At 52.2% G+C, this 70,029-nt stretch overlaps 3 protein-coding genes and 2 pseudogenes across 5 annotated transcripts; 2 read left to right on the top strand and 3 right to left on the bottom strand.

The window, feature by feature from the left end:
- Positions 1 to 15,255: 15,255 nt before the first annotated feature.
- LOC309603599 (olfactory receptor 14C36-like) lies at positions 15,256 to 16,212 on the bottom strand (the record flags this gene model as incomplete). Its single annotated transcript, XM_082338401.1, has 1 exon — positions 15,256 to 16,212. The coding sequence occupies one exon, from the start codon at positions 16,210 to 16,212 to the stop codon at positions 15,256 to 15,258; it is 957 nt and encodes a 318-aa protein (XP_082194527.1).
- Positions 16,213 to 26,631: 10,419 nt separating this feature from the next.
- On the top strand, positions 26,632 to 27,624 carry LOC309603598 (olfactory receptor 14A16-like; the record flags this gene model as incomplete). The annotated part of the gene is made up of 1 exon (XM_082338400.1): positions 26,632 to 27,624. The coding sequence occupies one exon, from the start codon at positions 26,632 to 26,634 to the stop codon at positions 27,622 to 27,624; it is 993 nt and encodes a 330-aa protein (XP_082194526.1).
- Positions 27,625 to 35,653: 8,029 nt separating this feature from the next.
- Positions 35,654 to 36,619, bottom strand: LOC309603597 (olfactory receptor 14A16-like; the record flags this gene model as incomplete). Its single annotated transcript, XM_082338399.1, has 1 exon — positions 35,654 to 36,619. One exon carries the CDS (start codon positions 36,617 to 36,619, stop codon positions 35,654 to 35,656), a length of 966 nt encoding a protein of 321 aa, XP_082194525.1.
- A 14,903-nt stretch (positions 36,620 to 51,522) lies between these two features.
- LOC309603595 (olfactory receptor 14J1-like) lies at positions 51,523 to 52,468 on the top strand (annotated as a pseudogene). The gene has a single exon. The product of its transcript is annotated as an olfactory receptor 14J1-like (transcript).
- Positions 52,469 to 55,515: 3,047 nt separating this feature from the next.
- On the bottom strand, positions 55,516 to 56,448 carry LOC309603594 (olfactory receptor 14A16-like; annotated as a pseudogene). Its single transcript has one exon. The product of its transcript is annotated as an olfactory receptor 14A16-like (transcript).
- Between the last annotated feature and the right edge of the window lie 13,581 nt (positions 56,449 to 70,029).

The raw sequence follows: 70,029 nt of genomic DNA, 5'->3' as shown, positions 1-70,029 counted from the left end.
AAATGTGTGGTCACAGTTGAGGTGCTAGAGGTGGTCAAAGATAGGTGCAGGCAATACAGGCAGATCGAAGATAGGTGCAGGCAGATGTAGAGACAGGACAACATCTGGGGTCATCTTCTTGGAGGCTCTTGGGAGTTTCCTTTGAACAACTAAAATGACAACAGCTGATGTGCAAATTAAGGGCAACTGAACCCCTCCCTACTCATTATGTTCAGGGCAGCCTATGGAGGTATTCCTATGATGGAATGGAGTCATGTGCCATAGGGAGAGCTCAGGCTCTCTCTTTCTCTTCTCCATGAGCTGTATTTACTAGGCCTCCACTCACTGTGTTGGCAGTTGCCTCATGCTCATCCCCGCATTGCCTTACAGAATTCTGGGTGTCGACTCAATCTAATTTTCAAACCCAGGCCCACAGAGCAACCTGAGACGCCAGGGCCGGCAGCGACAGCACAGCACCTACAGGAAAGCAATTCCCATTCAGGGCGGGTGTGTGACAGACACCCCTGACAGCATCGCAGCAAGTGGGATTTGGCGCCTGTGTGCCATTGGCTGATGCCATCAGTCAGAGGCATCAGCCATCAGGTGCCATCAGAGAAGCGAGGTCTGTCCCTTCTCTACACAACAGCTGCCTGCATTGCATGAACACAAAGCACCCTGCACCGGGGTCTTGACTCAGTCCCTTGGTGATTCCATCAAGGAACAGGCCAATCATGTTAACAGCATGCCTGGATACATCTTGTCTTCAAGGACAACATAATCCAAGCACTGACGTGGTTCATCTCAAAACTTAAGTGAAACTCCAAAGGGAATCCAAGGGCATTAAGATGAGCTGTTGCTACTTCAGGAGGAGCTAAGGAAGAGTCAGAAATACTGTGAGACCACTGCTAAATTTAGTAAGAGTAGGTGTAGATAGATCGGAGATACTCTACATCCTCTTTGCCTCAGTTACCACCAGCGAGGCCTCCCGGGCCTCGGTGCTTTGAGGCAGGATGCTGGAGGAGGGCAACTAGCAGTGGATGGGGATCAAGCCAGGGGTTCCTTGAGCAAACTGCACCCTTACCAGTCCATGGGACTGGAGGGGCTGCATGCAAGGGTGCTGAGAGACTGTTTTTCACCGCTGGGTCATTGCAATTCGAGTAAGAAAGGCAGTCAGACTCTGCGAGGTATCGTTTAACATGCTGTTCATAAGCACTAACACTATGAAGAGAGAATCATGCAGATAATCTTAGGTCCCTTTCAGATGGTGGGAACCCCAGGTGGTGTAGCATCAAACAGGCCTCTGACCCACACACGGCATGCCATGCGCACCCCACCCATAGAAGCTAATTCCCCTCTTTTGATCATTCAAGCTACTGTAGGCATTTATTACAAAAGAAGAACTCTTTCCATCATCTCTACAGTCTAACAGAAATGATGTTCTCATGAGAACTCCTTGCTGCATTGTTAGACACAGGCAAGGCCAGGTGTAAGGGCAGTACTGAGTGGGAGCTGCCTGCAGGCTCCTCTGTGACAATGAGTTGCTGAAGTTGTCCTGCGGCCAAAGGCTCCGTTCTGCACGGCACAGGCGTGAAGGCCAGGCTGTACGTGCAGCGCAGCACAGCTCGCTGTCCAATGGTCTTCTGGTCAGGGTCACTGCTCAGGTTTCCCTGTGAGAAGTCTGCACTCCACCCAGGTGCCACAGCTGAGCTGTGGAGGAGGAGGTGGATAACAGCCAGGAGGAGGTGGATCAGAGGCAGGAGGAGCTGGAGCCCTGTGGCTTGTCACACAACTGTGACGGTTTTGGATGAAATGAGATGTGGTGGGACAGCTTGCTCACGTGGGGTTCTGCAGTGGAGGAATACAGGCTCTGCTGGAGAGACTGGCAAGGAGGATGAGGATGGGGGATGCCCCCTGTGTTCTCTTCCTGTGGAGGAGGACAACGAGCAGTGGATGGGAATCAACTCAAGGGTTACTTGAGCGAACTCAAGCGAAAAGGAGATGGGTGTTTTGACCAGGTCCCTGAACACAAGTATTGGTATGCCATGACACCTGAGATTCCACTTTTGGGTCCAGAGGAGCATGATGCCCCTTGAGGTGTCCTGGAATATCTCCTGACCCAGGTGATGCTTTAGGCTGAGAAGAGAATCAAAACACCACCTCTGACTGCAGTGATTTCACCTTCAGTGCTGATCTACAGGGCAGGTGGAGGGACTTCAGACCTTCCAGGCATGCTGCTGAAGGATGAGGTCTTGAGATCCAAAAGGAAGATAATGGTGTTGTATCAGTGTCCGTCTCGTAAATCTTTGGCCTGCTTTGTGCTTTTCACCAGTTTGGGATCTGTCCCTTGACATTTTTTTGATAAAAAAGTAAACTCCTCTCGCACACACTTGAAATAAGGATGAAAGAGAGCAGAAATGAATTAGGGGCAACATTGTCTAAGAGGTGTTACCATGAAATGATAACAAAGAGCTAGGAATGAGAGAAAAACCATTGTTCTAAAAACTTCATGTCAAGGGCTAAATTCTGTTAAGTTATAGCTGTCTTGTCAAGTAAGAATGAAGGAGAGGAATAAAAGTAAAGAAATTAAGTATATCATCATCAAGAAGGAGAAAAGAAATTTTAGAGCATGCTACTCTTACTGTTTTTAGTGAAAATAGAAATAAGTCCATAATGTAGCCGCTAAGCCCCCAGCCAGCTGCTCGCTCGCTCCCCTCTCCTGAGGGATGTCCTGGTTTCAGCTGGGATAGTGTTAATTTTCTTCCTAGCAGCTGGTAGAGTGCTGTGTTTTGGATTTAGGATGGGAATAATGTTGATAACACACTGATGTTTTCGTTGTTGCTAAGTAGTGCTTCCACTGGTCAAGGACTTTTCAGCTTCCCATGCTCTGCCGGGTGCACAAGAAGCTGGGAGGGGGCACAGCCAGGACAGCTGACCCAGACTGGCCAAAGGACTATTCCATACCATATGACGTCATGCTCAGTATAGAAACTGGGGGAGTTATCTGGGGGGCAACGATCGCTGCTCAGGGCATCGGTCGGTGGGTGGTGAGCAATTGTATAGTGTATCACTTCCTTTGGTTATTATTACGGTATTGTTATCATGATACTATTATTACTACTAATACTGCTCTTCTATTTTATTTTCCTTCAACTATTAAACTGTTCTTATCTCAACCCATGAGTTTTCTCCCTTTTACCCTTCCAAGTCTCTGCCCCATCCCCCCAAGGTGGGGTGAGTGAGCGAGCAGCTGTGTGGTACATGACAGTACTTTGTGGTGCTTAAACAAGGGGATCAAAGGGTTCAAGACAATGACAGACATGATTTGAATGTGCTAGACTGAATTTGAAGGTGTCATGGGTTTTAGCTCTTGATTGGCAGGCTCCGGTCCTTGCAATAGGCCTTGCTTCCCTTCCTGTATATTACAGTCTCGTGCTCGTTAGTGGCTACTTTTCGCTTTCACTATTCCTTCTTGCGGTATCCTTTTACCTCTTCCTTCTTCATCCTGGTGCCTCCTGGTGCCTCCTGCTCTTCGTGCTCCTGTTGCCTCCCGTTGCCTCCTGATGCTTTTTTCTTCTCTTCCTCCACACCCTCCTGCAGCCTTCTCTTCCCTCCTCTTCCATCCTCGTGCCTACCTCTCCTCTTCCTCTTGCCTCTTCCTACTCATCCCACTATTCTTCTTCCTCCTCTTTTCTCCTCTTTTAGCCTGCTCTCGTTTCCTCATCCTCCTCCTCTTGCATCCCATTGCCTCCTCTTGCCTTGTCGTGGTTTAACCCCAGCTAGCAACTAAGGACCACAGAGCCGCTCCCTCACTCCCCACCAGTGGGATGGGGGAGAGAATCGGAAGGGTAAAAGGGAGAAAACTTGTGGGTTGAGATAAGAACAGTTTAATAATTGAAGAAAAATAAAATAGAACTGTTAAATAGGTAAAACAAAAGCTGCACACGCAAACAAAGCAGAAAAAGGAATTCATTCACTACATCCCATCAGCAGGCAGGTCTTCAGAGGCATCCCCAGGAAAGGAGGGCTCCACCAAGCGAAACAGTTACTTGGGAAGACAAACGCCATCACGCCGAACAACCCCCCTTTCCATCTTCTTCCCCCAGTTTCTATACTGAGCATGACGTCATATGGTATGGAATAGCCCTTTGGCCAGTCTGGGTCAGCTGTCCTGGCTGTGCCCCCTCCCAGCTTCTTGTGCACCTGGCAGAGCGTGGGAAGCTGAAAAGTCCTTGACCAGTGTGAGCACTACTGAGCAGCTATTTAGCAACAGCATAGCACTACTTAGCAAGAACCAAAACATCAGTCAATCAACATTATTCTCATCCTAAACACAAAACACAGCACTACACCATCTACTAAGAAGAAAATTGACTATCCAGGCTGAACACAGGAAATGCCTCCTCCTCCAATTCCATCTTCTTTCCTCTTCTTCCCACCTCTTCCCTCAGCCTTTTCCTTTTTCTTGACTCCTGTGCCTACTACTTTTTTGCCTTCTGTCCTACTGTAAAATCCTCTTGCCTCCCTTTGCCTCCTCATGCTTCCTTCTCCTTCTTTCTCTCCTACCCCTCTTCTGCCTTTGTGTTGCTCTCTCTTGCCTCCTCCTCTTCCTGTTCCTCTTGATCCCCGTTAAATCGTGATGCTTTTTCCTTCTCTTCCTCCACAGCCTCCTGAAGCCTCCTCTTCCCTCCTCTGCCATCCTACGGACTACTTCTCTTCTTCCTCTTGCCTTTTCCTACTCAGCCTCCCTTGCCTCTTCCTCCTCTTTGCTCCTCTCTAAGCCTCCTCTCTTTGCCTCCTTCTTTTCGCGCCTCCCATTGCCTCCTATTGCCTCCTCCTCCTCACGCCTCTTCTGCCCTCCTCGCGCCTCCTCCTTTTCCGCTTTTGCTTGCCTCCTCCTTCTTTTGCTTTCTGGCCTGCTCTCACCTCCTCGCGCCTCCTCTTTTGCCCTCCTCCTGCTCTCGCCCATTGCCTCCTCCTCCGCCTCCTCTTGCCTCCTGCTACCTCACCTCGCATCCTCGCCTCTCCTCCTTTTCCGCTTTTGCTTGCCTCCTCTTCCTTTACCTTCTGCCTCCTGCTCTGCCCTCCTCTTGCCTCTCCTTTTTGACTCCGCCTCGCGCCTCCTTGCGCCTCTTGGGCCATCCTGCTGCCTCCTCCTCGCACCTCCTCCTGCCGCCTCACCTTGCCTCCTCTTGCCTTTCCCTTCTCTTTTGCTGCAGCCTCCGACCACCTCCTCTTCCCACACCTTGCCTCCTCTTGCCTCAGTCTCCTCCTCCTCCTCTTTTCTTCACCTGACAACCTTTTGCCTTCTCCTTTGCCTCCTTCTCTTCCTCTTCCTCCTACTCCTTCCTCTTACAGCCGCTTGCCTTTGCCTCCTCCTGCTTTCTCCCATTGCCTCCTCTTCCATACTCCTCCTCTTCTTGCCTCCTACGGCACCTTCGCGCCTCCTCCTCTTTGGCCTCCTCTTGCCTCCTCCTCCTTCTTCTCCTCTTCCCTCCTCCTCCTTTACCTCCTCTCTCCTGCTCTGCCCTCTTCGCCCCTCTACTTTTGCCCTGCCCCAGTGCCTCCTCTTCCCTCCCTTGCCTCCTCCTCCCTTGCGTCTTGCCTCCTTTTGCCTCCTGCTGCCTCTGCCTCCTAACACCCCTCTGCCTTTCTCTTCCCTCCTCTTCACACGCTCTTCTTCTCCACCTCACACGCCTCCTCTCCTCAACTCTGGACGCCTCTTGCCTCCTCTGGCCTCCACTTCCTCAGCCTCCTCTTCTTTCCTCTGCCTTCCTCCTCCTCCTCCTGCTCCTCCTTTGCACCTCACCTTGCCTCCTCTTGCCTTTCTCTTCTCTTCTACTGCAGCCTCCGACCGCCTCCTCTTCCCACACCTTGCCTCCTCTTGCCTCAGTCTCCTCCTCCTCCTCTTTTCTTCACCTCACACCCTTTTGCCTTCTCCTTTGCCTCCTTCTCTTCCTCTTCCTTCTACTCCTTCCTCTTACGGCCGCTTGCCTTTGCCTCCTCCTGCTTTCTCCCATTGCCTCCTCTTCCATAGTCCTCTTCTCCCTACCACCCTTGTTCTTACTGTTACACTCACGTGTGGGGGGGGTGAGGATTCAAATGCAGCTCAGACACCAACACTGCGTGTGCTGTCATGCACATATGGCCATGGAGGAAAAGCATCCAGCTTGCACCCTGTTCAGCTGTGGGGCTCTGGGGACTGCAGTGTGTGCGGCTGGCACTGATCTCACCCTCCCTTCAGGACATAACAAATTCAGGAGAGTTGAGTCTGTCCTCGGGAGGTCCTGCTGGGCTGCAGGCTGCCCTCCCGTAGGGCACAGCTCTCCCAGGGCATCGCTATGTTTTTCAGGATCCCTGTGGAGAAGACACCTCGGTGCTAAGGCCATTGAAATGCTGGTGGGTGGCTGCATGTGGGCAGCTGTAATGAGTCTTCTGTGTCCCTGGTTGGGAGGGCAGAGCTGAGATCCTCCTAAGGTGCGATGAGATGGGGTGAGGGCTTTGGGAATCTGCACTTGGAAACTGGATTCCCCTGCTCCCAGCACTGGCCTCTTTCTTTTGGGGGAAGTCTCATGTGCGATAGTCCTCCAGGTGGAAGAGCTGCCAGCACAGGGCAGCTGAGAGCAGGGCTGATGGACAGAGCGGCTGTCCTCGCTCTGCACTTGGGTCTTGCACTTGGGTCACAACAACCCCATGCAATGCTACAGGCTGGGGGAAGAGTGGCTGGAGAGCTGCCTGGCGGAAAAGGACCTGGGGGTGTTGGTCGACAGCTGCCTGAACATGAGCCAGCAGTGTGCTCAGGTGGCCAAGAGGGCCAATGGCATCCTGGCTTGTTTCAGGAATTGTGTGGCCAGCAGGACCAGGGAGATGGTAGTGCCCTCTACTCGGCACTGGTGAGGCCGCACCTCAAACCCTGTGTGCAGTGTTGGGCCCCTCACTACAGGAAGGACATCGAGGTGCTGGTGCGTGTCCAAAGAAGGGCAACGAAATTGGTGAAGGGTCTAGAGCACAAGTCTTATGAGGAGTGGCTGAGGGAGCTGGGGTTGTTTAGCCTGGAGAAGAGGAGGCTGAGGGGAGACCTTATTGCTCTCTACAACTACCTGAAAGGAGGTTGTAGCCAGGTGGGGCCAGTCTCTTATCCCAAGTAACAAGTGATAGGATGATAGGAAATGGCCTCAAGCTGTGCCACCACAGATTTAGGTTGGGTATTAGGAAAAACTTTTTCACTGAAAGGGTAGTCAGGCTTTGGAACAGGCTGCCCAGGGATGTGGTTGAGTCTCCATCCCTGGAGGTATTTAAAAGATGGGTAGATGTGCTGCTTGAGGACATGGTTTAGTGGTGGACTTGACAGCGCTAGGTTAACGGTTGGACTCGATGATCTAAAGGGTCTTTTCCAACCTTAACGATTCGATGATTCTATGAAAACAAATTTCCCATTTTTTCTGCTCTGCAGTAGAGTGATTTTGAAGTGACAATGCTGAAAATGTCTGTGATATCACAAGTGGATTTAATGTGCAGTCACTCTGAGTTCCTATTTACCCACTGCTGTAGGGCAGGACTGACCCCTGCAGAGCCCCCAGCAGAGCCTCCTGCTCCCTGGGGCACCCTCAGCCAGCACCAACCAGAGCTTATGAAAGGGACCTGCCAAAGACCTTCCTGAATGGAGAGAGAGACTTTTTGGGAGGAGGGGTTCTATGAGAAATGTCTTTTATTTTGCTCAGAGAAATCTCTCCTAACTTTTCGCTGTCTTTGTCCTCTAGTACAGTCCTCCATGCCCAGAGGCAGCAGATGCCCAACAGCAGCTCCATCACCCAGTTCCTCCTCCTGGCATTCACAGACACACAGGAGCTGCAGCTCTTGCACTTCTGGCTCTTCCTGGGCATCTACCTGGCTGCCCTCCTGGGCAATGGCCTCATCATCACCACTGTAGGCTGCAACCACCGCCTCCACACCCCCATGTACTTCTTCCTCCTTAACCTCTCTGTTCTCGACCTGGGCTCCATCTCCACCACTGTCCCCAAATCCATGGCCAATTCCCTCTGGGACATCAGGGCCATCTCCTACACAGGATGTGCTGTCCAAGTCTTCCTGTTTTTCTTTTTGATTTCAGCAGAGTTTTGTCCCCTCACCATCATGGCCTATGACCGCTACGTGGGCATCTGCAAACCCCTGCACTATGGAACCCTCCTGGGCAGCAGAGCTTGTGTCCACATGGCAGCAGCTGCCTGGGGCACTGGGTTCCTCTATGCTCTCCTGCACACTGCCAATACACTTTCACTATCCCTCTGCCGAGGCAATGCTGTGGACCAGTTCTTCTGTGAAATCCCCCACATCCTCAAGCTCTCCTGCCCAGATGCCTACCTCAGGGAGATTGGGCTTCTTGTGGTTAGTGACTTTGTGGCCTTTGTGTGTTTTGTTTTCATTGTGCTGTCCTACGTGCAGAACATCAAGGCTGTACTGAGGTTTCCCTCTGAGCAGAAAAGGCACAAAGCCTTTTCCATGTGCCTCCCTCACTTGGCTGTGGTCTCTCTGTATGTCACTTCTGGCACGTTTGCCTACCTGAAGCCCCACTCCATCTCCTCCCCATCCCTGGGTCTCGTGGTGGCAGTGCTGTACGCAGTGGTGCCTCCAGCAGTGAACCCCCTCATCTACAGCATGAGGAACCGGGAGCTCAAGGGCACCTTATGGAAACTGATCCAATGGGTGCTGTTTCAATGACAATAACCTGCCTCTGCTCCTCTACATGTTTCCCAGACCAAGAGTCTGTTTTTTTCACTCATGATAATTCTTCATAGAGATACTTTTCTGGGTTTATCCTGCTTCTGTGGAGGTTTGATCCTGTTGTATCTGACCCTTGCACAACACTGTCTCAAATGTGGCCTGTCAGATTGCAGCTCTTCTATTAAAGGTGATCTCCTGGGTGCAGTGACTGAAGGCTGGGCTCTTCTTCCAAGGTTGCTTCCAAGAAAATGTCCAAGGAATTGGCCTTTTAAAATTTCTGTTCTTGCGTTCTCAGTGGTTTTGGGGTTAAATGCATGGTAACACTGGTTTCCATTGGATCAAAAGTTCTGGTTGTAAAGGCTCTCTTCTTGGCAATGGCAGTGGAGATGGTCCATCAGCTCCCCATTATTACCTCAGGTTGCTTCATGTCTGACAGGACTGATGGCATGTACCAGACTCTCTGGAAATGAATTTGGAGGGGTCAGGAGACGATGGGGATTCATCACATAACTCAGGTGGGGCTGGAATGAATGCAGACTCAGAAGGTGAAATGTCATCAAGGGTAAAAAGTCCTCCAAAAGTAAAGCTCTAAATTGATGTATCCACGAAGAAGGACTCTGCAGTGCCATGGGAGTCAGTGGGGACTCGGCAGGCACAGGGAAGGGAGAGTGGAGAGCTGCAGAAGCTGCTTGAGGACCCCCAGGGCCAGGACTCTGGAAAATTGTTGCAGACCAGTCCCACACACTGGCCATTTCCATCTCTGGCCATACACCCCAGCCCTCAGGAGGGACCTTTGCTGCATGGTCACCCCCATCCTCCTCTGGGGCTCAGTCATACTTAACCCCATTGCCATTATTAATAAAATGGAAACTCATTTCCTACTGACACTCGTTTCACACCAAAATCCACAGCTCTTCCCACAGCTGGACTCTCAGCCAAGCCCGCTCTCAGACAGCTCCAGCTGGATCAGCTGCTTATCGCCTTGTCATGAAAAATATTGAACATTTCCATTGAGTGAGATCCCAAGTCAGAGGATTGGTTTACATTCTGTTTACAGCCCAAAGCACCCCATGCTCTGCAGATATCTCATTGCCTTATCTCTGGCCAGAAACTTCCTCATTTCAACATCTGACTATTGCCTATTATTCTCCTGCAAAACAATATGTTTACAAGACCTCCCCATGGGGACTGGCAGGTCACAATGAGGGTCCCAAGGCCTTCCCTTCTGCAGGTTCAACAAGGCCCTTTCCTCCACTTTCTCCTCCCAGGCAAGTGCTCCAGCCCCTCAGCAGCTCAGTGACTCTCCACTCAACTCGCTGCCAGTTACCAACACCTCCCTTGCTGTGCTGGTGATCTCTGGCCAAGAGCCCAGCAGCCCCACAGGCGCTCCCTCCCTCCTCCCCTTCCCCAGTGGGGGCCCAAAATAGACACGGTTGTGTACAGGTGGTCTAAGGAGCGATGAGCAGGGGGAGACAATCACTGCCCTCACTCTTTGGTGAGACTCCAGGACTCTGCTGGCTGCCTTGGCTACCAGGTCGTACCAGACTGTAATGGCCTAACGTGGGTACAAGGCTATCGAGGGAGACCATGCCAAAAGCCTTGCTGGAGTGGAGGTAAAGGACATCCACTGTTCTCCCCTCGTGCATAAAAGCAGTTCCTTCATCAGGAAGGCCATCAGGTTGGTGAGGCAGGATTTACCCTTGGCTAATCCATGCTGACTGCATTTGGACACCTTCTGCTCTTTGAGGTGCCCAGCAATGTCCCCCAAGAGCACTCATGGGAAGGCTCACTCCTCCCCCAAGTGAGCTTGTACAGCCTGGCGTTCCCGGGGTTGCACTTTTGGCCTCTTTCAACGATGGCTGCAACATTGGCTTGTCCTCACTCCCAAGAGACCTCTACCAGTCCCGTGGCCTTTCAAAAGGGGTATTCCAAAGAAATATCAATCTTCCAGTGTCACTTCATTACCACTATTCTGCTCGTTATATGGTATATTGAATTTAAATTAAAATTAAAATTAAATTGAATTTATTAAAAGAAATTAAAATTATTTATATTAATTTAATTTTTATCTTTCATATATTTTCACCTTTCTTGATAGAAGAACCGTTTCTAATGTCATCTTTTCACAGGAACACTGCCTAGACAAAAGCCCTTTCCCTTAATCTCCTGTTTTCTCCTCCCCTTACTCTTGGTTCATTCAGATTCCTCTCACCCATCCAGTTGCTGCTTTGACATCAGGGACTTAAAAGTTTTCCTCTCTTTCAGAGGTCTAATTATCTCCTTAGCCAACTCTTTAATTATGTTTATATCTCTCTTCTTTGGATCTGCCTACCTGAAATAGTTCTCCTAAGATTATCCCCTGTAGAAAGGCAACCTCATTAGAGGCAGCTTGGACTTAGCAGATGCTTGCAGAGTCGGTTTTCTTTATGGAAGTTGACCATGCTTGACTTTTCCTTTGCTTGCAAATAGGAAAAACCCTTCTGTGCCTGTGTGCAGCCAGGTCTCTAAGGAGAGCAGGGGGGAGATGGTGCAAAGGAGCTGTACCATCCAGCTGCAGAGATCAGTGGAGAAGTCTGCTGTAAGGAAAAGTCCCAGGTGGGCAAGGAGAGAAATGGTGGGGTTGGGGAGGTGAGGTGGGAGGTTGTCAGAGCTCAAGGGACAGCTTCTCCTACCAGTCCAGACGTCCTGAGGAGACACCCTGCACCAATATCAATTAGAGAATGCTGCTCTCACCTCTTCTCTAAACTGAAAAATAATAAAATATACCCTTTAAAAGCAAACTTCATTTTTATTAGAAGCTCTTTGAAATCTTTCCTCATGACTACGCTAGGAAACAGGTCCCATTATTTGTACAAGTCTTGAAGACTTGAAGAAAATTAAAGGAAGAGAAATACATTATTAGGGCTTTTTGTGTGTTAACGAGCCCCATAGTGTATTTGGTGCTGAGTCCTTGAACTTCAGGTACTGAGAAGAGATTGCACAAATCTCTGAAAGAGTCAGCATCAAAAGCAAAACCCAAAGTACCTTGAAGTATTAATAAGCCCCACTGAGGGCCATTACTGGCAAAGCCTCCCCAGGGACTCGTTAGAGCAGAGAATTGCAGGCCAGGATTGCAGGCAGGCAAAGGGAATGTGCAGGCAGCTCAGCTGCTGAGAAAACCCTGGCTTTGTTTTATGAAGCAGAAAGGCCAAGCGCTGACCCCCAGCCCCGGGGAAGGCAGGTCCTGTCCCTCACGCATTGCTCAGGGCTCTTCCTGGGGCAGTGGGATGTGGGGGGGTGATGCTGAGTGCAGGACAAGGCTATGGCAGCTCCCAGCCTTACTGGGGGTGTGCAAGGAGGCAATGAGGCCCCCACTGCCTTAGGACAACATGTCTCCTCATAGGCCTTGGTGGCAGAGACGATTGCCATAGTTAAAGGGAACAGCCTTGAGTTCTCTTGGCCACTTCCAGCCTTGCCAGTGCTCTTTGCCATCTCCACCACAGCTTGTCCTACGCTGTCCCACAGCTGCCTCTTTTGCCCTGCAGGCTGCAGACACCCATCTCGCTTCCTCACCTTGCTCTCACCCTGCCATTTCCATACATTCACTGACAGCTGTGCACCCTCACACTCTGTTCCTTGAAACACAAGGAGATGGACTGACCTCATACTCCTTCTGGAGGACTTCATGTACCACAGCACCACCCTCGGAGTGACATTTCTTCCTCCTCATGTCCAATCTCCACCATCCAAGCTGCACTGTGCGGCAGTGTTTCTCTCTCCTGCTCTTTCTTACCTCCAAGGAAAGCTCCACCATCTGGGAAATAACCCTTCAAACAGGCATTGAAAACCATAAGCCTTCTTGCAGCCCTTCATCTGACCAGACAGAAGTAACCTCACCATGATCTTCCAAGGCTGTGAGCCTTTCTGCTTCTCGGATAGACATGACGGAGCTGTGTGCCTGCTGCTGTCCCATCCTGTACTCAGGCAGAAGAGACAGGACAGCCAAAATACAAGCCCCCTTCCTGCACTGAGCCTAGGTCCTTCGGCAGAGGGGGTCTCACAGCCAATGTGCCAACCAGGTGCCTTCTGCTGGCCTGTCAGAGACACTGGCAGAGGTGAGTTTAGAAGCACATATCCCAGCCATGAGTCAAGGGCTGACCTATCGGCTGTTTCAGGAAGAAGTGACCTCACAGTGCCTTTCCCAGACACATTCCTGCGGTTGGCCTCTCACGTCCAGAGGCAGAAGTGACCTCACAGCCCCCTTCACAGCCATTGGCTTCCTACTGGATTATGAGGTCCTGAGACACAATTGACCTCATGATACCAGCCGTCCTCCTCCTTGTCACTCAGTATGTGAGCAGACAGAAGTAAGCTTGTTTCACCAAATTTATCTAATGGCTTTCCTATAAACAATTTGAGCAGAGAAATGTTCCTCGGAGGAACTGCTGCATTTATACTGGTGCATTTTATACCTCTACTTCAGCTTCTCTCTTTTTTCCTTCGTCCTCTGTCTTTTCTGTCTTCAAAAAGCTCTCCAAGGAGAAGATTCATTGAATCCTAGAATAACTCAGCTTGGAAGAGACCCCTGAACATCACCTTGTCCAGCTATCCTACTCAAGGCAGGGTGAACCAGATGAGGTTGTGGAACGGGTCTGCCCAGTTTGGCATCATCCACAAAGGAGATGAAAAGGCACTCCGGCACATTATCCAGGCAGTTAATGAAGACACTCCAGAGTGTTGGCCCCAGTGCTTGCACTGAGGGATGCCACTGGGAACTGGCCACCAGCAGGAATCTACCACTGCTGACATTTGGGCTGGATCCACCAGCCACCTTCCCACCCACTACATCACCCACTTCGTCAATCCAGATATCACCAATCCGGCTATAAAGAGACTATGGGAAACCATGTCAAAACCCTTGCTAAGGTTCAGGTATAAAACAGTCCCTTCTTTCCCCTACCTACACAGGTTTGGCAATGCCTTTCTTGTCCTTCAAGTACCTGGAAATGGCTGCAGCAGTATTTGGCCCATCCCCTTCCCAGGGACTGAGGTGACGTTGACCAGCCTATAACTCTCCCAGTCCTCCTTCTTGCACTTCTGGCAGAAAGGTTTGGTGTCTGCCTTTTCCAAGGACCCCAGAACCTCTCTGATGGCTCTGGCACCTTTGAGGGCACAATCCAGAAAGGGTGACGAGAACAGACAGGAGCATTTGCGATGAGCCTGTCCGAGGTGGGTGAGATGAATCTCCCTGGGCCAGTGGGGTTTGTTCCTGGAGTCACACACAGAAATGGCAGGGCCCTGTGAGGTGCCCATATCTCAGCTGGCCTCATGGACTCCTCCTACACACAGGGGTGTTCAGAGGCACGAGTCCTTCCCTTGCACGTGCGGAGGCAGGGCACTGCAGCAGGAATAATGGCTCTCTGGCCTCCTGTTGCCACTGCCAGGGGCTGGGAGGCACCTAGCCCTGCAGTGTATCGCCCTGCTCTGCACCTGTCTGAGATGCCCCTCGGCATGAGGAATGGACACAGGGACCTCGGTTCACAGGAGCACATCCCACTGCTGCATTCAGGAGGTTTCCCAGGGGACATTACTCTCAAAGTGAAGTGACCTTGAGGCCCTGTCTGTCCCACTGGCCTTCATGGCACCTCTAGGAACAGCTGATGGCATTTGGGCTCACTCGGATTCATCTCCCCACACACACACGGTGTGCATGCTTCAGTCTCCTCTGTGCAATGCAAACATGGAAGTCTGACCTACTCCTTTGGTGTCCTTCCATGGAGGGACAAAGAACCTCCCTGAGTTGGAGTGAGAGGCCAGTGCTGGGAATGGTGGTTGCAAGGGGCTGGTCTGTGGCCATTGCCCTGGGGCACCTTGCCCAGGGTGTCAGGCAAACACGCGCACAGACCAGACCCTGCTCTGCTGGTCCTTCCAGTCTGTCCCTGGAGGCCTGGCTGTGCGAGGGACACTGCTGTGTGCCCCAGCCCTGCACACTCACACGCTTCACTTGTTCACTGGTGTTTTCCTCACCAGGGCACTTTCTTGAGCTTGCTCTTGACAGCAACTCTGAAAGAAGACCTAAGCCTTCAGGCACTGCCTTGAGGAGGTCACCCTTCTTTATGGAAATGCTGTTATGGAGGCCAGCTCTGTCATGGAAGTGCCCATTGCCTGTCCCTGCCTGCGGTCACAGGACGACCACACAGCACGACTGTCACCAAGCTGCCATAGTACTCCAGCCTTACACCAAGGAAAGGGATCAGGAAGAGAGTGTGGAAGTGGCAAGAGAACAGCCCTGGAAGACCAAGTGCTGGTGCTCCCTGGCAGTGCTGCCATGACGGGACTCTTTTCTGCTCCACCCATGCACACAGGAACTGTCCCTGCAGCTCCTCCCTGCAGCTCCAAAAAAGCCTTGGGGGAAGGATATCAGGAAGAAAAAAAAAGTCATTGAATGGCCCTTTATTATGTTTAAATACACAGAGAGCAGAGCTGCTCATTTACACAGCCACTTCTTCAGAAAAAAAAAGGAACCAGTGAATTAGGAAGGGGATAACAACATTATCACAATTAAACCATGACCACCTGCTAGACAGAAGATGATGGGAAGTTTATTGCTCCAGAAAAACATCGACTTACCAGTTTCCACACTGCACTCTTGAGCTGCTGGTTCCTCATGCTGTAGATGAGGGGGTTCACTGCTGGAGGCACCACTGAGTACAGAAATGACACCACAAAGTCCAGGGATGGGGAGGAGATGGAGGGAGGCTTCAGGTAGGCAAACGTGGCAGTGCTGACAAACAGGGAGACCACGGCCAGGTGAGGGAGGCACGTGGAAAAGGCTTTGTGGCGTCCCTGCTCAAAGGGGATCCTCAGCACTGCCCTGAAGATCTGCACGTAGGACAGCACAATAAAAACGAAACAGCTGAATATTACTAAGATACTGACCACAATAAGCCCAACCTCCCTGAGGTAGGAGTGTGCGCAGGAGAGCTTGAGGATGTGGGGGATTTCACAGAAGAACTGGTCCACAGCATTGCCTCGGCAGAGGGGGAGTGAAAATGTATTGGCAGTGTGCAGGAGAGCACAGAGGAACCCAGAGCCCCAGGCAGCTGCTGCCATGTGGACACAAGCTCTGCTGCCCAGGAGGGTCCCATAGTGCAGGGGTTTGCAGATGGCCACGTAGCAGTCATAGGCCATGATGGTGAGGGGACAAAACTCTGCTGAAATCAAAAAGAAAAACAGGAAGAGCTGGGCAGCACATCCTGCGTAGGAGATGGCCCTGGTGTCCCAGAGGGAATTGGCCATGGCTTTGGGGACAGTGGTGGAGGTGGATCCCAGGTCGAGGAGGGAGAGGTTGAGGAGGAAGAAGTACATGGGGGTGTGGAGGTGGTGGTTGCAGGCTACGGTGGTGATGATGAGGCCATTGCCCAGGAGGGCAGCCAGGTAGATGCCCAGGAAGAGCCAGAAGTGCAAGAGCTGCAGCTCCCGCATGTCTGCAAACACCAGGAGGAGGAACTGGGTGATGGAGCTGCTATTGGACATCTGCTGCCTCTGGGCATGAGCACTGTCATAGGAGGAAAAGAAAGTGAGAAGGCAGGGGAGACTTATCTGAGCAAAATAAAAGCCATTTCTCATACACACAGACACCCTTTTCCAGTTCTAGGAGACCTTCCTTCAGCTCTGTGGCTGCAGCTCTGGTTGGTGCTGGCTGAATGTGCTGTGAGGAGCAGGGCCTCTGCCTGCTGGCTGCCGAGAGGTCAGCCCTGCTCTGCAGCAGTGGGTTCATGGGAAGAGTGGGGGCAGGGGCCAGTCCTGGTGTTCGACCTTCTCTCATGAAACCGCTCCTAGTGCAGAAGGGGCTGTCAGCATCTGCACTCCCAATGATAAGGAACTGAGGCGGCAGAAGGCAGGTTGAGAGGTTTGGGTTTTTGACAGCTCCTGCTCCCCTCCCACCCTGGGGATTGTTCTTGCATGTCAGAAAGCCTCAGCATTTCTGCTGCACTCAGGGAGAAGAGAGGGAGTCCTGCGAGGCAAGAGGAGTACCTGTGGCTTAGTGCAGAGTGAGGGGAGCTGGTCTGGCTCCCAGCTGCCCTGGGCTTGCAGCTTTCTGAGGTGGAGGGTGATCACACTCCCATATTACCCTGAAAAGCCACCAAGTACTGCTGTGAACAGAGGGATCCAGTACAGACCACTAAATGTCTCACCCTTTCCTCAGGTCTCAGCACCCCACTTTTAGCCGAGGACGCACATGGCTCTTTGCACAAACCCATCAGCATGTTCTCTGTCGTAGCATCTCTGATCTTCTCCATTGGGCTTCCAGAAAACACAAAGTTGTTATAGGACAGGTTTGCATGCTGGAGGGAAGCTCACACCTTGGAAGGAATCCTCAAGGCAATAGCCAAGTGTCCTAATGATGGCATTTGAGTGAGGGAGATTGAGCTCATTCCCCAGCCCCACAGACTGCACTGCCCACAGCCACACAGGTGAGATGAAAGCTGGGACACTTGTTCCCATGGACACACCTGCATGAAAGGACCCACAAGATCAGTGTGTGACTCTGCAGCTGAAACTCCACCTCCCCAGAGAGCCTGGAAGCAAGAACAAGATAACAATAGCACTCACACAGACAAGTGGAGAAAGAAGGGAAAATACAGTGGCCGAGAGAGGCCAGGGCAGAGGCATTGGGGCACTCAGACAGCGTTCCCCTTCCCCAGCTGTGCACGCCACCTCCCAGACACCACCATTGCCGGGCAGCTGCTCTCAGCCCCTGCGCTCTGCAGAGGGAACTGGGCCCGTGGCTGCAGAGCTGCACCACGGCTCTGCTGGAGCTCTGGCTGCAGAGGAGGTGGTTCACGCCTTGGAGCCCCCAGCCCTGAGGGCAGAGGCTTTGGTGGGTGGGAGAGGAGGCAAGGGGGCTTGCTCAGAGGAAGGCGTCTGCATTGGAGGGGATCATACGGAGGTTTCTGAATTCTCCCTCCCACAGCATTTCTGGTTTTAGTTTTGTCTCATTCCCAGATCATCTCCCTGCTGCCTGGAGATCCTCACCCTGGGAGGTGTTTCCCTGTCCCATGGCTTTTCCCTGCAAGTGGTGACAAACCCCCTCCCAACCTCTGTGCACTCACCCTGGCCCCACAGAAACCTGCCTGTTTGCAGGGCACTGGCTGGGTGCATGTTCCTGTTTGCAGGTGGAAAAGGGCAGGTCAGAAGAACCCTGAGGGGTCCAGCAGAGGTGATGCTGGTGCTGTCCATAGGCAGAGCAGTGGCTGAGGGCACGTTACGTGGCTTCTGACAGACCTACTGATCACTCAAAATCACAGTTCAGGAGTCCCAGTGACTTATTGAAACTTCAGAGTTCCTTCTCCATTTATCGTTTTCTCTCCCCCTCCCAACCCTCCTGGAACAGGAAACTATAAAGACACACTCAGGAAAGCTCCTTATCTTTCTAGTAATCCCTGCCTTGATCTTCTCCTTGAGATATCCGCTTGGAAATATTCTGGGGGTGATGTGGACCTGTGAGCCGCCCTGACCCATGCAGCACCCTCTCAACAGCAGAAGGGCCCTGCCTTGCTGGGGGCTGCTCCTTCCACCCACAGCTTCTCCCTGCAGCACCATGGTGAATTCTTCGGACAGGCTGAGTGCTGACACTGGCAGGCGGCAAAGTCCCTGCCCCAGCACACAGTGCCATGGGGTGCAGGGACCCTGCTCGGAAGGACAGCCCTGGGCACCCCTGGCTGCACACCCACCTTCACACCCCTGCAGCCATCCCTAGGAGAAGACAGCTGTCCTGTTCTGTCCCTCTGATGGTGCAGCAGGGAATCTCTGCTCTCGAGCACATCCTCCTCCTGTACACCAGAGAATCTCTGAGAGTTGTACTTACGTATCTCGCGGCCTGTGCCACACGCCAGCTTTAGGAGATCCCACCAGGATCTGCAGACACAGTGCCCCACAGCCAGAGACTTACTGTCTGTGAAGATTTCTCTCCCGGTGAGCTCTCAGCATCCTTCCACTCTGGGCTGCCTTTAAACTCTCTCTGCCTCGCTCCTCTTCCTCAATGCCTGCAGGCAGTGCCCTCAGCCCTGCTGCGCTTTGCAGAGGAGCTGCTCCTGGGCAGAGCTGTCTCTCTGCAGTGCTGCCCACTTGCCAGCAGCTCCCTCCATCCCAGGAGCCCAGCCCAGCTCAGCAGCAGAGGCCCAGCCCAAGGCACCACTTTCTCTGCCCCTCTGGGCTCCCTCTAGGTGTCCCTGGGGCTCCAGGGGAACCTGCTGTGAAACAGGCTGAAGGCATCACTCATGTTCCCTCCCTCAGCTGGGGAGAGAAACTTCTTTCTACTCTTTCCAGAGTCAGGTTTAGGTCCTATAATCACTTTGCCTTGTCTCAGCATTAGACAGGACACCCAGACAGTCACAGGGAGGGATTTCCTTTACCCCTGCTGAGGGAAGGGATTCAGCAGGGTCAGCTGAGGCATCTCATCCTGGGTCTGTAGTCCTGGGGCTGGAAGGGCTCTCAGCTCACTCCTATGCAGACCACAGACCCACAGAAGCTGGGATTCCTCTTGCCTCAGTTCCGGTGGGCACAAAATGGGCACCTGCATGTGAGCTCCTTGTCTCAGCTCCCATGGTGCTAATGAAGATGGAGACCAGGAGTGAGCTGTTCAGACACAAACACCTGGCGACATCTGGGGTTCAAGAGGTGGTCCAAGATGTGTGCAGGAGACTGCAAGCTCCAAGGGAGCAGTTCACAGAGACAGGGCAGCATCTGGGGGCATCTTCTTGGAGGCCAATGGGAAATTAATTTGGCCAGGTGGAATGACAGCAGGTGCCCATATTTAGGACAACTCAACCTGTAGATATTTCTTACGTACAGGGCAGCCTCTAGAGGTGTTCAGCTGACCAAATGGAGTCATGCAGCATAGGGAGAGCTCTGTTTCTCTTCACCATCAACTGCATTTTCTACGTGTCCTTCGAGTATAATGTCAGTTTTGTCAAGTGCCTCCCTTGCACTCCAATTGTCTAAGCTAATTCAAGGAAGCTGAATCTTAATTTAATTTACAAATACGTGACTGTAGTGCTATGGGAGATGCCAGGGCTCTGCAGCTGAGATGGACATCACAGGTCCTGTACAGGAACGCCATCCCCATTCAGACTAGTTGTGGGACAGGCATCCCCCAGGGCATCTCAGGCAGATTCAGTGCCTTTGGGTCAATGACTGAAGCGCACCTCTGCTCTGACGCAAGGTTGTTCCCTTCTCTTTCCAGGAGATGCCTGGCAGTGCATGAATACCAAGCACATCACACCAGGGTCTCCACTCATGGGCATTCCCTCCCAAACTCTGCTGCTTCTTCTCTCCCCCATCCTTTAACCATCCCCTCGATGTCACAATCATGGATCAGGCCAATGATTTTCATTGTGCCGGTGTAGAGAACCGGTACCAAATGCGGTTTTGTCTCGACATTGCCGCTGTAGTGCCATCCAGCGTCGCGCTTCGAGAAGACCATCTTGTCCCCAGTTTTGAGAAAGAACAACCTCGTGCGCCTGCGCAGGGACTAAAGGCGCGAAAAGAGCTGAGGCGGGAACAAAAAGGCACGAAAAGAGCAGAGGCGGGGGCAGCACGGCCGTGGTGAACCGCACGTACACATTTGTGATCCGCGCATGCGTGGGAGCCCCCATATAAGGAGCACACGTGCCCCGCGGCGGGGGTGGCAGCGGCGCGCGCGAGACCACTCCTTCTGTTCCTGCACCCTCAAGGCTCACCCCCCCCGCTTCGGTCCCCGACGGAGCCCGAGGCCACCGAAGACCCTGCGGAAGATCACCGGACTCGAAGTGGTGGTGACAAACTCCTCCTTCTCCTTCTCTTTCTCTCTCTCTCCCCCCTATTCTTTTCCTCTCCTCCCTTGCCCTCCCTCCTCCCTCCGTTCTCTTCTCCCCTCAAATAAAAGTAAAAGGTTGTACGGCATTTGACCTCGTTTGCGTCTTAATCTCGTCCTTGGGATCGTATCGAAACCTCCCCCGACTTTGGATCGGGACAGCCGGTATCACAGGTTGTCTACAGCCAAGGACACTCTCAACATCACCTCTTCCTTCCTGAGATCAGCTTCAGCTCCACCACAGGCCCTCAGGGCTGCACAGACACAACAGATAGCAAACCCCTCTCCTGCTCACACTGCACAGCCCAGCTCTGTTTCTCTCTGGCCGTGGGGAGAGCAGGGATTGCCTTCTTTGTGGGCACCTCCTATCTTCTTTACATTGCCATCTCCCATCCCCTCCTGCATGTCTCTGCTCTGAAGCAAACCCGTTGCACATACAAGGTCTTGGGTGCTTGGCAGCAGATCTTCCTGTTGCAAGTCTGCTCTCAAGCTAAATGTGCCAAAGCTGAGCTGCTGCAGCCCAGACATGCACCAATGCCCTCCGTCTGGGGCACAGACAGGAGGAGCTGGAGCTGTGTGTGCAATCTCTTCATTCCACTTGAAGGGGCTAACAACTGAGGCCTGTTGGGACAGCTCACACCACTGGGGTGCTGTAATGGGTGGGTACAGGATGATCAGGAGGCCAGGAAGGTCAGGAGGGGGTTGCCCTCAGTTGTGAAGGAGCTGCTTAGGTGTGTGGAGCTCCTCTATGGGATGAACAAGGTGGGTGAGCCCTTGTGGGTGAGGGTCAGAGGAGAGGCTGGTAAGGGTGACATTGTTGTGGGAGACAAAGAACCCATGAAAGTCCCCTTGTGGACTTTAATTACCCTGGCATTCACTGGAGTGGGACCACACCAGCACACAAACAGTCCTGGAGGTTTCTGGAGGGTCTTGGGACACAGCTTGCGACACAGGGCTTTATAGCACAGCTGCCAGGTTGGTCAGAAGGGCAGCAGAGCTCAGTACAGCTGGTCTTCAAGGACAGTGCCTTTCAAGTACCAGACTGTGCATACCAATAGCCAGGAAAACAAGCAGAGCTGTCAGGAGAGAAGCTTGGGGAAACAGGAAACTCATGGGGAAGCCCCACAGAAAAAAGGAAGCGTCCAAGAGGTGGATGCTAGGATGAAAACAAAGGAGGAATTCAGAAATATGGTTGGTTTGAGAAAAGCCAGAGTCCCCATAGAGCTGACATTTGCAAGGGAGTTCAAGCGCACAATGATGAGCTGGTACTACTTCAGGAACAGTGAAAGAAGAAATGAAGCTCATGTGTGGCCACTGCTGAATTTGCTAAGAGTAGGTGTAGATAGGTGTGAGGTACTCTTGGCCTTTGTCTTCACCAGCAAGGTCTCCCAGTTCCATGTGCCTAAGAGGCAGAACCCCAGAAACCCAGCCATGGATGGGGACCAAGTCAGGAGTTACTTCGGTAACCTCAACCCTTAGTAGTCCATTGGACCAGATGGGATGAATCCAAGGCTGTTGAGGGACCAGGCCAATGTCATAGCAGTACTACTCTGATACATTTTGGAAGGTCATCAGGACTGGAGAAAGGCAAAAGCAAATCTTGCATACATCTCTGGGCAATTCCAGTGGGATCGGTATTTGCAATAGACAGCATGATCCCCAGTCCACAGGTTTGAAGCGGTTCAGATGAAGGGTGGTCTTGCAAAAGTCACCCTCTGTGTCCCCTACTGGCATGGACACTGTTGGTTTCCCTCTCCAGAGAGTGGCAGAGGCTGGATCCCCTTCTCAGGCCAGATTCCTTGCCAGGAAGCCACCGCTAAGGGTGTAGCTTACTGGAAATTCACTCGGCATCCCTTTTAATAGATTTGGTGCTTTTCTGTGACTACACTTTCTGCCCAGAAGGTCATAACAAGACAACAGTTTCATAAGTGATGGTCATAAAGGCCCAGTTATTGCCAAGAAAGCTCACCATGAGCTCTGGAGGGAGCTAGGAGGATTGTAATATTCACCAGGAAGATCCAGGAAGCTCAAGGCCTCTTCTGAAGAGTGAGTGGCCCTGAGCAGCAGTGATTGGCCATGTGTAGGTCTGGGACAGGGGGTCAAGGGAATGTCAGGGAGAAACAGGCTGATGGCTGATGGTGTTAGCAAATCCTTACAACCATGTCTGAAACCAGAAATGGAAAGCAGCGGATGTCTGCAGGTGAAAGAGGAGGAGGAGGAGGATTGTCCTGGGAATACAGCAGGAAGGAAGGTCCCTCCTGTGCCAATCAGGGATGATACAGACACTTCAATCTTGTGTGCATGCCTCAGGCTGGCAGATGGGGAATGCCCACTGCTGGGGGTGGCTGTGCTCAGTCATCCACATGAGCTGACCTTGCTGACCAGCACCCTTGGGTCCAACCTCTCCAGTCCCATGGACTGGTAAGGGTGTGGTTTGCCAGAGGAACCCCTGGCTTGATCCCCATCTACCAGTGGCTGTTCCTTTCCAGAGTCCTGCCTCAAAGCTCAAAGGCCTGGGAGACCTCGCTGGTGGAAACTGAGGCAAGGAGGACATAGATCTATCTACACCTACTCTTACTAAATTCAGCAGTGGTCCCCCATTCTCTCTGTTTCTTCTTTAAGCGTTGCTGATGTAGCAACAACTCATCTTGGTTCGCGTTGCATTCCCTTTCCAGGTTCAACTGAGTTTTTGTAAGGATCATTGCTGTGCTTGAAGGATGCTGTCCTTGAAGACAAGTTGTATCCAGGCACACTATGAAAATGAGCGGTCTGTTCTTTTACTGTATCATCATGGGTGCGATGTGCTTTGTGTTCACACAATGCCTTCAGCTGCTGGGTAGAGGAGGAGCAGACTTTGCCTCTCTGATGGCATCTGATGGCTGATACCTCTGATGGATGGCATCAGTCAATGGCACACAGGCAGCAAATCACACTCCCTGCGATGCCATCTGGGCTGTCTGTCACACACACGCCCTGAATGGGAATTGCTTTCCTGGAGGTCCTCTGCTCTTCCTGCAAGCCCTGGCGTCTCCTGTAGCTCTGTGGGCCTGGATTTGAACAGGACATTGCGTCGCTGCCCTAAATTCTGTTAGGCAAGGTGGGGCTGAACCTGAGACAACTGGCAATGTAGTTAGTGGAGATCTAGTAACTACAGCGGAAGGAGAAGAGGGAGACTGAGCTCTCCCTATGGCACATCACTCCAGTTGTTCAGACGAATAACTCTGTAAGCTGCCCTGAACATAATAAGTTCAACTGCCCTTCTTTTGGGCATCAGCTCTCATTTCAGAGGGCCAAAGGAAATTCTCAACAGCCTCCAAGAGGATGCCCCCAGATCCTGCCCTGTCTGTATGAGCTGCTCCATTTCAGTTTACAGTTCCCTGACCATGTCTTGGACCACCCCTGGCACCTCAAATGTCACCAGACATTTGCATCTCACTCCTCGCATCCCTCTCCAATGATGAGCATGGGTGCTGAGACAGGCCGCTCACATGCAGGTGCCTATGTTCTGCACAGCTGAAATGAGGCAAGAGGAATCCCACCTCCGCTGGGTTTGTGGCAGGCATGGGAGGGAGCTGAGTCCCTTTCCACCACCAGGACTACAGACCCTGATTGAGATGCCTTCATTGACTCTGTGAATCCCTTCTTTCAGAAAGTGTAAATTTTGATGTCACTGTCTGTGTGTCTTGTCTAATGATGGGACAAGGAAAGGTGATTCCCATGGCCAAATCTTTTCCTGATAGGAGAAATGACAGTGCTAGGAGTAATTGTCTCCCCTCAGCTGAGAGAGGGAACATCAGTGATGCCTTCAGCAGGTTCCCCTGGAGCCCCAGGGACACCTAGAGGGAGCCCAGAGGGGCAGAGAAAGTGGTGCCTTGGGCTGGGCCTCTGCTGCTGAGCTGGGCTGGGCTCCTGGGATGGAGGCAGCTCATGGCAAGTGGGCAGCACTGCAGAGAGACAGCTCTGCCCAGGAGCAGCTCCTCTGCAAAGCGCAGCAGGGCTGAGGGCACTGCATGCATGCACTGAGGGGAGAGAAGCCAGGAAGAGAGAGGTTAAAGGCAGTCTGGGGTGCGAGGACACTGAGAGCTCACTGTGGGAGAAATCTTCGCAGCCCTTGACACAGTAAGTCCCTAGAAGCAGGGCAGTGAAGCTGCAGTTACTGGAGGGATCTCCAAAAGCTGCTACATCCCACAGCCTGTGGGATCTTTAAGTGTTATTCTCACAGCTTCTCTAGTGTAGAGGAGGAAGGCACATTCCAGAGCAGGTTTTCCCTGCTGCACCATCAGGGGAACAGGGCATGATGGCTGCCTTCCTCCGGGGGTGACTGCAAGGGTGTTAAGCCAGGTGCACAGCCAGGGATGCCCAGGGCTGTCCTTCAGAGCAGGGTCCCTGTGCCCCAGCAGTCTGTGTGCGAGGGTCAGTGCTCAGCCTGCCCAGGGAGCTCCCAACGGCGCTGTGGGGAGAATCTGTGGGTGGAAGAAGGGACCCCTGGGAGGGCAGGGTCCTGCTGCTGTTGAGAGAGGGCTGCATGGGTCAGGGCTGCTCACAGCTCCAGTTCAGCCGGAGAATATTTCCTAAGGGATGTTTCAAGGAGGAGGTCCTGGCAGGGATTGTCATAAAGAAAATGAAGATTTCCTGAATTTCTGTTTTCAGTTTCCTATTTTGGGTGGTGGTGTAGTGGAAAAGAATAAATGGAAAAGGAGCAGTCAACTTTGAAGAAGCCGCTGAGACTGCTGACCGAGTTATCGGTAAGCTTGATAGGAGCCTCCTAAGGTGCCCTCAGCCACTGCTCTGCCTATGGACAGCACCAGCATCACCTCTGCTGGACCCCTCAGGGTTCTTCTGACCTGCCCTTTTCCACCTGCAAACAGGAACATGCACCCAGCCAGTGCCCTGCAAACAGGCAGGTTTCTGTGGGGCCAGGGTGAGTGCACAGAGGTGGGATGGGGTTTGTCACCACTTGCAGGGAAAAGCCATGGGACAGGGAAACACCTCCCAGGGTGAGGATCTCCAGGCAGCAGGGAGATGATCTGGGAATGAGACAAAACTAAAACCAGAAATGCTGTGGGAGGGAGAATTCAGAAACCTCCGTATGATCCCCTCCAATGCAGACGCCTTCCTCTGAGCAAGCCCCCTTGCCTCCTCTCCCACCCACCAAAGCCTCTGCCCTCAGGGCTGGGGGCTCCAAGGCGTGAACCACCTCCTCTGCAGCCAGAGCTCCAGCAGAGCCGTGGTGCAGCTCTGCAGCCACGGGCCCAGTTCCCTCTGCAGAGCACAGGGGCTGAGAGCAGCTGCCCGGCAATGGTGGTGTCTGGGAGGTGGCGTGCACAGCTGGGGAAGGGGAACGCTGTCTGAGTGCCCCAATGCCTCTGCCCTGGCCTCTCTCAGCCACACCCTCACTGTGTTTTCCCTTGTTCCTCCACTGGTCTGTTATTGCTATTGTTATCTTGTTCTTGCTGCCAGGCTCTCTGGGGATGGGAGTTTCAGCTGCAGAGTCACACACTGATCTTGTGGGTCCTTTCATGCAGGTGTGTCCATGGGAACAAGTGTCCCAGCTTTCATCTCAACTGTGGGGCTGTGGGCAATACGGTCTATGGGGCTGGAGAATAAGCTGTTTTTCCCTTAATCAGATGGTATCGTTAGGACACTTGGCTGTCCTTGTCCTTTTGCTTCCCAGGACTTGCTCTGCTCTCCCTGAGTGCAGCAGAAATGCTGACATTTTCTGAAATCTAAGAAAACTGCCCAGGTGAGATGGAGGTGGAGCATTAAAATCTCCCAAAGTGCCTCCTGCCATCCCTGTTCCTTAGCATGGGAGTGCAGATGCTGACAGGCCCTTCTGCATTAGGAGCAGTTTCATCTGACAAAGTTGAACACCAGGACTGGCCCCTGCCCCACCGTTCCCACGATCTCACTGCTGCAGAGCAGGGCTGAGTCCTCAGCAGCCAGCAGGCAGAGGCCCTGCTCCTCACAGCACACTCAGCCAGAGTTGCAGCCACAGAGCTCAAGGAAGGTCTCGTGGAAAAGGAATGGGGTGGGTGTGGGATGGGGCAGAGTGTGTCTGAGTGAGGGTCTAAAAGAAAGCTTTGATTTTGCTCAGAGAAATGTCCCCTTCATTGACTCTTCCTGTACGAACAGGACCACATGCCCAGAGGCAGCAACCATCCAACAGCAGCTCCATCACCCAGTTCTTCCTCCTGGCATTCACAGACACACGGGAGCTGCAGCTCTTGCACTTCTGGCTCTTCCTGGGCATCTACCTGGCTGCCCTCCTGGGCAATGGCCTCATCATCACCACTGTAGCCTGTGACCACCACCTCCACACCCCCATGTACTTCTTCCTCCTCAACCTCTCCGTTATTGACTTGGGCTCCATCTCCACCACTGTCCCCAAATCCATGGCCAATTCCCTCTGGAACACCAGGGCCATCTCCTACACAGGATGTGCTGCCCAGATCTTTCTGTTTGCCTTGTTGGTAGTAGCAGAGTGTTACCTTCTCACCAGCATGGCCTATGACCGCTATGTTGCCATCTGCAAACCCCTGCACTACGGAACCCTTTTGAGCAGCAGAGCTTGGGTCCACATGGCAGCAGCTGCCTGGGGCAGTGCATTTCTCAATGCTCTCCTGCACACGGCCAATACCTTTTCCATACCCATCTGCCATGGCAATGCTGTGGACCAGTTCTTCTGTGAAATCCCCCACATCCTCAAGCTCTCCTGCTCACATTCCTACCTCAGGGAGATCGGGCTTCTTGTTCTTGGTGTCTTTATGGTCTTCATGTGCTTTGTTTTCATTGTGCTGTCCTATGTGCAGATCTTCAGGGCTGTGCTGAGGATCCCCTCACAGCAGGGACGCCACAAAGCCTTTTCCACGTGCCTCCCTCACCTGGCCGTGGTCTCCCTGTTTATCAGCACTGTAGTGTTTGCCTACCTGAAGCCTCCCTCCATCTCCTCCCCATCCTTGGATCTGATGGTGGCTGTTTTGTATTCTGTGGTACCTCCAGCAGTGAACCCCCTCATCTACAGCATGAGGAACCAGGAGCTCAAAGACGCAGTGAAGAAACTCATTCAATCCGTAGTCTTTCAGCAGCAATAAGCTGCCCGTGTCTCTTTCCAAGTGATTTCCAATGTATCTGGGGAACCTCCTGTGCTTTGGGCATTTTATTTGTGATAACTGTGTTTCTCCAGGAATGTCTGCATGCAGTCCGCTTCTCCAGAGGCATGAACCCAGTCTGTCTGACCCAAAGGACGTGTGTCTGGCCCGATGGCACAGCTGGCCTCCCATATCACATCTCTGTAATAAAAGGGGATTTCCTCAGTGCTGGTGTCTGGAGGTTGGGCTCTTCTTCCAAAGCTGAGCTCAGGAACAGGATAAACCATTGCCCCCGTGAGTCTGTGCTGCTGTGCTGTTCTCCATGGGCTGAGGGCAGTAGGGCTCAGGGCGATGTGTGGAATGGGACTGGAGGGAGCTTTCAGTCACTGGAGTGAGCCTCCCTATTTGGCCACTTGCAGCACTCTCCACTCACCACAGGTTTATGGGTGAGTTTTGCTGCACGGCCATTTTTGCCTCCTCCTGCTGGGCTCAGGGCCTGCACTGTTTAGCACCACCACTGGCTGCTATGGCATCCCTTGTAATGCCCAGGCCCTTTTCTTTGAGGTTGCTCCTCATCCAGCCCAGTCTGAGCCTGCCTTGATGACAACATACTAATTAAATGAAATTGCTGGCCGAAATAGGTATTACTGCGGTGAGCATCCCAGAAACACCACATGAGGGCACAAAGCAAGACAAACCATAGCTGATGAGGGAAGGGTAGCGAGAGGTGGACTATTTGTATGGGAGGACATGAGCATGATCAAAGGGAAGAACTTGGGAGGGGCAAAAGAGGGAAAAAGAAAATACAAGGTGAAGGCAAGGACATGGCCAGGGCTGTTCAGGGGTACCTGCCAAGCAGCCCTTCACCTGCAACAGGCTGGAGTGGGACAAGAAAGCTGCACTTGCTCTGACCATAGTTATGCCTGACTGACTTCCATGGTCATGGGGAACCTGAGTGCTTTCCCTCAAATCCTCAAGAGAAAAGCCGTGGTGGCTGGAAACACACAATCGTTCAGGATGCAAGTGACCTCCGGAGGTTTCCAGTCCAACCTCCTGCTGACAGCAGGGTCACCCACGGGGTCACACCAGGTTGCACAGGACTTTATTCACGTTGGGCTTCAAACCCACCAAAGATGGAGATGGCACCTCCTCTCTGGGAAACCTCCTTGATCATTGGCCCTCATCATCCCATCATGCACAACAGTGAAGAGCCTGACTCTTCCGGATCACCTCCTGGTAGGTGTGGGAAGGCTGTTCCAATGGTGTCCCCAAAGCCTTCTTTTTTTGCAGAGTCAACAAATCCAGCTTTCTCAACCTACCATGGTGAGAAAGTTGATTTTATGCATTTGACCTGGGTGTCCTGATCTGGACTGAAGAAGTGGATGATGCGGTGGGGTGGGAAGTTGGCTGGAGACTCAGGACCAAATGCCATCACTGGTACCAAGTCCTCCGAGGAGCCAGATACTAGCAGCATCCCTCAGTGATCAGCAAAATTTCATAAAAAGTCATTAAAAGTCTAGCAATGCTGGAAAGGAAGACTTTTTTCAGCTGTTACAGAGAGATTTTCTGCATAGGTTTCAAATTTTTCTAAAATTTACATTCTGGGCTTGATTCAGTTGTCCTCACAGAGGTTGCCACTGCATCCAGGGTGCTCTGGGGTAACTGAGGCACCCATGTGGGAAAGGTAATCCAGCAACCCTTCTGGTGCCTGAGCTGGTTTGCAAGCAGGCTGCCTCTGGGATGGTGCAGGGCATCACCTTTCTCCAGTGCTGCTGGGTAGGCTGTGAAGAGGCCTCTCAAGCACAGCAGCACAATGTGTCCCGTGGCATCCTGGCTCTGAGGTCACTTCTGACTGATCAGCTGCAGGGAGAGAGCTACTCGGAGGCCACAAAGGTCATCAGAAAGCTGCCCCCAACAAGATGACACATTTGGGGAGGTCAGGAGGAGCCTGGGCAAGAGAGATGGGAGATTTGGGGGAAGGAAGAGAGGCTTGGCCAATAAACACTAAAGAAGAAGTAAAAGGGGTTATGATGACGTTGCTGTGAAAACATAGACTGTGAAAACATTCATGCTTAGCCCTTACACTATCTCTAACCAGTAACCTTAAGCCCTAACCCTACCCCTAAATGCCACTCCCCCCCGGCAGTAATCCACTCTTACTGACCTAATTGAGCTTAGCCTATCCCTCACCTCAAACCTTCCATCTAAGACAAATCCCAGACCCTTAACTCCTTACCCTTACTCTTACCCTATTGCTTACGCCAGCCCCTAGCCTTTATCCTTAGCATTAAAATGCTAGCCTAAATCCTTGCCCTATCCCCAGCCCTAAACAACGCCCTCAGCCACAAAGCTAGCCCACAGCCTTAACACTAACCAGGCACCCTCAGAAGGACACCAAACCCTCCCCCTAAGACTGCCTAATCCCCAGCACTGAAAGGCGAGCTCTGAGCCCTAAGCCCTACCCTGAACACCTAACTCCCAAAGCCCTCATTCCTGTGCTCTAACCCCCTCACCTTCAACCCCCTCCTAACCCGAACTTAAGCTGTTTGGCCTCTTGAAGGCAGGCCAGGGATCATGAGGCCCTGAAGCAGTCTCAAGGTGTTTGAGAAGGAATGTGACGTGACCTGGATCTGGTCAGCCCACAGGCCACAGGGAGGAGACGGGTGGGAATGTTATGGTGTGGTCAGCTGTGCCTCAGGATCTCATGGGCCAGCAGGAGGCACAAGGCTGTGAAGGGGGCTGTGAGGTCACTTCTGTCTTTGGAGGTGATAGGCCAGCAGCAGGAACGTGTCTGGGAAAAGGGACTGTGAGGTCACTTCTTTCGGAAGTAGCTGGTAGGTCAGCCCTTGACTGGTGGCTGGGTTATGTGCTTTTTGGTTCACATCTGCCAGCAACCCTGATGGGCCAGCAGAAGGCGCCTGGTTGGCACGCTGATTGTGGAAATCCCTTTCCCTAAGGACCTGGTAGGCGCCTCCAGGAAGAGGCCTTGGGTATGGGTTGTCGCACCCCTTCCACCTGAGGACCTGATGGGACAGCAGCAGCTACATGGCTTGGTTGTGTCTACCAGAGAAGCTGAAAGGCCAGTAGCAGGCACATGGCTTGGAAGATGATGGTGAGGTTCCTTTTGTCTGGTCAGTTGATAGGCCACAAGAGGGCTGATGGGTTGGGATGGCATTATGACATCAATTGTGTCTGAGAAGCTCATAGACCATGAGGAAGCACATAGAACAAAGGTGAGTGTGAGGTCACTGTAGTCTCCAGTCTCTTTGGGTGATTGCCATCAGCAGACACATGGCTCGGATGTTGACTATGACATCACTTCTGCCTGAGAACCTGATAGCCAGCAGCAGGCACCTGACTTGGGTGTTCTGTTGTACCTGGAGGTTCTGGTTTGTTATGTCCCCACGAAGAAAGGCACGCAGGCCCTGTGAAGTATCATTTCAAATGCCATTTCCCAGAGCAAACACTACCCAGAAAGAGTGAGTAAGGCCAACTGCATACAGGGCTGCAGTAGGAGGACTGTGGCCACCCAGGCAAGGGGGCTATCATCCCCCTCGGCTCTGCACTGGTGCGGCCATATCTGGACTAGGCAAAACTTGATTTTGAGGCTCTGGACTTGGTTTGCCCCTCACCCCTTATTGGGGTTGTCCTGACTTGGCATTGCTCACCTTCAAATCCCACTGCCCCCAGGAAGAGTCCTGACCCACACATGAGGGACAGGATCTGCCCTCCCATTGCCTGGGGGTGAGGGTTTGGCCTTGCTGCTTCATTTAAAACAAACAAACAAAAAAAGTTTCCTCAGCATCTGAGCTGCCTGCACATTCCCTTTGCCTCCCTGTAATCATGGCCTCCAATTCTCTGCTCTAATGAGTCCCTGGGGAGACTTTGTCAGAGCTTCTAATAAAAATGAGGTTTTATTTCTAAGGGTGTAGTTTATTATTTTTCAGTTTAGAGAAGAGGTGACAGCAGCATTCTCCAATAGATATTGCTGCAGGGTGTCTCCTCAGGACGTCTGGACTGGTAGGAGAAGCTGTCCCTTGAGCTCTGACAACCTCCCACCTCACCTCCCCAACCCCACCATTTCTCTCCTTGCCCACCTGGGACTTTTCCTTACAGCAGACTTCTCCACTGATCTCTGCAGCTGGATGGTACAGCTCCTTTGCACCATCTCCCCCCTGCTCTCCTTAGAGACCTGGCTGCACACAGGCACAGAAGGGTTTTTCCTATTTGCAAGCAAAGGAAAAGTCAAGCATGGCCAAGCTCCATAAAGAAAACCGACTCTGCAAGCATCTGCTAAGCACAAGCTGCCTCTAATGAGGTTGCCTTTCTACAGGGGATAATCTTAGGAGAACTATTTCAGGTAGGGAGATCCAAAGAAGAGAGATATAAACATAATTAAAGAGTTGGCTAAGGAGACAATCAGAGTACTGGAAGACAGGCAAACTTTTAAGTCCCTGATGTCAAAGCAGCAGCTGGATGGGTGTGAGGAATCTGAATGAACCAAGAGTAAGGGGAGGAGAAAACAGGAGAATAAGGGAAAGGGCTTTTGTCTAGGCAGTGTGCCTGTGAAAAGATGATGTTAGAAATGGCTCTTCTATCAAGAAAGGTGAAAATATATGAAAGATAAAAATTAAATTTACATAAATAATTTTAATTTCTTTTAATAAATTCAATTTAAATTTCGTTTAAATTAAATACACCATATAACGAGCAGAATAGTGGTAATGAAGTGACACTGGAAGATTGATATTTCTTTGGAATATCCCTTTTGAAAGGTCACAGGATTGGTAGAGGTCTCTTGGGAGTGAGGACAAGCCAATGTTGCAGCCATCGTTGAAAGAGGCCAAAAGTGCAACCCCGGGAACGCCAGGCTGTACAAGCTCACTTGGGGGAGGAGTGAGCCTTCCCATGAGTGCTCTTGGGGGACATTGCTGGGCACCTCAAAGAGCAGAAGGTGTCCAAATGCAGTCAGCATGGATTAGCCAAGGGTAAATCCTGCCTCACCAACCTGATGGCCTTCCTGATGAAGGAACTGCTTTTATGCACGAGGGGAGAACAGTGGATGTCCTTTACCTCCACTCCAGCAAGGCTTTTGGCATGGTCTCCCTCGATATCCTGGTACCCACATTGGGCCATTACAGTCTGGATGGGTCAACAAACAGATGGGTGAAACCCCATTGGATGATGAGGCTGAGAGAGCAGTGGAGAAGGGGTCATAGCCTACCTGGAGGCCAGTGGGCCATACTGGGGCATTGTGGGGCAGCACAGGGGCCTCTCCTGGGCCCTGTGCAGTTTAACACCTGTCTCCATGACCCGGAGGAGGCAACTGTCACCATGTCTGTGGATGGCACTAAATTGGGAGGACCATTGCTGTGCCCTAGGGATGCCATTCAGGGCAAACGTGCAGGCAGAAGGACTGTCCTGTCAGGAACTTCACGAGATAGATGAAGGACAAAGTCCAGATGTACTGGTTTTGGCTGGGATAGAGTTTAACTTCTTCATAGTAGCTTGTATGCGGCTATGTTTTGGATTTGTGATGAAAATAGTGTTGAAAACAAACAGATGTTTTGGTTACTGCTGAGCAGTGCTTACACAGCATCAAGGCCTTCTCTGCTTCTCACTCCACCCCATCAGTGAGTAGGGTGGAGGTGCACAAGAAGTTGGGAGGGGACACAGTTGGGACAGCTGACCCCAACTGACCAAAGGGATCTTCCAGACCGTATGATGTCATGCCCAACAATAAAACAGGGTGGGGAGGGGAGGTTGGCGGGGGGGTGCTCTGACTGAGGACTGGCTACACATCAGTCAGTTGTATTTGACCAACTGTTTTCATTTGAATCACTTGTTTTTCTTGGGTTTTATTTTCCTCTCACTTTCCTTTTTTCTTTTCCTCTTTTCCTTACATTTCTTTGTTGTTGTTGTTGTTGTTGTTATTATTATTATTATTATTATTATTATTATTTCTTTTTAGTTATTAAACTGCTTAAATCTCAACCCATGAGTTTCTTTCTCACTTTTACCCTTCCAGTTCCTCCCCCATCCCACTGGAGGCAGGGAGTGAGTGAGTGGCTGCGTAGTGATTAGTTGCCAGCTGGGGTTAAACCAGGACACCAGGTCTTGTACCTGGGACAGCCTAACAGCCTGCAGTTGCAGGGGCTGGGGACTGCCTGGCTGGGGAGCAGCTCTGCGGAAAAGGCCCTGGTGGGGGTGGGGGACAGAAGGCAAAACAGGACCCAGCAGTGAGACCTGGTAGCAAAGGTGGCCAGCAGTGTCCTAGAACATATAAAGAGGAGCCTTGCCAAAAGAGTGAGCTGAAGTGATTGTCTCCCCTTGTTACTTGTTAGAGGGGAGAATCACCTCCCTCCACCTGCTGGATATGATTTTTTTGGCAGCCCAGGATATGGTTGGCTTTCTGGGCTGCAAGCACACATTGCCGGCTCATGTCCAAGTTTTTACCCACCAATATCCCTAAACATTTCTCTGCAGGGCTTCTCTCAATCCATTCATCTCCCAGTCTTTACTGACAGTGGGGATTGCCCCGACCCAGGTGCAGGACCTTGCACTTGGCTTTGTTGAACTTCACAAGGTTTGCACGGACCTACTAGTCAAGCCTGTCAAGGTCCCTCGGGATGTCGTCCCTCCCCTCAAGCGAATCAACCGTCCCACTCAGCTTGGTGTCATCTGCAAGCTTGCTGAGGGTGCACTCAATCCCACTGACTATGTCATTGATGAAGATATTAAACAGTACTGGTCCCAGTACGGACCCTTGAGGGACACCACTCGGTACTGGTTTCCACTCAGACATGGAGCCATTGCCTGTAACTCTTTGGATGCACCCATCCAGCCAGTTCCTTATCCATCTAAGAGGGCATTTGTCAAATCTGTATCTCTCCAACTTAGCAGCAGCAAGAATGTTGTGGGGGACCATATCAGAGGACTTACAGAAGGCTAGACAGGTGACATCTGTAGCTCTTCCGTTGTCCATTAATGCAGTTACTCCATGTAAGGCCACTAGAGTAGTCAGGCACAAGTTGGCCTTTGTGAAGCCATGTTGGCTTTCTCTAATCACCTCCCTCTCTTCAATACTCTTTGACATGTCTTCCAGGAATATCTCCTCCGTGATCTCACCTCTGTACAACACAAACATGGACTTCTGACCTAGTCATTTGGTGTGCCACTATGGAGGGATAAACAACCTGTACGAGGTGGGGTGACAGTCCAGTGCTGGAAAGGGTGATTGTTATTGGGTGCTCTGTGAGAGTTGCCTTGGGGCAGCTTCCCTGGGGTGTCCAGCGACCATGGGCTCAGCCCAAAGCCTGCTCTGCTGGTCCTTCCTATCTCCCCCAGGAGGCCTGGCTGTGCAAGGACACTGCCACGTGCTCCCACACTGAATACTCAAACGGTTTGGCTGTGTTTTTCTCTTGAGGGCACTTTCTTGGGCTTGTTCTTGAGCGAAAAAGTAGAAGACCTAAGATTTCAGGCACTGCCATCAGGAGATCCCGTTGTATGATGGAAACTTTGTTCTGGAGGTCAGCTCTGTCACAGAAGTGCCCATTGCCTGTCCCTGCCTGCAGTCACAGGACTGCCACACAAAAGGACTCTGACCAAGCTGCCAGAGCAATCCTTCCTTACACCAAGAGAGGGGCTCAGAAAGAGAGTGTGGAATTTAAAAGAATGCAGCTTGGGAAAGACCAAGCGCTGGTGCTGCCTGGCCGTGCTGCTGTGCTGAGACTCTTTCCCCCTCCACGTCACCACACAGGCACTGCCGTGCAGCTCCAGAGAAAGTCTCAGAAAAACAAAAGTCTCAGACAAAAAAGTCACTGCAGGGTCCTTTATTTTTTTAAATGCACAGAGAACATGTCTCTCCTTTCAAGGCTCTGGGTAACACTAGAAAGGTAGATAGTGAATTAGAAATGGTATGAATAATGACAAATCTTTGTGCACAACATTATCACAAGCAAAACTGAGCAAAAAGACAACTGCCACAACCACCAAACCTCCAAAAGACAGGTTGAGCCTGTAATGAGATACATTATAAGTGATATGCATAAGAAAATGGACAGTTAATTGCTTCAGAAAAACATCCAGTCGTCATTTTCCACACTGCATCTTTGAGCTCCTGGTTCCTCATGCTGTAGATGAGGGGGTTCACTGCAGGAGGCACCACCGAATACAGAAATGAAACCACCAGGTCCAGGGATGGGGAGGAGATGGAGAGGGGCTTCAGGTAGGTAAACATTCCGGTGCTGATAAACAGGGAGACCACGGCCAGGTGAGGGAGGCACGTGGAAAAGGTTTTGTGGCGTCCCTGCTGTGAGGGAATCCTCAGCACGGCCCTGAAGATCTCCACATAAGACAGCACAATGAAAACAAAACAGCTGAATACTACTAAAAGACTAACCACAATAAGCGCAACCTCCCTGAGGTAGTCATCGGAGCAGGAGAGATTGAGAATGTGGGGGATTTCACAAAAGAACTGGTCCACAGCATTGCCTTGGCAGAGGGGTAGTGACAATGTATTGGCAGTGTGCAGCACAGCATAGAAGAAGCAACCGCCCCAGGCAGCTGCTGCCATGTGGACACAAGCTCTGCTGCCCAGGAGGGTCCCATAGTGCAGGGGTTTGCAGATGGCAATGTAGCGGTCATAGGCCATGATGGTGAGGAGACACAGTTCTGCTGAAATAAAAAATGCAAACACCAAGATCTGGACAGCACATCCTGCGTAGGAGATGTCCCTGGTGTTCCAGAGGGAATTGGCCATGGATTTGGGGACAGTGGTGGAGATGGAGCCCAAGTCAATAACAGAGAGGTTGAGGAGGAAGAAGTACATGGGGGTGTGGAGGCAGTGGTCGCAGGCTACAGTGGTGATGATGAGGCCATTGCCCAGGAGGGCAGCCAGGTAGATGCCCAGGAAGAGCCAGAAGTGCAAGAGCTGCAGCTCCCGTGTGTCTGTGAATGCCAGGAGGAGGAACTGGGTGATGGAGCTACTGTTGGACATGTCTTTCCTCTGGGCATGGGGCGCTGTCCAAGGGGGAAAAGGCAGCAACAAGTTAGGATGAACTTCCCTGAGCAAAATCAAACCATTTTCCCTGGACCCTCTCCCTGACACATGCACCCACCCTCTTCCTTTTCTAAGAGACCTTCCTTCAGCTCTGTTCGTGGAGCTCTGGTTAGTGCTGGCTGAGTGTGCCATGAGGAGCAGGGGCTCTTCCCACTGGCTGCCGAGGAGTCAGCCCTGCTCTGCAGGAAACAGTTCATGAGAACGGTGGGTGCAGGGTCCAGTGCTGGTGTTTGACTTTGTCAAATGAAACTGCTCCCACCCCAGAAGGGCCTGTCAGCATCTGCAGCTCCCAGTGCTAAGGAACGGGGATGGCAGAAGGCAGTTGGAGAGGTTAGTTTTACAGCTTCCCTCCATCTCCCCTGGGGAGTGTGTTTGGATGTCAGAAAACCTCAGCATTTCTGCTGCCCTTAGGGAGAACACAGGGAGTCCTACAAGGCAAGAGGGTTACCTGTGGCTTAGTGTAGAGGGAGGAGAGCCAGTCTTTTTATCCATCTTGTTCCCAGCTGCCCTGGGCTTGCAGCTTTCTGAGGTGGAGGGCGATCACACTCCCACTTTACCCTGAAAAGCCACCGGACGCTGCTGAGAGCTGAGGGATCCACTGCAGACCACTAAATGTCTCACCCTTTCTCAAGGTCTCAGCACCCCACATTTAGCCTCGGACACACATGGCTCATTTCACAAACCCAACAGCATTTTCACTGTTGTAGCATCTCTGCACTTCTCCATGGGGCCTTCAGATAACATAAGGTGCTATAGGGCAGGTTTGCATCCTGGAAGGCAGCTCACAGCCTGGAAGGACACCCCAAGGAGATAGCCAGCTGTGCTAATGATGGCATCAGGTTAAGGGAGGGTCAGCTCATTCCCGAGCCTCACAGACTGCATTGCCCAGAGCGTCACAGGTTAGAGGAAAGCTGGGACTCCTCATTGCCATAAACACACCCAAATGGGAGGACCCACAAGATCAGTGCCTGACTCTGCAGCTGAAACTCCCATTCCCAGAGCGCCTGACAGCAACACCAAGAGCAGCTGAGGGAGGCAAGGAGAGAGACAGGGGGCACTCAGGAAAGCCTTTCGCTTACCCAGCACTGCGCACCACCTCCCGGACGGTGACAGTGCAGGGCAGTCACCCTCAGCCCCTGCTCAGCGGGAAAGGGGCACATGGCAGGAGAGATGCACTTTGTCTCTCCTGCTGGCAGACGGACGAGGAGGTGACCAACACCCTAGACCCCACGTGCTGGCTGGGGGCTTTGCTAGGCGGAACAGGAGACAAGAGGGGTGTTGCTCAGGGAAGGCATTGGCACTGCAGGGGTGGCCGGGAGGTGCCCATATCTCCCCTGCAACAGGGTTTCCCTTAGCATTTCCCTTCCTCCCTGCCCTTGTCTCCACTGCCTGGAGCTGTCCCAGCCGGGAGCTGTTTCTCTGGCCCCGCGTCTCTTCCCTGCCAGTGCTCACAGACCCCAGCCCAGCCCCTGTGCACAGCGCTGCACTGCTCTGCTCTGTGTGCACACGTGTTAAAGAACAGGTCACGCAAACCCTGATGAACCTGGAAAGGTGATGCTGGTGTTATCTGTGGGCTGGTGGGGGTGAAGGCACTTGCTGAAGTTCCCAGTAAACCTCAGTGTGATGGCTTAGGAGCCTCAGCCCTTTCTCTAATGCACACAACTGTGTTTCCATTCCCACCAAGCCGAGCCAGGGAGAAGTGGAAGCACAAATTGAGGAAAGCACAGACAGAAGCAGGAAAGCCCTGCCCTGAACAGACTCATGAAAAGTGCCCTCGGAAATGACTTGGGCACAAGCTCAATCTGTGAGCCGCATTGTCCCATGCAGCAGCCTCTCAGGATCATAAGGACCCTGCACTGCCCTGTCAGCAGTCCCTCCTTCCACCCACAGCTTCTTCTCGTAGAGCTGTGCGGGTCTCCCTGAGATGGCTGAGTGCTGGGGCAGGGAGTCTGCCGCCTGCCAGGGTCAGCACTCAGCCCCCTGTGGTGCAGGGATCCTGTTCTGAAGGACAGCCCTGGCTGCACACGCCTGCAGCAATCCTTTGGAGAAGGCAGCCATGATGTCCTGTTCTCTGACAGTGTGGCAGGATAGAGCACATCCTTCTCCACAGTAAAGAGAACCTGAGCGCCATCCTGCCGTTTCCTATCTGCAGCATGATCTTCCGTGTCTGTGAGACACCTCAAAGGCTCTCATGTGCATTGCCCTGCTGCTAGAGACTTACTGTGTTCAAGGCTGTGAAGATTTCTCCTCCAGTGTGCTCTCAGCATCCTCCCAATCCACACAGCCCTTAAGATCACTCTTACTTCTCTTATCTCCCCTCGCTGCCTGCAGGCAGTGCCCTCAGCCCTGCTGCCCTTTGCAGAGGAGCTGCTCCTGGGCAGAGCTGTCTCTCTGCAGTGCTGCCCACTTGCCATGAGCTGCCTCCATCCCAGGAGCCCAGCCCAGCTCAGCAGCAGAGGCCCAGCCCAAGGCACCACTTTCTCTGCCCCTCTGGGCTCCCTCTAGGTGTCCCTGGGGCTCCAGGGGAACCTGCAGTGAAACGGGCTAAAGGCATCACTCATTTTCCCTCTCTCAGCTGAGGGGAGAGATACTTACTTCCAGGAGAGTCATTACTCCTATCAGAAAGACTTGGGCATGAGAATCCTCCTTTTTTTTTTGTCTCATCATTAAGGAGTACACCCAGGAAGGTGAAATGATCTAATTTCTCCAAGCTGGGAGGATGTGTTCTGTTGAGTGAATTTATGCATTTCATCCTGATTCCTTAGACCTGGGGCTAGAAAGACATGCGGCTCTATTTTGTCCATGCCTTGTCTCTGCCTTTGCACACACAGGATCACTACAGGCCTCGTTAAATTGCAAACTTGGTAGCTGGATTCCTTATGGCAAAGATGAGGTGGCCTGGTTCCACAGCTGTCTTGCTTCAACCCAAATGTGCAGCAATGTCCTCAGCCAGTGGCACAGACAGGATGAGTGGGAGCCGTTAATGTCGTAGAGAGACCTGTGACACTGATGGAATGAGCTGCCAAGGCAGGTGGCAGAGCTCAGGACAACTGCTCTTCAAGGACAGCATCCTAAAAGACTAGCAATAGTCCAAATTGAAACTCAGTCTAAACTTGAAAGGCAATTGAAGGGCACCATCTTTTACCAGTCTATGGGACAGGAGGGGCAGCATCGCAGGCAGCTGAGTGAGCAGGCCAATGGCACAGCGAGGCCACTCTCCAGCATTATCTTTGAAAGGTCACGGAGACTCTGGGGTCTCCCTGATCACTGGCAGCACCCACACATTGCATGCACCTTCCAAAAATGCCCAAATGATGAGCAGCGGAATGAAAAGCTGTGCCCCAGTGTGAGTCCACTCAGATCCCATTTCTGGGTGTCTGAAAGAGAAGGCGACTGGATTTACCCAGGGGAGCTTGTTCCTGGCCATCCTCTTTGCTTTCTGTGATGAAAGGACAGGATTGCTGGATGCGGGGAGAGCAGAGATGCTCTTTTACCTGGAAGTCATCAAGGCTTTCAGCATCATCCCTCCAGAAATTTCTTGTGTCCATGTTAGGACAGTATGGGCTGCATGGGTGGATAAGTCGTTGAGGAAAAACCAGCTGGAGAGTAGTTGGGCTTGGAGGAGTGTGGTACATGCGTGGTGCTCTGCCTGGAGGCATCTAGGTAGTAGGGTCCTGCAGGGGTCTAGCTTGCAACCTGCCCTGTTTCACATCTTTTGAGTAGACCTGGAGGATTGGAGAGAGGACTTTTTCATATACATTTGTAGAAGACATCCCAGTGAGGAGAGCAGGGCAGGGCTGGAGGGCAGGGCTGCCATCCCAAAGGACATAGAAACCTCATGGTATCCAGTAAAGATTCCACCAAAGTCCTGCTCCTGAAGTGGATGTAGGCCCTGAAATGGCATAGGACAGGGACTGGCTACGCGGGTAGCAGCTCCACAGGAAAGGGTCTGCTGGTCTTTGGGTTCCATTAGGCAAAAGATGAGCCACCAGCAAAGATGGCCAACACCGTCCTGCGCTGTGTGAGCAGGAGCACAGCCAGGGAACGTGATTCTCTCCCTCTGATCAGCACTTGTGACACTGCATCCAGAATACTTGCCCAGGTTTTCTTTCCCCGCAATGGCAGAGAGACATTGGCAAGCTGGAGGATCCGCAAATTTCAGTGGAGGGCCACAGAGATGGCCAAGGTTGGAGCACTTGTCCTGTTAGGAGAGGCTGAGGGAGCTGGGCTTGTTCACCCGGGAGAATGGAGGGCTTTGTGGGGAGGATGGAAGAGACTTGCATTGCCTATGGTGAGGTTCCCAAGAAGACGCTGTGGTGCAAGGCAGGAGCACAGGAGGCAATGAGCTGAAACACGAGGGGGTCAGGCTCAATATAGGGAGAAACTTTTGCAAGGTGAGGACAGCCAGACATGGGAAACCGTTTCCCAGAGCGTGTGCGCTGCCTCCATCCCTGGAAGTTTCTCAGACTCATCTGGATAAAACCATGAGCAACCTGGTGTGACCCTGCGTTGAGAAGGATGTTTTCTACAGCTATCTAGCCAGGTCCCTTCCAGCCTGAATGACACTCTCATTCCTCACCTCTCCATGTCCTCAACATGAGGGAAAGCCCTCAGGTTCCCTCTGACTGTGGAAATAATTGTCTGGCTGGGATGGAGTTCATTGTCTTCATAGGAATCCATAGGGCTCCAAGTTTCAGATTTCTGATGAAAACTCTTTTAGCTATTGCTGAACAGTGCTTAAACAACAGGAAAGCCTTCTCTGTTTCTCACGCTGCCCTTCCAATGAGTGGGCTGGGGTTGGGCAAGAAGTTGGGAGGCACATACATGCTGGTATGGATGGCATAGATCCACATGACACAGGATGAGTGAGGCCACCTAAATGAGGCATCTGGCAGGCTGGCTGTTGCTGTCAATGAAGAAAATTAAATGCTATTGGAGAGCAGTGAGGAAAGCCAATGTTCTGAATCAAGAGCTTGCTGGAAAGAGCCAAAAGGCTGGGTCTGGGTGAAAGCAACCCCATGCTCTGGGGGTAATGTATGGAGTTCGGACAGCTTCCCTGGCGGCTGATTCTCTGGACCTGCACCACGCAGCAGCCAGGTTTCTCAGCAGGGCTTTCCATTTCCACTTCCAGAAATGACCATGACTCTCCAACATTCATGGACCTCTGCCTACAACTTGAGAAAGCGCATTTTGTTGAGAGGAAGACCTCCCTGAGGCACATCTGTCCTTGAGGTCCAGGGGCTTGTGCAAGGCTCGGGGTGGATATTATTTGGTGCCCATATTTCTATTGCAGAGCACCTTCTGAGCACCGCTGCCTGGACAGGTGAGGAATGATCATTAACATTTGAAGAAAATATGAGCACAGTTTCCAGCAGCTGAAAGGCACTGAACAGTTTTCATCCATAGACAATGCATTCTCGTGATGCCAACATGGACTTTTCCAGCCCATGTATTACACTCGGGAGAAGAAATACTCATCTCCCCTGTTACACCCCTGAGCCTGCTCTGCCCAGCGTACTGTGTATTGCCTCTCAGCACTCTTTCACATCTTTCTGCACGTCCTGCTTGAACTGACCACTTCTAAAGGCATCTTTTCAGCAGGCTGCCTGGGCGTACGCATTTCCCAGTGTCCATCCAGCTTTCCTCCTCCCATTGGTCTCTACCCATTCCCACACCTCTCAGCTCCCCAGGTGCTGCCCTGAGCTTCAGGCAGTTTGCAGCTTGCCTTGTCTTTCAGCAGGATGCCTGATGGCCTCTTGAGCCATCTCCTCGCTTGTGTTTCTACCTGTTTTCCCATGTATCTCACTGAAAGTGTTCCACTAAGGTTACCGACAGTGGGAAGTGGACTTCGGTGGAGGAAACTTAGACAGCATCTATTATTTTTTACTGAGCTATTCCTTTCAATTTTTCTTTTCTTTTCTTTTCTTTTCTTTTCTTTTCTTTTCTTTTCTTTTCTTTTCTTTTCTTTTCTTTTCTTTTCTTTTCTTTTCTTTTCTTTTCTTTTCTTTTCTTTTCTTTTCTTTTCTTTTCTTTTCTTTTCTTTTCTTTTCTTTTCTTTTCTTTTCTTTTCTTTTCTCTTCTTTTCTTTTCTCTTCTTTTCTCTTCTTTTCTTTTCTTTTCTTTTCTTTTCTTTTCTTTTCTCTTCTCTTCTTTTCTTTTCTCTTCTTTTCTTTTCTTTTCTTTTCTTTTCTTTTCTCTTCTTTTCTTTTCTTTTCTTTTCTTTTCTTTTCTTTTCTTTTCTTTTCTTTTCTTTTCCTTTCTTTTCTTTTCCCTTTCCTTTCCTTTCCTTTCCTTTCCTTTCCTTTCCTTTCCTTTCCTTTCCTTTCCTTTCCTTTCCTTTCCTTTCCTTTCCTTTCCTTTCCTTTCCTTTCCTTTCCTTTCCTTTCCTTTCCTTTCCTTTCCTTTCCTTTCCTTTCCTTTCCTTTCCTTTCCTTTCCTTTCCTTTCCTTTCCTTTCCTTTCCTTTCCTTTCCTTTCCTTTTGTTTTTTATTGGGAGGTAAGAAACATTCTTCTGTGACTGTGTGCAGCTGGTTCTCCAAAGAAAGCAGGTGAGAATGTGTGTAGATGAGCTGAAGCATTGAGCTACTGTCTTTAGTGGAAAGAGCTTAGAGTTGAGAAATCCTGATGCAAGTCCCAGGTGGCCACTGAGAGAAATGACCAGTGGAGGGGGTGACAGGGGGACCAAGGATGACGATGGGACACAGGACAAAGATGGGCTGTACAGTGTCTGACAGAAAAGATCTTAACTTCCCTACATCTGCAGACTTCATCAGGAGATGCTCTGGATCAATCTGAATTGGAGAAGGCTGGTCTCACTTGTTCTGTAAACAAAAAAATAAAGAAAACTGGAAAAAAGAAGAAAAACTGATTTATTGTTCCTTCTTATTTAAATCTTCTCTCCTTGGCTACTCTCCTGAAAGTTTTCAATGTAGACACAGAAGACTTGAAGAATTCGGGAAAAAGATGCAGAGAGACATGGCTTGTTAGGGTGTTTTGCATGTTAATGAGCCCTCTGGTGCCAAGTTCCTGAACTGCAAAGACTGAAAGAATGAACAAGCCTCTAAAGAAGTGGAAGGCACAAGCAAGCACCAAGTTTCTGAGGGCGTTGGAGTCCCCACTGAGGGCCAACACTGACAGAGCCATAAAGACAATGAGCAGTCAATGTGTTGGTCCCTGGGGGCTCATCAAGCAAAAACTGGGAGACACTGGTTGCAGGTGGCAAAGGCCATGTGCTGGTGGCTCTGATACCATGTAAGCCCTTGGTGTTTGTTTATGATCAGAGTGCCCAAGCCCTGACCCCCAGGACCTGGTACAGGAGGTCCTTCATGCCTTGCTCAGGACTCTGCCTAGGGTCAGTGTGAATGGGGGGTTGTGGCGGGGGCAGGAGGCAGGTTGGTGGCAGATTCTGTTCCTTTAATGACAAAGGTGTGGTTTTCTGGGGATGTGCCAACACATGTGAGTTCCACAAAAACCATCTGGCTTCATAGGCCTGCTAATGGCCCTCAATCGCCTAAGCTGTCCCTGCCCCAGACTTGCTTGCCTCCTCAATTTGGATCCATATCCCAGCACTGCACTGCACACCCTCCTTATTCTGCTGCCCTCAAATCAAACATTGAATGATTCCACATTAGCATGACTTCCCCTTGCTCTTTCACGTCTTCTTCTGGCCTGTCACACACTTTCTTCTACACACACACCACTCTCTCCCTACAGTCCCATTTCTCTCACAAAGCCTTCCCACCTCCCCTGCAGTAATGGGACCTCACTCCAGGAGGTTCACGCATTCTCCAGGCTCATGGATGTTTCCTGAATTCCAGGCAAGTTTGGGTAGTGAAGGAGAGGAAGACAGAAAGGTCGGCTCATGGGGCATGATGAGCAGTGTTCAGCCACCCCCAGCAACGGGCACTTCCCATCTGCCAGGTTGAGGCATGCTCCCATGATGGAAAGTCCTTACATAAGCCCTGCTTTGTGCAGGGACCTTCAGCCACACTCCCAGGGCACACCTACTCCTCCTCCACCCACAGACATCAATGGCTTTCCATTTCTGGGCTCAGACGTGGTTGGAAGGATTTGCTAAAGCCCTGAACCATCACCTTGCTTCTCGCTGACTTCCCTCCACCCTCTCTCCCATCCCTACACACTGCCACTCACTGCCTAATTGCTAACTGGAAAGTGAAGAAGCTCTCAAGGCTTCCCATCTCATTCTCTGGGGATGGCCATGCTTCTCCAGTCACCATTCATGGATCCTGGAAACACCAGTTGAGGAAGCACACCAAGATGTGTGAGGGGAGGGCCTCCCTGAGGCACCTCGGAATTCTTTGAGGTCTAAGTGCTTGTGCAAGGACTTGGGAGGAGTTTAGCTGTTGCCCACATTTGCAGTGCAGATGGTTGGTCTGCAATGGACCAGGAATGAGACAGAACTGGGGTCAGGAATGCCGTGGGAGGGGAGACTCGGTGTCCTGGGTGGGGCTGGAGTGGAGTTAATTTTCTCCATAGCAGCCCCTACGGTGCTATGTTTTGGGCTTGTGACCAAACCAGTGTTGATAAAACACTGATGGTTTAGCTATTGGTGAACAGTAGCTGCACCGTGCCAAGGCTTTTGCTGTTTCTCCTGCTGCACCGCCAACGAATAGGCTGGGGGTGGGCAAGAAGCTGGGAGGGGAATCAGCCAGGACAGCTGACTCCAACTGATCAAAGGGATGTCCCACACCATATGACATCATGCTCAGCAATAAAAGCTGGGGGAAGAAGGAGGAAGACGTTTGGAGTTTTGACATTTCTCTTCCCAGGTAATTGTTACTCACGATGGAGCCCTGCTTTCCTGCAAGTGACTAAACACCTGCCTGACGATGGGAAGCAGCGAATGTCTTCCTGATTTTGCTTCGCTGGTGGGCACAGCTTTGGTTTTACCTATTCTGGTGTTGTCTTCTTGACCCATGAGTTCTTCCTCACTTTGCCATTCTGATTGTCTCCCCATCCCTCAGGAGAGGAAAGTGAATGAGCGCCTGGGTGGGGTCTTAGCAGCTGCATTATGGACTTATTTCTCTTCAAATTAAAAGCAGTAACAGTACCATGCTCTAAAATTTCTTCTTCTTCTTGATGAAAAATTTAATTTCTTGAAGTTTATTCTTCTCGTTCCTTCTTAATTGACAAGACAGTTGTAACATAAACTGGCATGATTCTGGCATGAAGTTTTTAGAACAGTGCTTTTTCTCTCATTGCTAACCCTTTCTTACCATTTCACAGTACCACCTCTCAGACAATGTTGCCCCTAATACATTTCTGCTTTCTATCTTTCATTCTTATTTCAAGTGTGTGTGTGCGAGGAATTCATTGTTTTACAAAAAATTGTCACAGGACAGATCCTAAACAGGTGAAAAGCACAAGGCGGGCCAAATTTTTCTGTGATGGACACTGACACAACACCATTATCTTCATTTTGGATCTCTGAAGACCTAACACTTCTACGGAGTGCCTGGAAGGTCTGAAGTCCCTCCATCTGCCCTGTGCATCAGAATTGAAGGTTAAATTGCTCCAGTCAGAGGTGCTGTTTGGATTCTCCTCAGAGGCTAAACCACCACATGGGTCAGGAGATATTCCAGGACAGCTCAAGGGGCATCATACTCTTCTGCACCAAAAAGTGGAATCTCAGGGGACATGGCATACCAAAACTTGTCGTCAGGGATCTGCTCAGATGACTCATCTCCATTTCTGTAACGGTGCTTGAGTTTGCTCAAGGAACCCTTGAGTCGATCCCCATCCACTGCTGGCTGTCCTCCTGCACAGGAGGAGAACACAGGGGGCATCCCCTCAACACAGGGGGCCTCCGCCAGACTCATCCTCTCTGCCAGTCTCTCCAGCAGAGCCTGTTTTCCTCCACTGCAGAACCCACATTTCATTTCATCCCAAACAAACACAGTTGTGTGACAAACCACGGGGCTCCAGCTCCTCCTGCCTGCGATCCACCTCCTCCTGGCTGTGCACGGTTTGGCCGCAGCAGCTCAGCTGTGGCACCAGGGTGGAGCGCAGACTTCTCACAGGGAAACCTGAGCAGTGACCCTGACCAGAAGACCACGGTACAGCCAGCTGGGATGCACTGCACGTACAGCCTGGCCTTCACGCCTGTGCTGTGCTGCACAGATCCCTTGGCCGCAGGACAACCTCAGCAGCTCGTTGTCCCAAGGGGCCTGCAGGCAGCTCCCACTCAGGACCAGCCCTTACGCCTCCTGCGTAGCCTTGCCTGTACCTAACAGTGCAGCAAGGAGTTCTCATGAGAACTTCCTTGCTCTTTGACTGTAGAGATGAGGAAAAGAGGTGGTTTCTTGTAAACAAAGCAAAGAGCAGCTTGAATGACCAAACCAGGAGATTGTCTTCTATGGGCGGGGTTTGCAGGGCATGCTGTGTGGGGGTCAGAGGCCTGTTCAATGCTACACCACTTGGGGTTCCCACCATCTAAAGGCACCTGAGATGATCTGCATGATTCTCTCCTTACAGGGTTAGTGCTAATGAGCAGCATTTTACAAGATCCCTCACAGCGTCCAAGTGCCTTTCTTACTGGAATTAGAATGAACCAGTGCCTCCTGGTGAAAAACACTCTCTCAGCACCCTTGGGTGCAGCCCCTCTGGTCCCATGGACTGGTAAGCGTGTAGTTTGCTCAAGTAACCCCTGCCTTGATCCTCATCCACTGCTGGTTGCTCTCCTCCAGACTTCTGCTTCAAAGCAGAAAGGTCTGGAGACCTTGCTTTGTGGCAACTGAGGCAAAGAGTGCGAGAGTATCTCAGCCTACCTACACCTACTCTTACTACATTTAGCAGTGGTCCCACAGTATTTCTGATTCTTCTGTAGCTTCTGTTCCTGAAGTAGAAACAGCTCATCTTGGTGCCCTTGCATGCCCTTTTCAGTTTCAGTGGAGTTTTGGTAGGACTCGTTGCTGTGCTTGAGGGATACTTTCTTTGAAGACAAGGTGTATCCAGGCACACGGTGAAAATGTTCATCTGTTCCTTGCTGTATCATCAAGGGTGTGAGTAAAGACCCCAGTGTGATGTGCTTTGTGTTCAGGAAATGCCTGCAGCTCTTGGGTAGCGAAGGGACAGACCTTGCCTCTCTGATGGCATCTGATGACTGATGCCTCTGACTGGTGGCATCAGTCAGCGGCACACAGGCACCAAATCGCACTGCTTGCAATGCCTTCTGGGGTGTCTGTCACACACCCACCCTGAATGGGAATTGCTTTCGTGTTGGTAAATAGAACCATCATAGATTTACAGAATGGTTTGGGTTGGAAGGGACCTTAAAGATCATCCGGTTCCAACCCCCCTGCCATGGGCAGGGACACCTTCCACTAGAGCAGGTTGCTGAAGGCCCCATCCAAGCTAGCCTTGAACACTTCCAGGGAGGGGGCATCCACAACTTCTCTGGGTGCAAACTTGCTGAGGGTGCACTCAATCCCACTGTCCAAGTCACCAACAAAGATGTTAAACATCACCGGTCCCAAGACTGACCCCTGAGGAACACCACTCGTCACTGGTCCTGTGCTGTCTCTGCAAGCCTTGGCATCCCATGGAGCTCTGTGGGCCTGGATTTATAAATTAAATTGAGTAGACACCCGGATCTCTGTAAGGCAATGTGGGGATGAACATGAGGCAACTGCCAGTAGAGTGAGTGGAGACCTAGTGAATACAGCTGATGGAGAAGAGAAAGAGAGAGCCTGAGCTCTCCGTGTGGCACATGGCTCCAGTGGTTCAGACGAATAACTCTCAAGGCTGCCCTGAACATAATGAGTGGGGGCAGGTTCAGGTACCCTCATTTGGGTGTCAGCTGTAATTTCAGTTGGCCAAAGAAAATTCCCAGCAGCCTCTAAGAGGATTCCCCCAGATGTTGGCCTGTCTCTACGAACGGCTCCATTAGAGCTTGCAGCTGCCTGCACAGATCTTTGACCACCCCTGACGCCTTCAATGTCACCAGGGGTTGTGTCTGAACAGCCCAGTCCTGCCCTCCATCCCCATTAACAGGCATGGGAACTGCGATAAGGAGCTCCCATGCAGGTGCCTATTCTGTGCCCACTTGAACACCTGATGCAAGAGGACTCTCACCTCCTGTTGGTTTGTGTTGTGCATGGGAGGGAGCTAAGTCCCCTTCTAGCCCCAGGACTGCAAACCTGCCCAAATTTCTACCTCACAGGAGAAATGACAGTGCTGGGAATAATTGCATCTCCCTAGCTGAGGGATGGAAAAGAAGTGTTTTCTTTCAGCCTGTTTCCCAGCAGGTTCCCCTGAAGCCCCAGGGACCCCTGGAGGGAGCCCAGAGGGGCAGAGAAAGTGGTGCCTTGGGCTGGGCCTCTGCTGCTGAGCTGGGCTGGGCTCCTGGGATGGAGGGAGCTGTTGGCAAGTGGGCAGCGCTGCAGAGAGACAGCTCTGCCCAGGAGCAGCTCCTCTGCAAAGCGCAGCAGGGCTGAGGGCACTGCCTGCAAGTGCTGGAAGGAGAGGGGTGAGGCAGAGAGAGGTGAAAGGCAGTCTGGGGTGCGAGGACGCTGAGAGCTCATTGTGGGCAAAATCTTCACAGCCCTTGACACGGTAAGTCCCTAGAACCAGGGCAGTGAAGCTGCACTATCAGAGGAACAGGGCATGATGGCTGCCTTCCTCTGGGGATGACTGCAAGGATGTTAAGCCGAGTGCACAGCCAGGGATGCCCAGGGCTGTCCTTCAGAGCAGGGTCCCTGTGCCCCAGCACTCTGTGTGCCAGGGTCAGTGCTCAGCCTGCCCGGGGAGCTCCCAACGGCGCTGTGGGGAGAATCTGTGGGTGGAAGAAGGGACCCCTGGGAGGGCAGGGTCCTGCTGCTGTTGAGAGAGGGCTGCGTGGGTCAGGGCTGCTCACAGCTCCAGTTCCCCTCCAGAATATTTCCTAAGGGATGTTTCAAGAAGGAGGTCCTGGCAGGGATTGTCATAAAGAAAATGAAGATTTCCTGAATTTCTGTTTTCAGTTTCCTACATGGAGTGGGGGCTAGTGGAAAATGGATGAATGGAAAAGGAGCTGGCAACTTTGAATAAGTCACTGGACTCCTGAGCGAGTGATCATTAACTCCTGAGAGGAGCCTCCTAATGTGCCCTCAGCCACTGCTCTGCCTATGGACAGCACCAGCATCACCTCTCCTGGACCCATCAGGGTTCTTCTGACCTGCCCTTCTCCACCTGCAAACAGGAACATGCACCCAGCCAGTGCCCTGCAAACAGGCAGGTTTCTGGAGGGCCAGGGTGAGTGCACAGAGGTTGGGAGGGGGTTTGTCACCACTTGCAGGGAAAAGCCATGGGACAGGGAAACACCTCCCAGGGTGAGGATCTCCAGGCAGCAGGGAGATGATCTGGGAATGAGACAAAACTAAAACCAGAAATGCTGTGGGAGGGAGAATTCAGAAACCTCCGTATGATCCCCTCCAATGCAGACGCCTTCCTCTGAGCAAGCCCCCTTGCCTCCTCTCCCACCCACCAAAGCCTCTGCCCTCAGGGCTGGGGGCTCCAAGGCGTGAACCACCTCCTCTGCAGCCAGAGCTCCAGCAGAGCCGTGGTGCAGCTCTGCAGCCACGGGCCCAGTTCCCTCTGCAGAGCGCAGGGGCTGAGAGCAGCTGCCCGGCAATGGTGGTGTCTGGGAGGTGGCGTGCACAGCTGGGGAAGGGGAACGCTGTCCGAGTGCCCCAATGCCTCTGCCCTGGCCTCTCTCAGCCACACCCTCACTGTATTTGTCTTTATGTTTCAAATTGTCTGTGTTATTGTTCTTTTATTTTTGCTGCCAGACCCTCTGGGGAGGTGGAGTTTCAGCTGCAGAGTCACAAACTTATTTTGTGGGTTCTTTCATGCATTTGTGTCCATGGGAACAAGTGTCCCAGCTTTCATCTCACCTATGTGGCTGTGTGCAATGCAGTGTGTGGGACTGGAGAATAAGCTGGTTTTCCCTTAATCAGATGGTGTCATTAGGACACTTGGCTATCTATCTCCCTGAGGTTTCCTTCCCAGCTTCCCTCCAGGATTCAAACCTGTCCTGTAGCACCTTTGTGTTATCTGAAATCCTCATGGAGAAGTGCAGAGATGCTATGACAGAGAACGTTCTTTTGGGTTTGTGGAATGAGACATGCGTATCCTTGGCTAGAAGTGGGGTGCTGAGACCTTGAGAAAGCATGAGACACTTAGTGGTCTGCACTGGATCCCTCTGCTCACAGCAGTGTCTGGTTTTTTTTTTTTTTAGGGTAACACAAGAGTGAGATCAGCCCCCATCTCAAGAACAAGCCCACGGCAGCTTGGAGGGACAGACCAGCTCCCCTCAGTCTCCACTAAGCCCCAGGCAATCCTTTTGCCGTGCAGGACTCGCTCTGCTCTCCCTGAGTGCAGCAGAAATGCTGAGGGTTTCTGGCATCCAAGAACACTCCCCAGGTGAGATGGGGGGAGCTTTAAAAACCCCAAACATTTCAAACTACCATCCGCTATCCCCTTTCCTTAGCACTGGGAGTGCAGATGCTGACAGGCCCTTCTGCATTAGGAGCAGTTTCATCTGAGAAAGTTGAACACCAGGACTAACCCTTGCCCTGACCGATGAATTCACTGCTGCAGAGCAGCACTGACTCCTCAGCAGCCAGCGGGCAGAGGCCCTGCTCCCCACACTATGCTCAGCCACGGCTGCAGCCACTGAGCTGAAGGAAGGTCTCCTGGAAAAGGAGTAGGCGGGGCGGGGGGTGTGTAGTGTAGCAGGGTGAAGGTGTAGGAGAAAAGCTTAGATTTTGCTCAGAGAAGTCTCCCCTAACGTTTCATTGACTCTTCCTGTAGGAACAGGACCCCGTGCACAGAGGCAGCAGATGTCCAACAACAGCTCCATCTCCCACTTCCTTCTCCTGGCCTTCGTGGACACACGGGAGCTGCAGCTCTTGCACTTCTGGCTCTTCTTGGCCATCTACCTGGCTGCCCTCCTGGGCAACGGCCTCATCATCACCACCATAGCCTGCAACCACCGCCTCAACACCTTCATGTACTTCTTCCTCCTCAACCTCTCCCTCCTCAACCTGGGATCCATCTCCACCACTGTCCCCAAAGCCATGGCCAATTCCCTGTGGGACACCATCTGTCCCTCTGGGACACAGATGTGCAGGATGTGCTGCCCAGCTCTTTCTGTTTGCCTTGTTCGTAGGAGCAGAGTACTGTCTTCTCACCATCATGGCCTACGACCGCTACGTTGCCATCTGCAAACCCCTGCACTATGGGACCCTCTTGAGCAGCAGAGCTTGTGTCCACGTGGCAGCAGCTGCCTGGGGCACTGGGTTTCTCGATTCTCTCCTGCACACTGCCAATACATTTTCACTATCCCTCTGCCGAGGCAATGTCCTGGACCAGTTCTTCTGTGAAATCCCCCACATCCTCAAGCTCTCCTGCTCACATTCCTACCTCAGAGAGATCGGGCTTCTTGTGGTTAGTGTCTCTGTGGGCTTCGTATGCTTTGTTTTCATTGTGCTGTCCTATGTACAGATCTTCAGGACTGTGCTGAGGATCCCCTCTGAGCAGGGACACCACAAAGCCTTTTCCACGTGCCTCCCTCACCTGGCCGTGGTCTCCCTGTTAGTCAGCACTGTCATGTTTGCCTACCTGAAGCCTCCCTCCATCTCCTCCCCATCCCTGGGTCTGGTGGTGGCAGTGCTGTACTCAGTGGTGCCTCCAGCAGTGAACCCCCTCATCTACAGCATGAGGAACCAGGAGCTCAAAGACGCAGTGAAGAAGCTCATTCAATCCATAGTCTTTCAGCAGCAATAAGCTGCCCGTGTCTCTTCACAAGTGATTTCCAATGTATCTGGGGAATCTCCTGTGCTTGGGGCGTTATATCTGTGATAACTGTGTTTCTCCAGGAATGTCTGCATGCAGTCTGCTTCTCCAGAGGCATGAACCCAGTCTGTCTGACCCAAAGGTCTTTGCACATGTGCCTGGCCCGATTGTACAGCTGGCCTCCCATGTCACATCTCTGTAATAAAAGGGTTTTTTTTTTTGAGAGGAGGAGGGCATGGGGCGATGTGTTAGGGAATGGGAAAGGTCTTGGTGGTCAGCGAGCTCGACAGGAGGCAGCCGTGCGCCCTGGCAGCAAGGGAGGCCACCAGCATCCTGGGCTGTACAACCAGGAGCATGGCCAGGAGATGCAGGGAAGGGATTCTCTGGAATATTCCATCCAGATTTCAGATCCCTAATTCAGGAAAGATTTTGGCAAGCTGGATTGGGTTTATCAAAGGTCCCTGAGGACAGCCAGGGACTGGAGCACTTTGCTGGTGAGGAGATGCTGAGAGAGCTTGGCTTGTCCAGCCTTGAGAAGGGAAGGCTGAGGGGGGACCTCAGCCCAGCCTGCTAGTACCTACCAGGAGGTCATGGAGAATACAGAGCCAGGCTCTTGTGTTCTTAGTGATGGTTGGGAGGAAAAAATAATGAGCATTCAGGCTGGAGATAAGGAAAGTTTTTCAGTGTGAGGCTGAGCTCCTCACTCCTGGGCTCTTCTTCCCAAGACAAAGTCCCAAGTGTGGATCTGAGGCTAATTTGGCCCGAGATACCCTCCTGACAGTGAGGGACAGATAAATCCCAGCGAGATTCAATTACTTGGACCACCAGTGCGGTCCAAAAAGGCCTTGCACAGGCATGGAAGAGGCTGAGGATCTCATTGCCTCACCTCCCCACCCCTTGCCTGGTAAGATCTGCCCCCAAGTCTCCCTGACGCTTGAGTTACAGATGTAACTCCCCCAGGGTTACAGATGTACCCATAAGGTGCTTGGAAATGTGACCCAGGGCTCCCTTCTGGAGCATTAGTTGGTCACCAGGAAACCACCAGGCATCTCGATTGAGACATCTTCTGTCTCTCCATTTACTGCAAAGGGAAGCCTAGACAACTCAATTAGAGGTAGACATCTGCGTTGACGTGTTTGGTGTTGGGTAAGGACAATCTTGTCCCTTTCTGCACCTAAAATAGAGTGACAATTCACGCACCGCGGAGGGAATGTGAAGGGAGTGTGTCTTGCTGATTTCGGGACTCCTTCCAGAAGTGCTGGTAACACAAATATGTTGGCCATGCAGAAACAGAGCGTTTCCCTGAAGACGGTCACCCTTCTTCTCTGGAACGGTTGAGAGAGCTCAGCCCCTCAGAGTGTGACCGGCTGTGTGAAAGGGCGAGCAGTGGCAAGGCCAGTCCTGGGCAGGGAGTGTTTGAGGGCACTGAACTCCGTGTGAGACGCAAACATACTGTTTTTAATGTTATAGGCCTGATTATGACAGAACAATTCAGAAAATGTCAAAAAATAAAAAGAAGCCACGAAGAAATTAAGGAAACAATTTAAAGGGAAGGCAATGTTCTACTTCTGTGGTGGGTTGACGCTGGTTGGATGCCAGGTGCCCACCAAGCCACTGTATCAATCCCCCTCCTCAGCTGGACAGGGGGAGAAAAATATGACAAAAGGCTCATGGGTTGAGATAAGGACAAGATCACCATCAATTCCTGTCATGGGCAAAACAGACTCAACTCGAGGAAATTAATTTCATTTATTGCCAATCAAAAGTCAGAGTAAGACAATGAGAAGTAAGAACAATCTTAAAACACCTTCCCCCTACCCCTTCCTTCTCCCCGGGCTCAGCTTCCCTCCCGATTTTCTCTACCTCCTCCTCTGCGAGCAGTGCAGGGGGACAGGGAATGGGGGTTGTGGTCAGTTCATCACATGTTGTCTCTGCTGCTCCTTCATCCTCAGGGAGAGGACTCCTCACACTCTTCCCCTGCTCCAGCGTCGGGTCCCTGCCATGGGAGACAGTTCTCCACGAACTGGTCACACAGCTCAGCTAACATTGGTGGTGTCCTCTCCTGGGCACTTTGCAGACCAGCCCAGACCTTTCCTGGCTCTTCCCATCTCCCCTGCCGTCTCACCAGCCCAGCCCATTCCAGTAGAGCAGCCCAGCCTGGGCTGGCCCAGCGACAGTGCCCCCCACAGGGTGCTGCAGAGCTCTGGGCACTCACCCCATAGCTCCAGCCCCTCTGAAGGAAGCAGAGAAGGGTCAGCCTCCCCATCAGCCCCAGGGCTGGAGGCTCACCCTGGCATGAGGAAAGGGAGGTTAGGGAAACTGCAGGAAGCATGGTCTCTGGTCCAGGAGATGCCACAGACTGACCATGCCCCATCATTGCCAGTCCCCCTTCCCACGCCAGCACAAGAGTCCTGGCCAGGGCACAGAGAAGCGTGCCCCAAGTGGATGCCTGCAGAAAGAGGTTTCTCTTTCTCATGGATTCCCCCCTGCAGGCACAGAAATGCTCCCTTGCTCTTTTCCCTGGCCATCCCTTTCCCCTGGCCAACTTGTCTTGGTTCCCACCCTGTGCTCTCCACAGGCCCCTGAGCTGGCAGTGCTGCTCTGAAGAGACCAGGTCCTGCTGTTGTCCACAGCCATGGCTCCAGGGAAGCAGCAGCCCCAACATGAAGGTGGCAGAAAGGATCTGCCCACTGAGGCAGTGAGGGGCAGCCCCGAGGCCGACGAGTGCCTGCTCCTACATGTGGCAGCTGGGCTCGTGGCTCCTTGACCCCTCCTGTACGCTGGGGCTGCACCCCGAGCTCCAGAGGAGTTGTATGAGATGGGAGCAGAGTCAAAGAATTTTCTGCTGGATTCTTTATTTTTTTTCCCTAGACAGGGAGCCTGGCTCCATATCTATGTGGGGTCTTTTACGTCAGAAAACTCTGGCAGGGGGGTAATAATATTACTTAAGTGGAAGTAATATATGACATAAAATAAACAAAACTAAGAAATATATGATCAAAAAAGCATGCGAGCATTTCCTGAGGATGATGGCCACCTTACTGATGCTGCAGTAGTCTGTGTTCAAAGAGTTTCCGCAGGGCCTCTTTGATGTCTGTGTTCCTCATGCTGTAGATGAGGGGGTTCACTGCAGGAGGCACCACCGAGTACAGCACTGCCACCACCAGATCCAGGGATGGGGAGGAGATGGAAAGGGGGTTCAGGTAGGCAAGCATGACAGTGCTGACTAACAGGGAAACCACGGCCAGGTGATGGAGGCACGTAGAAAAGGTTTTGTGGCGTCCCTGCTCGGAGGGGATCCTCAGCACGGCCCTGAAGATCTGCACTTGGACAGCACAATGAAAACAAAACAAGCAAAAAAAGAAGGTGCTAAATATAACGAGCCCAACCTCCCTGAGGTAGTCATCGGAGCAGGAGAGCTTGAGGATGTGGGGGATTTCACAAAAGAACTGGTCCAGAGCATTGCCCTGGCAGAGGGGTAGTGAAAATGTATTGGCAGTGTGCAGGAGAGCATAGAGGAACCCAGTGCCCCAGGCAGCTGCTGCCATGTGGACACAATCTCTGCTGCCCAGGAGGGTCCCGTAGTGCAGGGGTTTGCAGATGGCCACGTAGCGGTCATAGGCCATGATGGTGAGAAGAGAATACTCTGCACCAAACAGGAAGAATACAAAGAAGACCTAGGCAGCACATCCTTCGTAGGAGATGTCCCTGGTGTCCCACAGGGAATTGGCCATGGATTTGGGGACAGTGATGGAGATGCAGCCCAGGTCAAGAACAGAGAGGTTGAGGAGGAAGAAGTACATGGGGGTGTGGAGGTGGTGGTCGCAGGCGATGGCAGTGATGATGAGGCCATTGCCCAGGAGGGCAGCCAGGTTGATGCTCAGGAAGAGCCAGAAGTGCAAGAGCTGCAGCTCCCGCCTGTCTGTGAATGCCAGGAGAAGGAACTCGTTCATGGAGCTGCCATTGGACATCTGCTGCTTCTGGGCATGGAAACTGCCAAAGGAGATAAACCAGAAAAATACAAAGAAGCTTCTCTGAGCCAAATCTGATTCCTTCATTGTGAAACACCTAAGGGAGCTTTTCTTTCCTGGGGGACTGTTATGCAGCTCCGAGGCTTCAGCTCTGCTTTGTGCTGGCTGAGTGGGCTGTGCAGAGCCGTGCCCTCTCCCCAGGGGCTCCTTGAGGGTCAGCCCTGCTTTACAGCAATGACCCATGGAGGCAGCAACAGCCCAGTGTGTTTGGAGGGAGGCTTCCTGGGGAGGAGTTCCCTGTGCTGCACTAGAGCGGAGGGTGAAAGCTCCGAAGGACGCTTTGTTCCCCAGAAGAAGGTGGGAGATGAGGTGCAGCAAATGTGTCTCGGTACACTGTGTTTTAGTATTCAGACACCCTAATCCCGCTTGGGAAATACTCTTGGAAAGGGAGAAATTCCCCCGTTGCCTCGTTGCTCTCTGTGTAAACCTTTGTCAGTGCTCCCATCCAGGAGGGCTGCTCTGTCAATCAGCCTGGTGCCCAGCTGCTCTGTGCTTGCACCTCTCCCAGCTGGAGGAGGGCTGCACCCACAGGTTTCTCCAATAAAAAAACCTGGACTGTCCTGAGAGCAGAGGGGTCCTGTTCCAGGTGCAGATTTGAAAACACCTCTCCTTTCCAGCACAGCTCTGCAGAGTATGACGGAGAGCACAGGACAAGGATGCTGATTGGCATTGGCAGATCGAGTGCTCTCAGACATCACCAAGGTCCTACAGGAGAGCTGTGCCCTTCTGGAGTGATGCTCACAGCCCCGCAGGACTCCCTCTCCAGCCTGATCAGGTGTCTGAAGGTGCTGTCTGCTAAGGGAAGCAGTGTCTCATTGCCCAACCACTCATTGCAGCCAAGAAAATGAAGAGAGGGCTTGGGCACCTTGGTCCCATGGAAACACCTCCAGGGCAGCGCCCTCCAGGTCAGGGCCAGAGCAGGCACTCAGCACCCCTACCCCTTGCCCCACACCAGCACTGTTACTGCCAGGGACCCCAAGAGCAGGAAGAAGAGCAGCACAAGCACGTGGAGAAACAAAGGAAAACCCTGTGACTCTTCTCCTAAGGGAAGCAAGGAGAGGAAAGGCAGCCGGGCACTCAGGAAAGCCTTCTCCTCACCCAGCAGAGCACAGCACCTCCCAGTTAGCAAAAGCCCAGGGCAGTCGCTCTCAGCCCCTTTGCCCTGCAGAGGGAAGCGGCCCCGTGTCAGGGGAGATGCCCCTCTGCTGTGCCAGAGCTCTGGCTGCAGAGGAGGCACCTCCTGCCCTGGACCACACAGCCTTGAGGGCAGAGGCTGTGCTGGGTGGGAGACGAGAGCAAGGGTCTTGCTCGGAGGAAGGTGTCTGCATTGGAGGGGATGACAGGGAGCTTTCCAAAGGCTCCCTCCCATGACATTGCTGGTTGGAGTTTCCTACAACACTCTGCCCATGTGTTTGCAGCCTGGAGCTATCCCTGGTGGGAACTGTTTTCTCCCTCCAAGTTTTCCCTGTCAGGGATCACAGACCCCATCACCAACTCCTGTCTGCTCAGCTCTGACCTGAAGAAACCTCCCCGCTCCAGGCACTCTCTAGAGGTACTCCCCGTTTGCAGGCAGTGAGGAGTAGGGCAGACAAACCCTGCTGAGGACAACAAAGGTGATGCTGGTGCTCTCTGGAGGTAGAGGAGGGGATGGAAGCAGTTGACTTGCCTCCCACCAGACCTACTGATCTCTCAGTGTAGCAGCTCAGGACTCTCATTCTCCCTCTCCACAGGTAGCAGCACCTTTCCCCTTTTTCCAGAAACAGCAGGAAACTGAAAGCATAGACTCAGGAAAGCTCTTTACCTTCAAGGGATCCCCTGCCTTGCTCTTCCTCTGGAAAAGTCCCCTCTGAAATGCCCTGGGCAGCTCTGGATGCACACCCTGCCTTCACCCCTTCCCCCTTGTCTACCATGAGCCCCTGGGCTGGGGGGCCTTCTGACAGATCCCATAGACTGGAGGCTATGAACGCTTTAGGAGACCCTTCCAGGAAAGCAGCTGCATTGCCCTGCCCCAAGAGACTTACCGTGACAAGGGCTGGAAAGATTTCTTCCCTTGCAGCTCTCCTCTCTCCTCCCCCTCCAGGCTGCCTTTAATCTCTCTCTGCCCTACTCCTTTTCCCAGAGCCCTGCTGCGCTTGGCAGAGGAGTTGCTCCTTGGCTGAGCTGTCTCTCTGCACTGCTGCCTGCTTCCCATGAGCTCCCTCCACCCCAGGAGCCCGTCTCAGCTCTGGAGGAGAGGACCTGCCCAAGACATCACTTGCTCTGCCCCCCACCCCACTCGGCGCTCCCTCCAGGTGTCCCTGGGGCTCTCCAGGAACCTCCTTGGGAAGAGACTGAAGGAATCACCGATGCTGCCTGTCTCACCTCCGCAGAGACGTTTCTTTGCAGCAGTGCCCTTTCTCCTCTCAGAGTCACAGTTAGGTCTGAGAATCCCCCTTCCTTGGCCCATCATGAGACAGGACACCTGGGCACTGGCAGGGAGGGGTCTCCTTTACCCATGCTGAGAGAAGGCAATCAGCTGAGGCAATGGAGGCATCTCCTCCTGGATTTGTAGTCCTGCAGCTGGAAGGGACCTCAGCTCCCTCCCATGCCTGCCACAAACCCACAGGAGGTGAGATTCCTCTTGCTTCAGTCATGGTGTCTGCTAAAAATCGGCACCTGCACTCCTTTTCTGTGGTCCCATGGTCACTGATGGAGATGGAGACCAGGAGTTCACACACAAACACCTGGTGACATCTGAGGTGCCAGATGTTGTCCACGATAATGGAGCAGTACTGAGAGACTGGGAAACATCTCGGGGCACCACCCCGCAGCCTGGTGAGGATGCCAGCTGAAATGACGGCAGATGCCCACATTTAGGACATCACCACCCATCCCTACTCACGCTGTTCACGGACGCCTAGAGAGGTGTCCAGCTGACCAAATGGAGGTCTATGCCCGAGGGAGAGGGAAGTCTTTCTCTTTCTCCCCTCCTTTACCTGTATTGACTAGCTGTCCATTGCCTGTAATAAAACTTGTCTCACACAGCCCCATGGAGCCTAACCTAATTCAGGGCAGCTGCTCATTGAATGGCCAAATACAGGCCTGTAGGGCTCTGTGAGATGCCAAGGCTCTCCACCAAAATTGTGTGTGGCTGGCAGGGACAGCACAGGACCTGCAGGAAAGCCATGTCCTCTCCAAGCGGGTGCGTGACAGATACCCCAGGCACCATCTCAGATTCCTTCGGTGCTTGTGTGCAAGTGACTGATTGCCACCCCTGCAGTGAGGCCAGCCCTGTCCCATCTCTATCCAGGAGATGCAAGGCACCGCATGATAAGAAGCACATTGCACTGGGCTCGCCACTTGTGGGCCTATGTTCTCAGCCTCTTCTACTTCTCCTCTGCCCCTTCCTTTACTCACCCTCTGGACGATACAGTCTTCAAAGAGCCCAGTGAATTTCGAGTGGGCGTAGATCACAGGATGTCCACACCCAGGGACGCTTTCAGCAGCACCTTGTCCTTCCAGGAGATCAGTGCCTCTCTCCACCAAAGGCCCTCCAGGGCTGCAGGGACACCACAGACAGCAATGGCCTCTCCTGCCAGGGCTGCCCAGCCCAGCCCTGTTGCTCTCGGACCTTGGGGACAGCAGGCATTGCTCTCTTTTGGGGCACCTCAAGTCTTTCTTACAATGCCGTCTGCCATCCGCTCCAGCATGTCTCTGCCATGCAGCAAAGCTTTTGCGCACATGGGCTCTTGGGTGCTTGGTGTCCCTGTTCAGCATGACAAGGCTGAGCTTGGCCTGGAGCCACAACTCGGGGGCTGCAGCCCAGATGTGCAACACTCTCCTCTGACTGGGAACAGCCAGGAGGAGCTGGAGCCCCGAGGTCTGTCACAAGCTGTGACTTCTGAGGCACAGTGGGACACCTCCCACAGCTGGCGTGCTGCGATGGATGGATAAAGGTTCTTCATGAGGCACAGGCTGGGAGCATCAGAAGAGGAATACTTTCTGTGTGAAGGAGTTGCTTGGATGTATGGAGCTCCTTGCTGGGAAAGTCAACAGGTTGGGTGAGTCCTTGTGGGTGAGGATCGGAGGAGAGGCCGGTTAGGGCGACATTGTGGTGGGAGATAAGGAACTGGTGATCAAGGGGAGGAGGTGGACAGGCTCTTACTTAAGCAACCCATGGAAGCCTCCAGATCAGTGACATGGGGCTCTTTGAGGGGACTTTAATGACCCTGACATTCATTGGAGGGGGAACACAGCACTGTGAAAACAGCCCAATAGGTTTCTGGAGGGTGTTGGAGCAATTTCTTTGCAAAGCCACCAGCTGGACCAACAGAGATGATGCTCACCTGGATCAGGTCCTTGCAAACCATGAAGAGTCAGGAACTGAGCTTGGCCTGCAAAGATGAGGACATTTTCTCCACATTTATGTAGTATGGGAATGTTTTCATCAGCTGAAATGTTTGAGTACTGTTCATAGAGAGAGAATGTTTTCCTGTGCTGCCATCATGAAACTCTCCAGGATGTGTACTGCTCTCGGGAGAAGAAACCTTGATCTTCCCGGCACTTGCTTGACCACTGCTCTGTCCAGTATGGAGTGTACTGAATCTCACTAATCTTCTAGGTATTCCCACATGTCCTGATTCAACTGACCATTTCTCAAGTCATCTTCTCCATCAGACTGTCTGCACAGATGCCTTTTTGAGTGTCCCTCTGGTTTTCCTCCTCCCATTACTCTCCATTCCCTCAGACCCCTCCCAAGTACCCAGGTGCTGCTTGGAGCTTCAGGCAGTTGAAAGCTTGCTGCTCCTGTCTCCTGACTGTCTCTGTAGCCAACTCCTTCATTGCCTTTCTCTCTGTGCTTTTCCTACTAATCTCACTGAAGATTTTCCCCTCAAAAGTACAAGTGGGATTTAGTGGAGGCAACTTGGACTTCATGGACAGCTGAGGAATGTAATTTATTTTTTAACTGAACTATTCTTTTCTTTTTGATTTTTGTTGTTTTTGTTCTTGTTAACTAAGAGAAATGCTGTGTCTCTGTGCAGCCACTTGTCCAAGGAAAGCAGAAGGAAATGGAGGCTGAGACATTCAGCTCCAGCCTGAGTGGGAAAAGCTTCCATTTGAACATGAGTGATGTGAGTTTCAGGTGACCGGCGAGAGAAATGGCAGGTTGGGGTGGGGTGGGATGAAGAGTGTCTCTAGAGTGTCTGACAGAAAGGGTCTTGCTTTTCCCGCATATTCATACTTCATCATGAGACCCTCGGGATCAATATGACTTGGAGACTGTCTATATCATTTATTCTGTAAGCAGAAAAATAATGAAATGCATAAATCTTTTAAAAATGTTATTTGTCCTTGACATCTTCTCATTTAGACTATACTCCTGAACTCTCCCTAATGAACCACCCAAGAAGGGAGGCATTAAAGAAAACTGCAGAGGGCCATGGCATGTTAGGGTATCTGCATTTCCATGAGCCCTCTGGTGCCAAGTTCCTGAACTGCAGCTACAGAAAGGAGATTGAACAAGCCGCTGAAGAAGCCTTTAAAATGTGATTCAAATCTCCAGGACTCTGAGGGTGTCAGTGGGCCGCCTGAGAGCCATCACAGGTGAAGCCATGAAGGGAAGCACGGGTGGAGGTACCCCTCCCTGGGAGCTGCCTTAAACTGGCAAGAGGTCAGCACTGGTTCCAGGTGACCAAGGCAATGTGCAGGTGGCTCTGCTGCCACGTCAGCCCTTGATGGGTTTCATCCAGAAGGATGGGCAAGCTCTGATCCCTGGCACCTGGGAAGGGAGATCCTTTTCCTCATGCGTTGCTCAGGGCTCTTGATGGAGCAGTGTGATGTGGGGGTGTGCGATGATGAGTGCAGGACAACCCTAGGAATGCCTGGACTCTAGGGGGGGATGAGGAAGCACCAAGGCCATGGGGCTGTAAAGAAATGGTGTCCCCTCGTGGCTCTTGGTGGCAGTGACAATACTCATAGCTGAGAGGAGAGAGACCTTGGTTGTGTTGGGCAAGTCCCAGCCCCACCAAGGCCCTCAGTCATCCCCACCAGGGGCTCTCCCGTGCTGTCCCATGCCTGCAGCAGTTCTCCTGCAGACTTTGGCCACCCCCCAGCTTCCCCACCTCACTCTGTACCTAGGCTTTACAAATGTCTTTTTGTCCTCCCTGCCTTTTGCTTCTAACACAAAGCGGTGGTTTTGCAGGGATTTGCCAAAGCTGTGAATCCTCAAGCAACACATCCAGCTGCTTTCAAAGCTGATGCTCCTCAGTCACCTAAGATATCCCAGCACCGTACTTACTTATCACAGAATTATAGAAAGAATCATAGAATGGTTTGGGTTGGAAGGGATCGTTAAAGGTCATCTAGTCCAACCCTCCCTGCAGCGAGCAGGGCCATCTTCAATTAGATCAGGTTGCTCAGAGCCCCGTCCAACCTGACCTTGAATGGTTCCAGGGATGGGGCATCTCCCACCTCTCTGGGCAACCTGTGCCAGTGTTTCACTGCCCTCATTGCAAAAAAAGTTCTTCCTTATATCTAGTCTCAATCTCCCCTCTTTTAGTTTGAAACCATTACCCCTTGTCCTATCACTACAGGCCTTACTAAAAAGTCTGTCCGCACCTTTCTTCTAAGCCCCCTTTAATTACTGAAAGGCAGCAAGAAGGCCTTCCCAGAGGCTTCTCTTCCCCAGGCTGAACAACCCCAACTCTCTCAGCCTTCCCTCACAGCAGAGGTGTTCCACCCCTCTGATCATTTTCGTGGCCCTCCCTAGACCAGCTCCAACAGGTCCATGTCTATCCTGTATGGAGCGGTCTGGAGAAAAATGAGAAAAAACTTATTTTTTTCACTAATTTTCCAGGAGAAAAGAATTGCTTGGGGGGTATTATGAATGTGCATAAATACCTGATGGGAAGGAATGAAGACAAGGGAGCCAAACTCTTCTCGGGCCACTGTCAAGACAAGGGCTGATGGACACAGATAAAAACACATGACATTCCCTCTGAACCCAAGAAAACACTTTTTCACTGTCAGGGTGGTCAAACACTGGAACAGGTTGCCCAGAGAGGCTGAGGAGCCTCCATCCATGGAGGTATTCCAGACCCACCTAGGACAAGGTCCTGAGCAACCTGCTCTAGCTGACCGTGTCTCAGCTGGGGAGTTGCACTTGATGAACTCCAGAAGTCCCTTCCAATCTCAACATCTCTGTCATTCTGTGAGTGTGAAGGAGAACAGTAAGATGGAAAGAAATGAACAGCACATAGCCTTGACAGCAAACACAGTGGGATCCTGTGGAGAGGGCCCACGCTGGAGCAGGGGAGAAGTGTGAGGAGGAAGGAGTGGCAGAGATGTTCTGTGCTGACCATAAGCCCCATTCACCATCCCCCCAGCTCCTCTTGGGGTTGGGGTGGGTAGAAGAATTGGGAACAATGGAGTAATTTGAGCCTGGGAAGAAGGAGTGGGGTGGGGAAATGGTCTTGAATATTTTTCCTATGCTTTCTCTCTATCCGAATCTCTTTTAATTGGCAATAAATTCAATTGATCTTCCCTAAGTCATCTCTTCTTTGCCCATGACAGTAATGAGTAAGTGATCTCCCTGTCTTTATCTTGACGCATGAGCTAGTCCACCTTATCTTCTCCCTTTGTCCTTTTGAGCTGGGGCTGTGAGTGAGCAGCCGGGTGGGTGTCTGGCTGCTGGCCAAGGCTAACGCACTACAGAACCAGCACAGCAGGACTGCTGTGTCCAGCCTGGGGCTCAGCAGCACAAGGAAGATCCTGACAGACTGAAGCAAGTCCTGCAGAGGCCGGAAGGATGGCTGGGGCCTGGAGCACATAATGGAGAAGGAGAGGCTGAGAGAGCTGGGTTTATCAGAAATCCCTCAGAGCCAAACACCAGAGCAAGGACCCAAGCCAGCTGGGGAGATCTCAGTCAATGGAGATTTTAAAAATTGGTTGAGACAAGCACCTGATTGGGCTGGAGCTGTCTGAGAAGAGGCTTGGCTGAGAGACCAGCTGTGGCAAGAGCTGTGGGACTTGGTGTGTAATGAGAGTCAGGAGGAAATGACTTTCATTTTGATTAATAATGGCAGTGGAGTTGGGTATCACTAAGCCCCAGAGGAGGATGGGGGTGACCGTGCAGCAAAGGTCCCTCCTCAGGGCTGGGGTGTATGGCCAGAGATGGAAATGGCCAGTGGGTGGGACGGGTCTGGGACAATCTTCCTGGGGCAGCTTCCCCGGGGTGTTCAGGGAACATGGCGCAGAACAGGCCCCTCTCTTCTGCACCTTTCATGCCTTGCTTCCTTCACCATGACACCTGGCTCTGCACTGGGAGTGCTGGCTGCCCCTGCCCTGCACACTCACACACCTTAGCTCTACACTGGTGTTTTTCTCTCCTGGGCTCTTTCCAGCCCAACCCAGACCCTCCCCACCTCTCCCCCCCTCCCCTGCCCTCTTCCCAGGCCAGCCCAGCCCAGCAGAGCAGCCCAGCCTGGGCTGGCTCCATGGCACTGCCCAGCGCAGGCTGCTGCAGAGCTCTGGGCACTCACCCCACAGCCCCAGCCCCTCTGAAGGCCACAGCAGCTGCTGGGGGGCAGACAGCGGGGTTCAGGCTCCCCATCAGCCCCACGGCTCGTGCTGGTTCCAAGGGCATGGGGAAACAGAGGCTAGGCACTCTCTGGTTCTCCTGAATTCATCTTGTAGGTGAACCCCAAACCTGACTGAATTTGCCCCCTCCTCTGCTGCCACCAGCCCCACTCCCCAGGACAGCACCAGAGTCCTGGCCCTGGGGGTCCTCAGGCAGCTCCTGTAGCTCTCCACTCTCCCCTCCCTGTGCCTGCTGAGTCCGCACTGACTCCCACGGCACTACAGAGTCCTTTTTTGTGGATACCTTGATTTACTGCTTTACTTTTGGGGAACTTCAGATTTGAGGGTGTTTCACCTTCTGAGTCTCCATTCATTCCAACCCCAGGGCACATGGGAAGTCCCCATCCTCTCCTCACCCCTCCAAATTCATTTCCAAAGAGTCTGGTACATACCATCAGTCCTGTCATACACGAAGCAACCTGAGGAGATAATGGGGAGCTCATGGACCATCTCCCCTGCCATTGGACACCAAGAAGAGAGCCTTTAAAGCCAGAACTTTTGATCCAATGGAACTCAGCATTATCATGAGCTTAGCCTCAAAACCACTGAGAACACAAGGAGAACAGAAACGAATTCCTTGGACATTTTCTTGGCACTGCACCCAGGAGATCTCCTTTAATCGAAGAGCTGCTATCTGACAGGCTACATGTGGCACAGTGTTGTGCAAGGGTCAGGCACAACAGGATCAAACTCCAGAGAAGGAGTATGAACCCAGACAATTATCTCTAAGTAGAATTATCACAGGAGAAGAAAGCAGAATTGTGGCCTAAGATAAACTCTGGGAAACATGCAGAGGTGGGGAGTCAAGTTATTGTCAGGGAAACATCATTTATTGGGCCCGTTTCCATAGGACATTTTTTATTTCCTTGTTCCTCATGCTGTAGATGAGGGGGTTCACTCCTGGAGGCACCACCGAGTACAGCACTGTCACCACCAGGTCCAGGGACGGGGAGGAGATGGAGGGGGGCTTCAGGTAGGCAAACATGGCAGTGCTGATAAACAGGGAGACCACGGCCAGGTGAGGGAAGCACGTGGAAAAGGCTTTGTGGTGTCCCTGATGTGAGGGGATTCTCAGCACGGCCCTGAAGATCTGCACATAAGACAGCACAATGAAAACAAAACACCCAAAGTCCACAAAGAGACTAAACATAATAAGCCCAACCTCCCTGAGGTAGGAGTGTGAGCAGGAGAGCTTGAGGATGTGGGGGATTTCACAGAAGAACTGGTCCACAGCATTTCCATTGCAGAGCAGCAGTGAAAATGTATTGGTAGTATGCAGGAGAGCATTGAGGAACCCACTGCCCCAGGCAGCTACTGCCATGTGGACACAAGCTCTGCTGCCCAGGAGGGTCCCGCAGTGCAGAGGTTTGCAAATGACAACATAGCGGTCATAGGCCATGATGGTGAGGAGACAGTACTCTGCTGAAATGAAAAATACAAACAGAAAGAGTTGGGCAGCACATCCCAAGAAGGAGATGGCCCTGGTGTTCCAGAGGGAATTGGCCATGGATTTGGGAAGAGTGGTGGAGATGGATCCCAGGTCGAGGAGTGAGAGGTTGAGGAGGAAGAAGTACATGGGGGTGTGGAGGTGGTGGTTGCAGGCTACGGTGGTGATGATGAGGCCATTGCCCAGGAAGACAGCCAGGTAGATGCCCAGGAAGAGCCAGAAGTGCAAGAGCTGCAGCTCCCGTGTGTCTGTGAATGCCAGGAGGAGGAACTGGGTGACAGAGCTGCTGTTGGACATTTTATCCCTCTGGGCATGAGGATCTGTTCGAGGAGGTAAAAGAAGGGAGAAGTTAGGGCAGACTGCTTTCAGAAAAATCTATTCAATTTCTTATAGAAAGCCCCAATACTGCCCTTCACTTTTCCAAAAGACCTTTGGTGAGCTCTGGTTCGTGCTGGCTGAGGGCGCCCCAGGGAGCAGGAGGCTCTGCTGGGGGCTCTGCAGGACTCAGTCCTGCCCTACAGCAACAGGTAAATAGGAATTCAGGGTGATCTCAGATTAAATCCAGTCGTGATGTCAAAGAGCTTTTCAGCATTGTCACTCCCAGTTCACCTGACTGCAGAGCAAAGCTGTGGGGAGTTTGGGTTGTGCCTTCTGTTCTAGTTGCCCCAGCACAGCTGAGGAGTGGTTTGAATGCAGCAATGCCTGGCATTTCTGCTGCACTGCAAGGGAAACCTTGTGGGTGCTGAGACTGGGCACAAGGACTGTCCCTTAGTGCAGAGTGAGGACAGCCGCTCTGTCCATCAGCCCTGCTCTCAGCTGCCCTGTGCTGGCAGCTCTTCCACCTGGAGGACTATCGCACTCGGGTGTTCTCCCCCAAAAGAAAGAGGCCACTGCTGGGAGCAGAGGAATCCAGTTTCCCAGTGCAGATCTCCAACCCCCTCACCCCATCTCATGGTACCTGAGGAGGATCTCAGCTCTGCCCTCCCAACCAGGGGCACAGAGGGCTCATGACAGCTGCCCGCATGCAGCCACCCAGCAGCATTTCAATGGCCTTAGCACCGAGGTGTTTTCTCCATGGGGCTCCTGCATAACACAGAGATGCCCTGGGAGAGCTGTGCCCTACGGGAGGGCAGCCTGCAGCCCAGCAGGACCTCCCAAGGACAGAGTCAACTGTCCTGAATTTGTTATGTCCTGAAGGGAGGCTGAGATCCCTGCCAGCCACAGACACTGCAGTCCCCAGAGCCCCACAGGTGAACAGGGTGCGAGCTGGGTGCTTTTCCTCCATGGCCATATGTGCATGACAGCACACGCAGCGTTGGTGTCTGAGCTGCACTTGAATCCTCACCCCCCCACACCAGTGAGTGTAACAGTAAGAAGAAGGGCGTCAGGGAGAAGAGGAGAACATGCCAAAGGAGCCCTGCCAGGGGAGGCAGGAGAGGAAGACACAGTCAGACCCTTGAATTTTAACTCTCTTTGGTCGTCAGGCTGATGGGAAGGCAACCCATGGCCAAGTCTCCATGCCATTAAGGGCAGAGGCTCTGCTGTGTGACTGAGGAGACCAGGGGATTGCTCCAGGAAAGCATCTGCAGTGCAGGGGATGGCAGGGAGATGCCTGAATCCCCACACCTCCTCCCTCTCTATGCTCACACAGCCCATCCCACCTGCTGTGTGCTCAGCTCTGCCCTGCAGGCACCTCCTGGCAGCAGGGCACTGCCCAGGGGCATCTCTGTGTGTGCAGGGGCTAAGGAGCAGCTCAGAGAACTCCTAATGAGAACTGGGGTCTCATCGCCTATTCCAGAGCAGAGAAATAAATTCCTATTTCCCACTGCCCACCCAGCCTATCAAGAGTGGATAAACGCAAAGCACAGATTTCTTTCCTTTCAGGCAATCCCCTACCTTGACAGCCATCTTTAAAATGACCTTCTGCAAATGTCCTCTGGGTGATGTAGAAGTCTGAGCAGCCCTGACTCACGCTGCACCCTCTGGACAGCAGAGGGATCCTGCCCTGCTTCCACCCACAGCTTCTCCCTACAGCTTTGAAGGGCGCTCCCTGGGCAGGCTGAGTGCTGACCCAGTCAGACGGCAGAGTCCTTGCCCCAGCACACAGCCCCCTGGGGTGCAGTGACCCTGCTCTGAAGGACAGCCCTGGGCACACACAGGTGCACACTGATCTTCAAAACCCCAGAAGGCAGCAGCTGTATTGCCTTTTCTTTCTGATGGTGCAGCAGGGAAGTCCTCCTCTGCAGCACGTCCTCCTCCTTTACCCCTAGGGGAACTGCGAGAGTCCTCCTGAATGATCCCATAGGCTGTGGGATGTAGCAGCTTGTGGAGATTCCTCCAGGAACACCAGTTACATTGTCCTGCAACCAAGGACTTACCATGTAGAGGGCTGTGAAGATCCTGCTGTGAAACAGAACCTGCTGTGAAACAGGCTGAAAGAAAACACTTCTTTTCCCTCTCTCAGCTGGGGAGACACAATTATTCCCAGCACTGTCATTTCTTCTATCAGGAAAAGACTTGGGCAGGAGAATCAGCTTACCTTGTTCCATCATGACACAGGACAAGCAGACAGTGACAAGGAGGGATCTGCGTTACCCCTGCTGAGGGAAGGGATGCAGATGAGACAACAGACACATCTCATTTGTGGGTTTGCAGTCCTGGGGCTAGAAGGGGACTTAGCTCCCTCCCATGCACAACACAAACCAACAGGAGGTGAGAGTCCTCTTGCATCAAGTGTTCAAGTGGGCACAGAATAGGCACCTGCATGGGAGCTCCTTATCGCAGTTCCCATGCCTGTTAATGGGGATGGAGGGCAGGACTGGGCTGTTCAGACACAACACCTGGTGACATTGAAGGCGTCAGGGGTGGCTGAAGATCTGTGGAGGCAGCTGCAAGCTCTAATGGAGCCGTTCGTAGAGACAGGCCAACATCTGGGGGAATCCTCTTAGAGGCTGCTGGGAATTTTCTTTGGCCAACTGAAATGACAGCTGATGCCCCAATGAGGGCACCTGAACCTGCCCCCACTCATTACGTTCAGGAGCCTTGAGAGGAGCCATGTGCCACAGGGAGAGCTCAGGCTCTCTCTTTCTCTTCTCCATCAGCTGTATTCACTAGGTCTCCACTCACTCTACTGGCAGTTGCCTCATGTTCATCCCCACATTGCCTTGCAGAGATCCGGGTGTCTACTCAATTTAATTTTTATATCCAGGCCCACAGAGCTCCATGGGATGCCAAGGCTTGCAGAGACAGCACAGGACCAGTGACGAGTGGTGTTCCTCAGGGGTCAGTCTTGGGACTGGCGCTGCTTAACATCTTTGTCAGTGACTTGGACAGTGGGATTGGGTGCACCCTCAGCAAGTTTGCCAACGACACCAAGCTGTGGGGTGCAGTTGACACGCTGGTGGGAAGGGATGCCATCCAGAGGGACCTTGACAGGCTGGAGAGTTGGGCCCGTGTGA

This window comes from Platalea leucorodia (assembly GCF_965183815.1).
Source record: "Platalea leucorodia genome assembly, contig: HAP1_HAP1_SCAFFOLD_145, whole genome shotgun sequence".
In the NCBI taxonomy this organism is placed as follows: domain Eukaryota; kingdom Metazoa; phylum Chordata; class Aves; order Pelecaniformes; family Threskiornithidae; genus Platalea; species Platalea leucorodia.
This window is presented reverse-complemented; position numbering and strand designations above follow the sequence as displayed.